The sequence below is a fragment of the Bidens hawaiensis genome, unplaced genomic scaffold (assembly GCF_021521415.1).
Source record: "Bidens hawaiensis isolate Kalapana, Puna unplaced genomic scaffold, B.hawaiensis_p1.1 tig00010545_1, whole genome shotgun sequence".
NCBI classification, from domain to species: domain Eukaryota; kingdom Viridiplantae; phylum Streptophyta; class Magnoliopsida; order Asterales; family Asteraceae; genus Bidens; species Bidens hawaiensis.
In genome coordinates, this window is record NW_027491804.1 from 491,153 (window position 1) to 563,241 (window position 72,089).

Consider the following 72,089-nt stretch of genomic DNA (forward strand, 5'->3'; position numbering starts at 1 on the left):
GCCAGACGATGTTTGTTTGGTGAATTTGGTGATTGTGGACAATAAAAACATGTAACTAAAGAGATCTAGACGATCACATTAGTTACAAACAAGTTAAAAAGAGTTTGAAAAGTGGGTATTTAAAGGTTTGCATGAACGAGATCTCAAATCGGACCGAAACGGCATCTAATTAACGTGATCGACACGAATTATACATTATCCCGATCCTACACACCTTTAATACGAATTGAAATTGGGAAAAATAACAAGTTTTGATTCGAGTAAACAAGTTCGCCGAGGGTTATGATAAGTTCGCTTGATTTTCAGAATATGAAAGGTTTGACTGTGTTATGGTTAACTTCGCTTATCCATAACTTCGCCTTATAGCAACTTCGCTTAGTATTAAAATTTACCCTACAGACCCTTATACATTTGAACATTATGCAATTGTCTTTTAAAACTTCCTGTAAAGGTTTAACTATTACGATCAGCGACCAAGTAACCAAGTTTTATACCATAAAACAACATACGCAATAAAAATTTTAGAAATAAAGTACACGGGATCAAATTTCAGTCTTGACAGGGACTAGCATGTTTAGAAAAGATCTGAACAGGAATCATACTAGTTAAGTGTCTGTCACATAGATCCATGTTCAGCGGTATTATGACTTAAAGAAACAGGTTGTAAGCAGGTAAACGACTTAGTATGGTTTTCATCGCATCTGTGATACGGATTAGGTTCAATTAAGCTCAAAATTTAAACGGACAACCCATCAGAGATTGTGATGCCTCCCATCTATTCTCAAAGCTTATTTGACTTTCCCCGAGTCACCCCGAGTTGACCTTGACCCGTAGTGTCTGATTAAACAGTAAGTACATCTGATCTTTAGGGTCTTCATCCTGTTCTCTTTCTTTTCTCTTGATTGGCAATGATAACATAATAGGCTTCAGAAGGCTTAACATAATTTTTAATTTTATTTTATTTTTTATTTTTTTTTAATAAAGATTTACATATCTTCAAACAGTAGACTACTACAAGCCCGAATCTGGATCACTGCAGGTACTTGACACACTCTCTTCTCGGAAATCACAACACTCACGGGCTCGTGTATGACTGGGTAACCGCTTTTCTGCCTATCATTCGGAAAGATGTATATGGAGACATACACAACTCTTAATGAGTCGTCCCTTTAAATCGAGAAGATTTAGTTAGTATCACTTTAACTTTTACGCACCATAAAAAGCTACCATAACATACAATGACTATTCTAGAGTCTTTTAGGCCTAATAACTTCACTAGTTAAGCACACAGAAATAGTTTCTGTATCACTTTCCAAGGTTGGATCAATTTTCTTAGAAACATTGTATTGAAACTTCTTACGAAGTTGTAGACTTGAAAAATTATATCATCTCCCCAATAAAATTTTTTGATTCTATCGCCCCGATCAAGTCAAAGTCTTCAGGTAAACAGCTATCCTGAAGATCCAATGGATCAGCTGGACCGACCACATACAAGTATGTGTCCTTTTAACTAATTATGAACGACTATTTTTCAGCGAAAGAACAAAAAACCCATCATAAACCGCCCCAGTCACTTTCAGTCATCTGGTCAATGGCTATCCTCATAATCTACTAGTAGAAGTAAGGACCAAACATATCCGAAGATGTGTCCTTCAAACTGAAGCAACCGACATAATTCTAAGCGATAGTGATGTTTTTTTTTTTTAATAAAAACGAGAAACACGTTTACTCGGGATTGATCATCCCGTTAAGCTCAACAAGATTTTGAAAACGAGTTCGGTCAAACGCTTTAGTAAAAAGATCAATGAAATTATCTAACGAATCAACCTTTTCGAGAATTAATTGTTTCTTCTCAGCACAATCCCGTATAAAATGATGACGAATGTCAATTTGTTTAGTTTTTCTATGTTTTACGGGATTGTTAGTTACTGAGATTGCAGCAGTGTTATCAATGCAAATAGGAGTTTGAGTAAAATTCAGATCGTAATCGCGCAATTGCTGTTGTATCCAAAGAACCTGGGAGCAGCAGTTTGATGCTGCCAGGTACTCTGCTTCATAGGTAGAAATGGCTACAGAGGTCTGCTTCTTGCACTGCAATGACACCAATCTTCCTCCCAGAAACTGACATCCACCAGTTGTCGACTTCCTGTTCTGATTGCAACCTCTATAGTCAGAATCTGTGTAAGCGACCAAATCCAAGTCTCCCCCTTTCGTGTACCACAATCCCAGCTTAGGCTTGCCTTTGAGATACCGCGATATTCTCTTTACTCCCTTCATGTGAGATTCCTTTGGGCTTGCCTGAAATCGAGCACAGAGACAAACTGCAAACATAATATCAGGTCTAGATGCAGTTAAATACATTAAAGAACCTATGATTGCTCGATACTGGGTGGGGTCCACGTTTTCATCACTGTCCGAATCAGCACCCAGTTTGTGGTTGACGCACACTGGAGTATCAAATGGAGTGCTGTCCTCCATCTTGAAGCGTTTGAGTACGTCTTGGACATATTTTGTTTGATGGATGAACATCCCGTCTTTCTTCTGATCAACCTGCAATCCTAAAAAGAAAGTTAATTCACCCATTGCACTCATTTCAAACCTCTTTTTCATGACTTCTTTAAACTCCTGACACATGACGACTTTTTATGCAGCAAATATGATGTCGTCTACGTAGACTTGAACTAGTAGAAAATCTCGCCCTTTTCTCTTGACAAACAGTGTGCTGTCAATCTTTCCTCTTTCGAACCCATTCTCAAGTAAGTAATCTGATAAGGTTGCGTACCAGGCACGAGGGGCCTGATGTAGTCCATATAGCGCTTTACTCAGCTTGTATACATGATCAGGAAAGTCAGGGTCAGGAAAACCTGGAGGCTGTTCAACGTATACTACCTCATCGACTTTACCATTAAGAAAGGCACTCTTCACGTCTAATTGGAACACCTTCATTTCATTGTGTGCAGCAAATGCCAAAAATAGTCGAATCGCTTCCAATCTTGCCACAGGAGCAAACACTTCATTGTAGTCGATTCCTTCTTGCTGATTGAACCCTTTCACTACCAGCCTCGCCTTGTTCCTTATGATTATCCCTTTCTCATCTCTCTTACATTTGAAAACCCATTTGGTGCCAATAGCATGCACATTCTTCGGTTTTGCAACTAATTTCCACACTTTCATCTTCTCAAACTGGGCTAACTCTTCTTGCATGGCTACGACCCACGATCTGTCCTTTAGAGCCATTTGATAGTTCTTTGGTTTAATCTGGCTGATGAAGCAGGTGTATAAGCATTCATTAATGATACTCGTTTCTTTAATGCTTGCGTAAACACAAGTGTGCTCATTCAAGCTTCGTCTAGTTTGTACACCGTCAGACAGATCACCTATCACGTTCTCCAAAGTGTGATTTTTGTGAACTCCAGTAGTCGGAACCGTACTGACTTCCAGATTCTTTTCCAAGTTCGAAGAGAGTTCATCAATGGGTGATTGTTGTTGAGAATGAAATGGGTTGTAAAACTCTTCTTCAGTAGAGGCGGCAGGAGTATTAACGGCACTTGACATGGATAGTTGACATTCATCGTATCGTGGACGTTGCACAATATTTTCCTCCTCGTCATACATGATCTGTGAAATAATTTTCTCATCAGCTTCTGCAAAATCCAAGTAAGGCACATTAAAAGATTTGAACAGTCTATCATAGTCAAAAGCCTCAGCGAGTCCCATGCTAGGCTTTGGTGGTTTGTAACTCGTGATGTCAGTGTTACATACCACTTCAACCTTGTTGTTCGATAAATTAAAGACTCTTCTGTTGGGTGTCCCAACTACATATCCAACTAAGATACCTTCGTCGGCTTTCTCACCAAATTTTGAGTTTGTCTTTAATATCGTACATGGGGACCCGAATGGTTCGAGACCATTCAAGTTTGGCTTTCGACCATGCATAAGTTCATAACAAGTTTTATTCAATCTTTTAACAGTTAAGACACGATTAAAGATATAACAGGCTGTGGCAACAGCCTCAGCCCAGAACACCACGGGAAGTTTAGCATCTGCCAGCATGGTTCTGGCTCCTTCAATTAGCGTCCTGTTCTTCTTCTCAGCCACTCCATTTTGTTGCGGAGTATACGGGGCGCTGTACTGGTGGTCTATCCCTTTCTGTAAGCAGGACATCTCCATCTGGTAGTTCTTGAACTCTGTCCCATTATCACTCCTTATGTACTTGACCTTTCTCCCCACAATATTTTCAACCTTGGTAATTAGGTTAATTACGAACTGAACCGTCTCATCTTTTGTCTTCAGAAAGTATACCCAAGAGTATCGAGAGTAATCATCAGTTATTACCAAGCAGTAAGATGTTCCCCCTAGACTCTTTACATTCATGGGACCGAAGAGATCCATGTGAAGTAGGTCTAGGGTACTGACTATTGAATTAACCTTCTTGGAGTGATGAGGTTTCTTATATTGCTTTCCCTTCTTGCACGATAAGCATTGGTCTTCAAAGTTAAAATTTTTCAAGGGAACACCAAGCACCAGTTAATTCTTGACAATGTAATTCATTTTTCGAAGATGTATATGTCCCATTCTTCGATGCCATAACTCGGACTCAGATTCAGTTGCCTTTGACAGAAGACATGACTCTTCTGTGGTCATCTCAGTTGACCTCATATCCATTACATATGTGCTCTTTTCTCTTGGAGCTTTCATCACCACCCATGCCTCTGGTATCTTGAAACCAGGATACAGAACAATTGCTTCATTTTTAGTAAAGTGCACTGTGTACTCTTTGTCACAAATCTGAGACACGCTCAACAAATTATGCTTCAACTCCTCAACAAAATTCACTTTTTCTAACTTGATTTTTCCATTTGTCACAGTTCCAATACCAGTAATTCTACCACCGCTCTCTCCAGCGAAACTTACTCTTCATCCTTGAACAGGTTTCCATTCATGTAACAAATTCTTGTTACCAGTCATGTGCCGGGAACAGCCACTGTCCACAACCCACAGATTGTTTGCAGTCCTGTTCAACTGTTCCTGCACGATTGAAGAAAAGGATTAAAATCTGGGGACCCAAGACCTACTGGTCTTGGTCGATTAAACGGCATCCCGTACTTTGATTGCCCAAAGGCAGTTTGAGAGTGATTTCTGTAAGTTCTGAAATGATACCTTCTTGAGAATTGACTATGAGGCCTACCAAACCTTAGTGAATTAACCGAATTATGATGGTAGGTTTGGTTGTTAACTGGGAAAAACAGAGATCGATTTCTTTGAAATCTTGGATTAGTCCAATATCTGAACTTTGGTGAGTTTGCATTTTTACCATTATAGTAATTCCTATTCGTTGTATTCTCAGTTTTCGGAGTCCTCATACCTCTGAATCTCTGATTCAGAGGACAATCAGCAATCAGGTGTCCTATTTGATTGCATCTGAAACAACTCCTATGTTCAATTTTCGTATCAACAGTTGTTTCAGATGATGAGGTTGCATTACTACCCGTTTTTCTAACATATGGTGGGACAAACGGGTTTAGGGGAGAGTTCTTTTCAGTTGGCTTATATTCCTCCCCACGTTTTAGTAACACTACCTCTTCTTTTATCTCACTAGATTCGGATGTCTTGTCCGAATTTGATGAGACAGAGCTAGGAACAGAAATCTTAACATTCGAAACAGGCTTACTCGTTTCGCTTTTACTAACTTCAGGTTCTTTAATCGAAACTTTGAAAGGAACTGTCTGACTAATCTCAACATCAATAGATTTTTGATTACTAGGATCATACGTATAGTTATGGTTATATGGTGGTGGAACTTCAGAAAATCCAATTCCCCCTTTGTTAACTGGGGAACGTTGAACACTTACGATGTGATCAAGCATTGCTGAGGAATTTCTAAACTGTTCAATTTTTCTGTTTAATTCCACCACTTTTACCTGGTAATCAGCTATCTGTTTATCCCTTTCAGCAATTAGTTTTGTTTTTCTTCTAACACTTCATAACTAAGATCAATTACTTGTATTTTATCAGCTAGACTGGCTTTAAGACTTCTGATATCTTTTTCACTAGCTTTTATTTTTACCGAGTAACTGTTTTCTCTAGTTTTAGTGTAATGATGATCTTCTTTTAACGTTTTAAATTGAGCGTCCAAACTAACAAACTGATCAGTTACTGTTTTCAATTGTTCAGACAGATTTTCACATTGCATACAATGAAGTTCAGAACTTACCTCAGAGAGCTAATCGTTCACTTCTGCCATGTAAGCTTGATTTTCTCCCGTCACTTTCTCACTTCCTGCAGTTACGATGTTCACCAAATTTGCCTGTTCGAAGACTTCCTCTACCTGTAGATTCCAGTTATACCCACAATTATGTCTAGATACCATAGCCCTATTCTCACTACCTCCCCCATTCTGTTGTGCAGGCCTGTTCTGACTACGTTCGACTCTCTCAGTTGTACATTCCTTGGCAAAGTGACAATTTTGTTGACAGTTGTAACATCTAGCCTTTGATTTGTCAAAACCTGGTCTTTCGCCAACGAACTTTCTACCCGTTTTCTTCATGAATATCTTAACCCGTCTTACTATCATAGCCATCTACCACTGCAGGTCCATCTCTTCTAGATCATCAGCATCAATTTGATCATAGTCTTCATCCAAAGTTGCGGGATCGACTATTTTACCTTTGATGTAATTCTCATAAGATGCAATGAAAAATGCATAGAGAGCAAACTGTTGTTCAGCTGATTTAACACTCATGGGCATCTGTGAGTAGTTGTTGGATGGAACATTTGATGAAAAGTTACCAGTTGTGGTTTGAGGTTTTGAAGAATTACTTCCTGCAGCTACGAAACATACATCACCATTCATGTTGAGAGTCACGTGACCTTCCTGAGTTGAATTTGAGTTTGAGTCTCCCTTTGAGTAATAAGCAGAGGATTCTGACTTTGAACTTGAACTTGAAGTAACTTTCGCACCATACATTCCCGGATCCTGAACCTGATTAGTTGGTGTCTCTTTCCGAACCATGTTAAGTTCAAAAGTTCGTAATTTATTGACTGCTGTCTCCAAATCAATATTTGCAAACTTTTTATCTTCTCTCATCAGAACCGTGTACATTTCCCATTTGGGTGGGAGAGCATCAAGAAGTTTTTCTACAATCTCTTCTTCTTTATAGTCAATTGAGTAATTTCTAAGTTCGGTCATCAGGTGATAATATCTTGTGATGATATCATCAAGTGATTCATTTTTCAAATATTTGAACACCGAGAATTGGGTTTTTAGTAGTTTAATTTTTGATGCACGTATCCCCACATTGCCTTCATATCGATTTTCTAGCGCTTCCCATAGCTCTCTAGCGGTTTTGTATTTCCTGAAGATGTGAAGAATCTCTTGTGGAATAGTCATGGTGATTGCCGCATGAGCTTTACTTTCTGCCTCACACATCTTCTTTTCTTCCTCTTCCATCTTATTGTACTTCTTAATCTGTTCACGACCATCAAACAAGGCCGTTGGTGGAATGTATCCATCTTGAATGCACCCCCACATCTTAGCATCTTGATATTTAACATACTGTTCAAACCGATCTTTCCAAGCAACGAAATCGGTACCCTTAAGCATTTTCGGAGCCTTAGTTGCTGAACCGGCTTCAACTTCCATTTTCACCAGTTCCGTAATGTTTATCGAAGTCATTGCTGAAAGAAACACGACTTGAAAACACACACGAAAATTTTTTAAAATTTGAACAGTGACCAGTAGGCGAAGTTATGCTTAACTTCGCTTAAGCTTAACTTCGCTTGATTCCTTATCTTCGCTGAAACTCTTAACTTCGCTTACTGATTAACTTCGCTTGATGACAACTTCGCTTGAAATCAACTTCGCTTGTTTGATAACTTCGCCTGAAATCAACTTCGCTTGGTTGATAACTTCGCTTAAACTTATAACTTCGCCTAAACCCTACAAACAGTGACGGCAAATTCGCCTGATGAACACAAGGTTTTTGAAGGTTTTAATTTGACGTATTGCGAGATATGCCAAGGTGTAATGGGTTATATTTGATAGTGGGAGATGGGTAGGACACAAAAACTCGGTATTTCAACGTAAACTCGTCCCGCGAATAGTCGAACGGAACGATTTCTACACTCGTGTGATAATCATGAACCACACAATCACGAGCAAAAGCTCTGATACCAATTGTAGGTTCCCAGCTGGATCTACACGGAAATATCTCGTACTACGTAGGTGCGGAATCCCTACGTAAGACGATACGAGCGTTAGATACGATTACGTTAAACCCAAGCATAAACACACGTTACAATACTCAAAAGACACGTTGTATTGCAACTCTTTTACACGTGATATTCAATCACAATTACACGTACTGGAAAAAATCAAACTGATGGAGCCGTAGACACAGCATATAAAGCCTCCGACAACTTCGCCTAACATGCTAGGCGAAGTTGTCAATAATTTCGCTTGTCCACAAGTTCGCTTATATTAGGCGAACTTGTGAGACAACCTATACAAACAAAAACCAAACAAACTAACACGATTACAGACACTAGATACTGAACTACTGACATAATGCACCAACATTTAGTTTTAGAATAGTGATATTCTTCGTTTAAGTTTTAAAATTGAGTGTCCAAACTAACAAACTGATCATTTAATGTTTTCAATTGATCAGACAGTTTTTCACATTGTTCACAATGAGAGTCAGAACTTACCTCTGAGAGTTGATCGTTCACTTCTGCCATGTATGCTTGATCTTCCCCCGTCTCTCTCTCACTTCCTCCGGTTTCAATGCTTACCAGATTTGCTTGTTCGAACACCTCCTCAACTTGTATATTCCAGTTGTATCCACCGTTCTGTTGAGATACCATAGCCTTATTTTCATTACCACCCCCATTCTGTTGAGCAGGCCAGTTCTGGCTTCGTTCGACTCTCTCATTTGTACATTCTTTAGCAAAGTGACCATTTTGTTGACAATTGTAACAACGAACTTTTAACTTATCAAACCCCGGTCTTTCTCCAACAAACTTTCTACCAGTTTTCTTCATAAATCTCTTAACCCTTCTTACTATCATTGCCATCTGCCACTGCAGATCCATTTCCTCCAGATCATCAGCGTCTATCTGATCATAGTCTTCATCCAACGTTGCAGGGTCAACTATTTTTCCTTTGATGTATTTCTCATAAGATGCAATGAAGGAGGCATAGAGTGCGAACTGCTGTTCAGCTAATTTCACACTCATAGGCATATGTGAGTAGTTCTTGCTTGTAGCACTGGATGAGAAGTTACCAGTTGTGGTTTGAGGTTTTGAGGAAGTACTACCTCCTGCTACGAAACATACGTCACCATCCATATTGAGAATCACATGGCCATCTGGAGTGGAGTTTGATTCTCCCTTTGAGTAGTAGGCAGTGGATTCTGATTTTGAACTTGAGTTTGGAGTGACTTTCGCACCATACATTCCCGGATCCTGAACCTGATCAGTTGTTGTCTCCTTTCGAGCCATGTTAAGTTCAAAATTTCGTAACTTATTTACCACTGTTTCCAAATCAGTCTTCTCAAAGTCTTTATCTTCTCTCATCAGAACTGTGTACATTTCCCATTTTGGTGGGAGAGCATCAAGAAGTTTCTCTACTATCTCTTCTTCCTTGTATTCAATTGAATAGTTATTTAGCTCGATCATCAGATGATAATATCGTGTGATCATATCATCAAGTGATTCATTTTTCATATACTTGAATATGGAGAATTGAGTTTTTAGCAGCTTTGTTTTGGAGGTACGAATCCCAACATTACCTTCATATCTATTTTCTAGTGCTTCCCATAGCTCTCTAGCAGTTTTGTATTTCTTGAAGGTATGAAGAATTTCTTGTGGAATTGCCATTGTTATAGCTGCATGCGCTTTACTCTCTGCCTCATACATTTTCTTTTCATCATCCTCCATCTTACTGTACTTCTTAATCTGTTCACGACCTTCAAACATGGACGTTGGTGGAATGTACCTGTCTTGATTGCAAACCCACATCTTTGCATCTTGATACTTCACATATTGTTCAAACCGATCTTTCCATGCAACGAAATCGGTACCTTTCAGTAGTTTTGGAGCTTTAGTTGCAAAACCAGCCTCAACCTCCATCTTTACCAATTATGTGATGTTTATCGAAGTCATACTTGTACGAAACGATACTTAGAATTTAAAATTAGAATTCCAGGTGCAGTAGGCAGCGAAGTTACTACAACTTCGCCTGTAGAACTTCGCTTAAGGACAACTTCGCCTGCCACACAAGTTCGCTAAGGATAACTTCACCTACAACTTCGCTGTTATGCAACTTCGCTGATCTCTTAACTTCGCTAATCCCTTAACTTCGGAGATAATCAACTTCGCCAAACACTTATATGTTCGCTTAAACCCTACTTTTTGTGAAGGCGAGTTCGCCAGAAGAACAGGGTTTCTGCAGGGTTTTTTTTTTAGGTTGATTGTGATGGACGCGAGGGTGTTTTGAAGGTATATATGATGAGGGAAGATGAGCAAAATACAAAAACTAGGTATTTCAACGTAAACTCGTTCCGCGAATAGTCAAACGGAACGATCTTAACACCCGTTTGATAATCCCGAACTACACAATCACGAGCAAAAAGCTCTGATACCAATTGTAGGTTCCCAGCCGGATCTACGCAGGAGTATCTCGTAACACGAGGGTGCGGAATCCCCACGTATACGATACGAGTGTCGAGACAATTAATACGTTGAATATGAACAAACACACGAGAACAAAAGATAATACTTGATATATTGCAAAGCGAAAACCAACACGTAACACAAGTGTTACAAAACGGCCGTCCAAAGTTGTGTCTATATATGCCGAAGTTAAAGTTTATATAATATGATAACTTCGCCTAACAGGCTAGGCGAAGTTATCATAACTTCGCTCAACAACTTCGCTAAACATAAAGGCGAACATATAAGACCAAGTTCAACATAAAACGAACAATTTAAAATGATTACAGACACAAATAAACACGAGATACTGAACTACTGACATCATGCACCAACAAAGAACTTGGTAGTGCACTCTTGATCGTGTCAATCTTGTCAACCTCAGAAGTTTCCAATCTCATTTTATCCATCTCAGCAATCAAGTGATTAAACCTAGTACTTTCTTACTTTCAGCTGTATTCCCCATACTCCTCATACGAATATGTTGAAATAAGGAAGCACAGATCTTTATGCTACCCACTTGGTGAAAGATGTTTTCGGATAAAGCCATAGTAAGAGTAGAATAAGCCTTTGTTTCAATCTCTAATGCTTTCTTCTCATCTTGTGAATATTGAGAAATAGCTTTAGGTGTAAAACCAATAGTGTTATCTCCAATCATTGAAACAACATATACCTCATCTAAACAATATGAGCAGTCAGGGTGAACAGAACCCAAATGAGCACGAAAATGGGGTTCAAATTTAGCAAAATCGCTAAATTTCATCAACCTTGGACATTTCGAATGTGAGCCTATCTCAGTATCAAGTTGCAACATTTCTTGCATTAACATATTCAGTGAAGCTAGTGCATACATACCAACCATGTTTGTTAATTGAAAATGTCTTCAAACTCTAAGGGTTAAAGTTGAAACTTTTAATTAACGAACTGTGAACAGTTGTAACGAACTGTGAACAGTGTTTGAGGAATCACACCTAAACAAAGTTAAGATTGATCAGGTAACGAATCAGAATTGAAGTTAACGAATTGATCAACGAATTAGATGGTCAACGAATCAAATGGTCAACGAATCAGATGGTCAACGAATCAGATAACAGTAACTTTGATGAATTAGAAATAGTTTATAACAAACTGGATCACGAATTAAGTCAAATAACGAATCAAGTTGTCGTGATTCTCTATAACGAATCACGAAGTGTAGCCTTAGCGAATTAAGTAAGGAATCGTCTATAGTTGATAACGAATCAAACTGATAACGAATTAGGTTGTTACAACGGTTGTAACAACCCTCTAACAACAAATTCCACGTGGCAAAAGTTGTTATAAAACAGTTATCGAGATGAAACACGTGTCACACGAATCAGTGTGCACGAATTAGAGAGTGTAACGACTTGAATAACTAATTAGTTTAAAATATTAACGAATTAAGCTAAATAATTAACGAATCAGACTTAAATGTTAACGAATCAAACTTAAAAGGTAACGAGTTGATTTGAATCTTCAAATCTTCAAACCTTCAAATGTATTTTTCCATATTTCTTGAAATCTCAAGAACACAAACCCAGAACACAAATTCGTAATACTTAATCAATACTCAGCCAAATCGCACACTTAAGCTACTAAAATACTCGGAAATCAATCACGAATCCAACTCGTATTATCCCGTAACACAATAAGTCTTAACACGTATCCAATTTAACCAAAAACCATCCTCTGTTCTCGGCTAAATCCAGATCTAAACCAAATCACTCTAAACATAATCCAAAATCCAATTCCAATTAACCAAAGCTCACCAATACCTTAACACATTCAAATCCAATCCAAATCATCCATAATTCAACCAATTAAACTTCAATTCGATCCAAAATCAAACTGAAACAAAACTTAATCAAAACCCTCAATTAAACAATCAAATCAAGCGTAAACGAGAGCATCGAAAGCTTTGACACCACTTGTTTGAACTCGGATCAATTAATCTTAAAACACACAGATCTCGGATCTGATATGTATGTATATATAATTAACCTAAGGATCTAGCTCATTGTTACTCTTGATTATATTGTTATATATAAGTATATATTAGGTGTATGTATGTGAATTGATAATATTAATATGAAGATGAAGATTGAGAGAGAATTGGACAGCAATTCGTTAATGTTAAACTCAATACTTTAATTAACAGTGACAGAGGCCACATTATATAGAAGATGGACCTAGTTCGTTAACATTCCATAACGAACTAGAGTCCACTTCGTTACATACATTAAAAGGAAATAACTTAACGAATCACCCATGATTCGTTAAACATCCTTAACAAATCAGGAGGGAAATTAACTTTGATCTAGTTCGCTAAACATCCTTAGTGAACTAGATAATACTTTAACGAACTAAAGGATAATATAATTGTTTATTACATAAATTAAACGACAAATACGTTAACGATAAATACAGAGACTCAAGACGTAAAACCGTGCACTAACAGTAATCGTTACTTTGCTTATTACGTTTTGGTGAACTTGTTAGTTAAAGTGTGTAATAGCGAAGTTAGTATATTAGCGAAGTTAGCGACAATTTCGCCTAGTCTTTTAGGCGAAGTTTTCGTGGTTATATAAACCTAACTTCGGCTTTCTTTAAGGAGGCTGATCATATTTGTCATGGACGGCTAGGGTTTATCGGTTGTTTGGTTCAACATCTAATAATAAGTAAACCTTTACTCTTACTTGCTACGTGTTCTTTACGTTTCTCTGGTATAAACACTCGTATCGTATACGTAGGGGATTCCGCACCCTCGTGTTACGAGATACTACTGTGTAGATCCGGCTAAGAACCTACACCCATTAACCAAATTTAATTTCTCACAAGTAAGACCAAACATTTAGTCAAATAAATTTCAAGTTGACCAATAATATCAAATTCCAATTTACCACAACAATCCTAATACAAACTACAACTATCTTTACCAAACAGCGTGGTGGTCAAATCTGGACAGATTTTAAGTCACCAAAACTTATTTTTCTAACCAACCAAAACATTCAAATAAATTACCAAATAATTCCCACAGATACTTTCAAGTATTAGGTACAACATAGAATTTTCTTGTAATTTTTCAAAACTAACAAACATTCTGAAAATTCATACACTAGAGCAACCTATTTTCAACTACTATATCAGCACAACAGAATGTAAATATTTTTGAAACATTCCATATATATCCAATTGATTCAAGACTAAGTTGATTGGATTCCTAATTCAATTTATGACATTACAGAAGTGGAATCACACAATTATCCATTTTCAATTACAAGTTACACAATTTACAAAACAGATCAGAAAAGGAATTTTTTAATCAGGATTGCAACCCGATTTTGTAAACTAATAGAAACTAGTCAAACAAAATCTAACAATTACGATTTTTGACTTTATGAAAACTAGACTCAAAGTACTTGAACGTAGAAATAAGAATCAATCAAAAAACCTAACATACCATTAAGTTATACAAATAACAACATAGATTACAGAATCTGTAGCAACATATTCAAATCAATGTTCACCAAAATCATGATTTTCATATCAATATGCTCCTAAATCACCAATGGAACACTTCACAAAATCAAAACTCATGTTTTTTCCATTATTATCCCAAATTCATAAAATAACAAATATCTTTAAGGTTTTTACACTCTTAGCCCCAAATTATACAATTTTTACCTCATATGTATCCAACCTCAAACTCCAAGGACCAAATTGTAACATTATATTATATCCCATATTACCAATTGGATATCTGTTTAGCAAACTTGTATAAATTTCTATTTCTTGGACCCGAATTCATGAATTATGTAACTTGGACCTTAGTTTCCGTTCAATTGTTGTAATTGATATTGTAAATCACTTAATATTGCTAACTTCGGCCTTAACCGACAATCTATACATTTTAATTATCATATTTTGATTCGTTCTTCCCCTTTTAACCAAACCGACAGCTTATTTACTTTATCGATCACGAAGTCGTTGTAATATTTCAATTAATTTACAAGACACGTTCCTTATCTCATGACCGACCTTAACCCCTTATTTAATTGGATTAGCTTAGCCATTTTGTTCATCTTTCATATTCCATCACCGTCGGACACTGACGAGGACAATTCACCACATCTGATCATTGTTGGAGGTAAATAAGAACATGGTTTTAATCACGCTAACATTTAGATCAAAAGCCCTATTATTAATTTGGTTAATCGTTACGGGAGTAATCAAATAGATTTCTAGGGTTACGTAATTTATCTATTTGCTTTCTGCTATTGTATATATATTTTATGGAAACTGTCTTTAATCGCACGTCGCTGGTAGCCCAGCTGGATAAACACTTGGTTCACGGGGTGGAGGTCGAGGGTTCGACCCCCTGCACCGCGGATTTTTTGGTTATTATTGTTATTTTTCCTTTAAAGCATTTTATAATAATATTAATAATAATTAATTAAACCTATTTTATAGAAAACCGACTTTATAATACTCATTTAACTCACGTTTTCGTTCGTGTATATACATATAAGCATGTGTGTGTGTGTATATGTAAACATACATATATATATAATAACTTTACAAACTAATATTTTGATTTGTGTATATAAACTAGGTAAACTAATTTTATATATATTTATAAAACAAAAAATAATAATTATGAAGATATGTTTTCATAAATCAAACTGATTATTTTATAAATCCTTATACATATAATGTTATATTATTATAACATTAACTTAATATTTTTTATCTAGTTGTCGTAATAAATCTTGTACTTTACTTTGTTTCCTCATTAGGCTTTAACATTCACGTGTGATTTCCCGTATTCTTGATATCTCAATCACCTTTGTTCGTCATTAAGGTGATTACCACATTCCCCGTAGTTTACTCGTTTTCCACGTTTTGGGGAGATTTGCGTAAGCATATTTCTCATATATACTTATACACATAACTGAAACTATTGTTTTATGTGCTAACAGAATTTTATACCATATTCGTTACGTACTTATTTGCTTTACGTGAACCGCATTCGGAGAGGTCCAACATAATCTCATAATAATATGATCATACGCAGTCGTTATAGCCATTGTGCTTCTCGACATCTCATTTATACTTTCTCATTGGTTAATTTGTTATTCTCATATGACTTGTTGCACTACTTATTTTGATATATTATATATAAGCTAAATTGGTGTGTTGTTCACTCAACCTTGTGTTGATAAATCTACGTTATTTTCAACGCATATGCAGGTTATCGTGTGATGTGACGTAGTTGAATTTGGAAGATCACTTAATGAATTATATTAGAGAAAATTTAATGAGACAATTATTTTTACGGCTATACTTGTTGGATGCTTTATTTGTTTTTGGGAGATTGTAATGAATATTTGTTTTAATTGAAATTTATTAAATAAATATTGAAATTTATAATGTTGCATGATAGTAACCTTGAGAGCTGTGGGCAATCAGTTTACGCCCGGCATTTTCGCTGTAGGTTGGGGTGTAACAGATTGGTATTAGAACCGAAGGTTTAAGATAGGTCGTTAGTGGTGCCATAATAACATGCTTAGGAGCCCCATACGTGCTTATCTGTTTACCTTTATGTGTTAAAATTAAATTGTTTACAACTTTCTTAGATAATTATTTTTTATTATTATTTATTGTATTGTTATGCACACACACACACAAACTCCGAGGCTATGCCTCAACATTCAAAGAAAACTTTTCAAAATTAGATTGCTTTTGTTTTCGGGAAATTCCTTAAGAATTCCCACCTGTTGTTTCACTCGTCCATCTTAGGGCTAGGTTATGTGGCATGTCACTGTAATAAATGAAAGGGGGGAGAAACTATGAGTTGGGCCTTGGCAAAAACGGTTCTGAGAACCAAAGGTAAGACTTTATTCCTTACCTGGGATAACCTGACCACAGTACTCGACCCTATGGACCCGAGCGAGACCCAAAAATGCCATATGATCGACACCCTAGGCTGTCAACCGTAACCACATTAGTGGTTGCATCCCTATAATATTTTTTTTAAAACGAATTCATGGAGATTCGTGGCTTAAGTTCGGTAACCTTCCGATTATGGTATTATGTTATTTTAAATGGTTAGTCGGGAATCCTGACTATCCGTTTGTTAAATCGTTTTTGTATTTTCGTTGGAGTAACCAATGTGGTGATTCACGAGATACCCCGTCTACCGAATTTTTATTTCGGTAGTTTGTTATTTTGTTTGGTCGGTTAAAACGTCATGTAACGCTCATTGGGCCGACAAACTTCATTGCATTGTTAATTCGTTAATTAGTTGGGCCAATTAAAATGCCATGTAACGCTCATGGGTTGTCCAAATCAGTTTTTTTTATTCGTTAGTTCGTTGGGCCATTCAAATTGCCATGGAAAGCTCATGGGAGGCCAACATCCACTATTTATATTTCGTTAGTTTATTGTAAACTTAATCAAATATAAATTTTAAACTGACTTATCTCCTCGTGTAGTCATCACACATTAATCATATTGACTACATCATTTAATAACTATTTACGCAATGTACCCCCTCATCTTATAATCCTTTACTTTTAATTCTTATGACGCAAATCCCATTACTTCTTAAGGCAACGTTCTTATAAGTTATCTACATACTTAGACATTTTATCATTCCAATGTATTCCTCAACTTATCTTTCATCTTATAAATGCTCATTTTTAATCCCTATAGAATGTCGTCTCTAAGGAACCACCGTTGTCACCATGTTCATCTGGTTCACGCAATCGCCGCTTGGCTGCTAGGATCACAAAAGAATTCGTGCTGCAAGGCCCACAATTGTCACTCAAATCCAGAGCCTTAACTCCAATGGATCCGCCTACTCGGCCGCACCAAATAACTATGACTTCCGTAACTTTTTGAGCACCAACCCTCCATTCTTCTGTGGTGAGGAAAATGCCACTGCTTTGCTCCACGGTTCGAGGAAATGGAAAACATACTCATCCACTGTGAATGTCCGGATGCCAAACGGACCAAGTTCGCCTCAAGCCAATTCGAGAGCCGAGTTGTCATCTGGTGGAATGCCTTGGGGAATGACCAAGGTCTGAATTGGTCGTGTCCATGACTTGGGAGGAACTTAAAGAGGCAATGAAGAAAGAATTTTGTCCGAAACACGAACTGCATAGATTGGAGGCTGAATTTTGGGAGCATGAACATATTGATGGGGATAACACCACATACTCTAACCAATTTCGCGAGCTTAGTCGTATTATGCCCCATTTGGTAAACCCATAGACTCGCGGTATCCAGAAGTATATTCGTGGTCTTTCGATCAACTTCAGTGATGCCGTGGTGAGTCGTGACCCGTTAACCATTGGTGAGGCGATGGACCTAGCTGCCTCTCTCATCGATAGCCATGTTCGGGATAGAACCTTGTCTCGCAAGGATTCCAAGCCTACTCCCAACAAGGCTAAGAATGACTCCTCTACTGAAGCCAAAGCTGAAACCAAGCCTGCCGACAACAACCACAAACGTAAGACCAACCACCAAAACTACTCCGTCAACCAACCCAGCAACCAAGCTCCTAATGACCCTAATGCCCCAAACAAGAAGACTTAGGGTATGTTTGGTACGATGTAATGAAATGAATGAAGAAATGAAATGAACATGGTAATGGAATGGGCAAAGGAATGAAATAGATTATTACCATTTCATTGTCATGTTTGGTTACTATGTAGGAATAAATTGATTCTTCACTTTTTTATTACTATTATTATAATTATTCACTAATGATAATAATTATTATCATTAATGAATATTATTATTAGTAAATAATACTAATAAACATACTCATAAAAACGTTGAATAATAATAATTAATAATATGAATATTCATAATAACTAGTTTTTTTAAGACCCACGCCTTACAACGAGATTATTTAACCAAATAAACATACTCGTAAAAACGTCGAGTCATACATGTACATTGTGAAATGTTAACTTTTAAAATTTAAATATAATAGTAATTCTAATATAATGATAGTTATATTATAATATGCAAAATAATAATAATAATAATAATATATTATAATAATATTAATAATATACAGTAATTATAATATAAATAAATAATTATAATATAACATTGATACAATAACAATAATAGAGATTATTATTATTATTATTATTATTATTATTATTATTATTATTATTATTATTATTATTATTGGTTCATTTCATTCTTTGAAGGAATAAAAAAAAAACACCCCCTCCTAAAGGAATGAAAATCCTATAAATGGAAGGAGTTTCATTCCTTAAGGAATAACTCATTTCATTAAAACATGACAACCAAACATGCTTTACTTCATTCCCTAGAAATGATTCATTTCATTCCGCCTTTTATTCCATCATACCAAACACTACCTTACCTTGGTCCTTCTCCTCTCAGTGCCACTTGTAACCGACACCATCCTGCTAAATCCCGTTGCCGATTGTGCACTCAGTGCAACCATTATGGTCACTTTGCTAACATTTGTCGTGTCCCTCCTAATTCACAAGTTACCCCTCATGCTCAAGCTAGTGTTCTGATGTATATAAAAATATACATATTTTTAGCATCAAATAATCCCTCTAAAACTACAACTTCTATCGTATAATATTTTTAAAATAACTACTTATCAGGTTAAAATATATTTTCAGGTGAATCCAAGCCTCAAACGAAGAAACGAATAAAAAACCGAAGAATAACCAAAGAAAACAGCAAAACATGGGGCTGTGCTTCAGGAAACATGGGCTGTGCTTTCAAGAAACATGGGGCTGTGCTTTTGGAAACATGGGGCTGTGCTTTTTGGAAACACGGGGCTGTGATTTTGGAAGCACGGGGCCGTGCTTGTGGTCACTTTTCAGAAAAGACAAAAAATCTACAAGAAAAGACAAAATAGTGAATAGTTGGACACGGGGCCGTGCTTAACTTTCAAAAATGGCAAAGAAGAATTGATCACATGTCACTAAAAACCACGGGCCGTGCCTACCAACCACGGGGCCGTGGCCGCGTCACAGAAAAGACAAAACAAATCTTGCACATGTCATAAAAATGCACGGGGGCGTGCTCATCAAGCACGGGGTCGTGCCTCACTATCCAGATTGCCTATAAATAGTGGCTCATTTTGCACTCATTTGGTGTGCCTTGAAAAGAGTTCTATCCGGTTTTCACTTATAAAATCACACACTAACACTCACATAGAAGGTTTAGTGAAGAGTTTGAAGGCTTGGAGATCACTACCATCAACCATCATCATCAACCATCATCACCATCATTAAGAAGGAAGATTCATCTACATTTGGTTAGATCATTCCAAGTTTAATCAAGTATTTGTAATCATCATTCATCTTAACGTTTATCATTATGCTCATTATGAGCTAAACTCCATTACCATCTAAAATCTATGAAGAAGCTCTGTTTTACTTGATGATTATATAAAACATGTGGTTTAGTTTGGTAAAGTACATGGTTATCTTACAATTATCTTTTGATGAGAAATGTTTCACCATCTTAAAATACTAACTCAAAGTTTGTGATTGTCAATTATATTGGCAATCGTTCATGATCGATTCTTGTTCTTGAAAGATAGAAATACTTTGATACATTATCGAAACATGGATCCTTATATTGTACTTAGAAATGATGAGATATAAGTTATGATGTATTTCTCAAAGTCTTGATAATCCGAAAATGGCTTTGCTTAGGATATCATGCTTGTTAAAGAAATCATATGTTAACGGAATGTGTAATTAAGACCTACATAAATCAACCAATGGGAGGTTGTGTGAGTTAACTACAACCACTCGAAGTTGTTAGGATTGGTATTTGAGAAATCGAAGTCAATTCTAATCTTTCTACTTTACCAACTGCCTGTCTACTTAAATTGACATTCTCGGGGTAGCATGCTATTAAGCATAGGATGGACTTGAAAATATGCATGCTATTATTCATTGTGTCATAGAATGTGTTCATTCAAAAATGAGGATCATAATTCTATCATATATTATTAGGACAAGTCTATCACATGTTTAACTATTAATCATCAAGGAACAATGGAGTGGATTCTAGATATTAGATGGTAACCTTCACATAATTGAACAACTCGTTTAGAATCTCTCTTCTTGGTCACCTATAATTATATATATAGGTATTTATATTTATAAGAAGTTTGAAGAAAATTAACCCCAAAATAATTAAAACCTCCGATTAAAGTTAAACAACGATTTATTAATAGAAACATTTGTGTCCACGGATCGATACTTGGTTCTTACCAATACTATTCTACATATACGATATGTACACTTGCCTATTTTGTGTGTGTTTAGTCTTTGTAGAAATCACTTTTATAAATCTAAAACACGATCCTGTGCAAAAGCTGGTCATCCAACCTCTTATCTTTTAACCGCACGCACACATCAAGTTTTTGGCGCCATTGCCGGGGACTCGGTACGTTTCTAAGAATAATCCAAGTTTTAATTTAATCATTGTCTATAATTGTACAAATTTTTAACTTTTATTTTATTTTATCCTTACTTTTACTAAATATTAAAATATATAATTTTACGGCTAGCCTACTTTTTACTTTTATTTACCTTACCCTTACTTTAGCAGTTAACTAATTTAAACCCTAGTTTAGTTTAAAATAGCTTAGCCTAACTCTTAGTTTAACTTAGACTAACCTTTAGTACTAACTTTTACTTTAGTGTTTAATTTTGATTTAGTCCCATGTATGACCTCTACTTTTGAATCTGAGCTTGTTTCTCCAATTTCTGAACCGGAACGACTATTTTGGCGAAAAACTCGTAAACGGACTCCAGAAACCGCTGAAGCAATCAAAGACGAATCAGTATATGCCACCACATCAGGAGAAAATCAAACCGAAGAAATGATGGCGGCCCAGAATAATGAGCCGAACATGAGCCAGTATGCCAAGCCAACTCTCGAAGGCTACGGCAATAGAGTGGCTCCACCTGAAATCACCGAAAATTTCGAAATCAAATCAAGCACCATTCATATGGTGGAAAATTCAGTTCAATTTCATGGTCTTTTCGACGAAGACCCTCTTTCTCACATATCTCGATTCTTACGAATCTGCGGAACTTTTAAAATCCAAAACTATTCAGACGATCAAATCAAACTCAAACTCTTTCCTTTCTCTCTAAAGGGCCAAGCACTAGAATGGATAGAATCTATTTCCTCTGATTCCATCACCACTTGGGACCAGATGGTTGAACAGTTTCTCCTCAAATATTTTTCGCCTGATAAAACTGCCAAATACCGAGCCAGCATTACCGGATTCCGGACCGATGATGATGAGTCGTTACACACAGCATAGGAGAGATGCAAAAGTCTTCTAAGAAGATGTCCACATCATGGACTGAGTGTATGGTTACAAGTTCAAACTTTGTTTGACGCACAATCTAGTCAAAACAAACAGGCTATCGACCAAATCGTTGGTGGAGACCTGGGATCCAAATCACCTAACGAAGCATTTGAAGTCCTGGAAAAGGCCGCAAAGAAGAGTTTCGCTTACAACCCACCAAGATCTACACCTACCCACAAAGGAATACACCATGTCAATTCCAATACACTTGTCACAGCACAACTTGAAACCCTCTCAAAAAAATTCGAACAACTTCAAGCCGAGCTATCAAAAACCAGACTCACCTGTGATACTTTTGGAGGGAGTCATAAGACAAGTGACTGTAAACAAGTAATTATGGCCATGGAAGAAGTCGATTTCATCACTCGACAGAACAACGCTTTCAGCAACAACTACAATCCAGGATGGAGAAACCACCCGAATTTCAGCTGGAAAGATGGAGGTAACACTCAACCCTTACCCGGATTCGAGAAAAGACTGATAAATCAATCCTTCCAACCAAAACCTCAATTCCAATATCAAAGTTCTAGTAGCCATCAAAACCCAAGCTACTCTAAGATCGAAGAGATGTTAATCCAATTCATAACCAAAACAAATGAAGTAGAGAAGAAGGCCGACTCAAGAGTTGTTGATATCAGCGGAGTATTGTTAAAACATGAAGCCGACCTCAAAAGTCAACAAGCATCATTGCGGTATCTTGAAACTCAGATCGGACAGATTACCCGACAATTGTCAGAAAGACCACCCGACGCTCTTCCAGGCAACACTATAACAAACCCAAATGCAGCAGCCAAAGCTGTTACATTAAGAAGTGGTACAACCGCTGTTACCTCACCAACTTCAGAACCAGTTATGGAAAAGGAATCCCCTAATAAAACATAGGAAAGACTGATAACGGGCACCGTACAACACAAGGAGTCAGTCCAAACTTATATTCCACCTATTCCATACCCTGGACGGCTGAAGCAGGAGAGATTGGAAGCTCAGTACGGGAAGTTTTTAGAACACTTCAAACAACTCCACATCAACATCCCTTTCATCGAAGCCATCGCTCAAATGCCAAAATATGCCAAGTTTCTCAAAGAAGTGTTGACAAACAAAAGGAAGTTGGAGGAACTCTCGCACGTCACCTTGAGTAAAGAATGCTCAGCTGTCCTACAAAGCAAGTTGCCACTGAAAATGACCGATCCAGGGAGTTTTACTATCCCATAGTCTCATAGGAAATTTGTCTGTTAGCAATGCCCTGGCTGACCTAGGAGCTAGTATCAATTTAATGCCTTATGCGGTTTTTGCTAAACTAAGGATAGGAGAACCAAAGCCCACATGCATGAGCATTCAGTTAGCTGACCGATCCATTAAATATCCTCAGGGCATTGTTGAAAACATGCTTGTCAAAATTGACAAGTTTGTTTTCCCAATAGATTTTGTGATTCTAGACATGGAGGAAGACAAAAGTGTACCTCTAATTTTAGGAAGACCCTTTTTAGCCACCGCAAAGGCTATTATTGATGTTTGCACCGGCAAACTCACTCTCAGGGTCAATGATGAGGCAATCACTTTTGACATACGAAAATCTATGCAATATCCACAACATCACGATGACACATTATACTGTGTTGACATCATCGATTCTATCGTGAGTTGCTATGTGTGGAAATCTTCCATTAATACCTCATTAGAAACACAAATCCTAACTGTCACTATTACCAAACCCATTTTAGAAAACGATAATCTCAATACTGTGAATAACTATCAGGAAGCATCAGAAGTAGTATTTGAGATCACTGAATCCAATGAAAAATCAAAACCATCAATCGAAGAACCACCAGCCTTAGTGTTAAAAGAACTACCAAACCATCTCGAATACGCCTTTCTAGAAAAAGACTCTCAACTCCCGGTGATTATTTCATCTCACCTTTCTAAAGAAGAGAAAGGCGAACTTCTTAAGGTCCTCAAAAACCACAAGAAGGCTATCGCATGGAAGATCATGGATATCAAGGGCATCAGTCCCTCCTTTTGTACTCACAAGATTCTCATGGAAGAAGAATATAAACCCGTGGTCCAACATCAAAGACGTCTCAATCCCAACATGCAAGATGTGGTGAAGAAGGAAGTAATCAAACTGCTTGATGCCGGATTAATCTACCCGATCTCGGATTCACCTTGGGTTAGCCCGTTCAAGTAGTACCCAAAAAGGGAGGAATGACTGTTGTAATGAACGAGAAGGACGAACTAATACCAATGAGGACCATCACAGGCTAGCGAGTTTGCGTTGACTACCAGAAGCTTAATGACGCCACAAGAAAAGATCATTTTCCACTTCCTTTCATCGATCAAATGCTTGATCGGCTATCTGGAAAAATGTTCTACTGTTTTCTTGACGTATTCCGGATATTTCCAAATTCCCATTGCTCCTGAGGAACAGGAGAAAACAACCTTTACATGTCCTTATGGAACCTTCGCCTATCGAAGAATGCCATTTGGACTATGTAATGCTCCGGCCACCTTCCAACGTTGCATGGTGGCCATCTTTCATGAAATGATCGAGCACTCTATGGATGTTTTCATGGACGACTTCTCAGTCATTGGAGACTCCTTTGATCATTGTCTGAAAAACCTAGACAAAATTTTGACTAGGTGTGAAAAAGTGAATTTAGTACTCAACTGGAAAAAATGCCACTTTATGGTCAAAGAAGGCATCGTTCAAAGTCACAAGATATCCCAAGAAGGACTAGAAGTTGATAGGGCCAAAATAGAAACCATATCCAAACTTCCAACACCAACTTCAGTCAGAGCCATTAGAAGTTTTCTAGGTCACGCAAGATTCTACCGCTGTTTCATAAAAGACTTTTCTAAAATTTCTAGACATATGACCAAACTTCTGGAGAAAGACGCACCCTTCGTCTTCTCCAAAGAATGTGTTGAATCATTCAACATCTTAAAAGACAAACTCGTCAATGCACCAATCATGACTACACCCGATTGGACCCTTCCATTCGAAATCATGTGCGATACGAGTGACTTTGCAGTTGGAGCCGTACTCGGACAACGCAAAGAAAAACATTTTCACCCAATTTACTATGCAAGTAAAACTCTTAATGATGCACAAGAAAACTACACCACAATAGAAAAAGAGTTATTAGCAGTAGTTTTTGCCTTTGAAAAGTTTAGATCCTACCTAGTTCTTTCCAAAACCATAGTTTACACCGACCATGCCGCCATACGTTACCTCTTCAACAAGAAAGATGCCAAACCCAGACTTTTCAGATGGATTCTACTACTCCAAGAATTCGACATAGAAGTCAAAGACAAAAAGGGAGCAGAGAATGTAGTCGCAGACCATCTTTCACGCTTAGAATGCCCAGCTTCAGAAGAACTTCACAAAGAAATTATCGATGATAATTTTCCACATGAAATTCTCATGCAAATCCAAGAAGTCATGCAGGAAAAGGATGAAAGTCCTTGGTTTGCCAACGTCGCAAACTATCTGGCTTGTAGAATCCTAAGAAAAGGGCTAACTCATCAACAACGGAAGAAATTCTTCTCCTACCTTAAGTTCTATTTCTGGGAAGATCCATACTTGATTAGGATAGGGGCCGATCAGGTTGTTCGTAGGTGTGTAGCGGGAAAAGAGGCCTTAGATATTCTCAAACACTGTCATGAAGGACCTACTGGTGGGCACCACGGTACCGCCACTACTGTCAGAAAAGTGTTTGATGCAGGATTTTTCTGGCCCACCGTATATAAAGACACACATGCTTTGATCCAAGCATGCGATGCTTGTCAAAGAGCCGGAAACATCTCAGCCAAAAATGAAATGGCTCAAAAAGGCATTCAATTTTGTGAGGTCTTTGATGTATGGGGAATAGATTTCATGGGCCCATTTCCTAACTCATTCAGAAATAAGTACATCCTTGTAGCACTCGACTACGCGTCTAAATGGGTAGAAGCACAAGTTCTTCCCACTAACGATGCTCGAGTAGTTGTACGATTTCTAAAAAAGTTATTTTCACGATTCGGTACTCCGAAAGCCCTAATCAGAGACAGAGGTACCCACTTCTGTAACGCTCTGATGAACAAAGTCTTAGCACGATATGGGGTTTACAACTGACTGGCAACACCATATCACCCTCAGACTAGTGGGCAGGTGGAGGTCTGAAATCGAGGAATTAAAAGGATTTTAGAAAGAACTATAGGAATGAAACGCAAAAATTGGGCAGAAAAGTTAGATGACGCTTTGTGGGCCCTCAGGACGGCATACAAACCCCCATATGAACAACACCATTCAAAATTGTTTATGGGAAGGCATGTCATATACCCGTAGAACTAGAACACAAAGCGTATTGGGCTCTGAGAGCAGTGAATTTTGATCTAATGTTCGCCGGTAAAAACCGAGAAGATCATATTCACGAGCTCGAAGAACTAAGGGCACTGGCATATGAAAATTCCTGGTGTTACAAAGAAAGTACTAAACGTTTACACGACGCCCATTTAAAAGGAAACAAGAAATTTCAAGTTGGCGACCGTGTACTGTTATATAACACACGTTTACGTCTTTTCCCAGGAAAGTTGAAATCTCGTTGGACAGGTCCACACATAGTTGAAATAGTTTTTGACTATGGGACAGTCGAGATTTCAAATTCTGAAGGCCAGAAGTTCAAAGTTAATGGACATCGATTGAAACCATACATCGATGGACCATTCGAGACCGTCTCGGATGTGCTAAGCCTCCACCAAGATCAATGAACATTTTGGAAGTAGGGTCAGGCCAAGACCCTGATTAAACTAGGCATTGAAATAAGGTTAAAAATATATAATAAATAAAATAATAATAATAATAATAATAATAATGATAATTTTAAGTATTATTATTCTTGTTGGTCATATGCCGTTTTTATATAGGTACACTACAGGAAAACGGACGAACAACAGGGGACACTCTGTCAAAATTTCGTTGGCCCGTAGGGAAGTTCCTTTCCATTTTACCCTCCATACTTCATATGAATCTTATTATTAATCTTTTATGAATCTTTTCACATTGAGGACAATGAGAGATTCAAGTGTGGGGAGGGGAATTACTTGACCAATTGCTTGCTCAACTAATAATAAGATTCTCTAATAACAAAATTTTTGTAGCAAATAAAGACTATTTTTATAACAAAACCAAAATAAAATCCAAGAGAATTTTTTTTTTTTTTTTTTTGCAAAGAACCAACTAAAAATCTACTATAACCAAAAAAGTGAAAAAGTAAAAAGAAGTTTTGTAATACTGAGAACAAATTTATGCAAAGTATGGCGTTTATACCCAATCCCTCCTTTACTGTGAGATAATCCTCATGCCATATAAATATTTTTTCGGAAGCATTGAGTGAGTCATATGTTTCGTTTGATTTAAAACTTGTCGCAATTATTCATTTCAATACCACACAAAGCGTTGTATAAGAAAAAAGGTAATATTGTCACAATCCTCTCAAACCATTCCCTAAATTACAAAACCCAAAAACCTAAACCAAAACCTTACCACATTATCCATCTCACCGGTAAAATACGACACTGGTCTTTTACCGGCAGACCCTAAAGAACTGGAAATGCATTCGTTCGATTTCAATTTCTTTTGCTGCATACATTTAGCAAAACTTAGGTTGCCTCCAGAGCTTAGGGAGAGAATTTTTCTCTTTAGCAATAAGGTGAGGAAAAAGTGGCGCCAAGATGAACAAAGGCCACCATTTTGTGAAGTTTTCAACAGCGCAATGAAAAGAAGTGCAAAAAGATATGAACGATACTTAGGCTGCGGAAACTGGTCCCACGAAGGAAGATGTAGAAAAAGTCAAACTCATTCTCACATGAATATACCGAACTAATGAGGGTGGGGGCTATTAGGCTCAAAGCCGAACGATCAATTAGAATTGGGAGTTATGTTCAGAGCAGGATTGAGGAAGAACTGATCCACATCCTCGACAAAATTGGTCTTGACGATCTGACCTTAAAAGAGTCACTAGGGTTGTTTAAAAAAAAAAGTTTAGCAATCGGGATAAAGGAGCTAACCATTGAAGACATCTTAAGACTCCCGACAAACAGTAGAAGTGGTATTTACCGTCCTCATCATCATTAACCTAAACCCTTGAACCACCACAAAATACCAAATCCCTACTCACACAAAACCAACCCATATTACCTTCTGATCTATGCAACACTTCACAAAGGTGGAGATTTGAAGTTGTTACAAGCTTATTTATCACAGGTCACATTTTGGCTATGAGTGTTCACATACATGCATCACAAGTATTATCAGATATAAAACCGAGTGTGATTGAACATTGTGAGAACGTGACGTTTTGCATAAACAGAAGCTCATAAAAACAAATCACCTTTTTATATATCACTACATATATTCCTATGATTTAAGGTTGGCTATTTTGTTTCCATTTTCTTGGAACTCTTTTGGGATGTTTAAGCTATAGTCCTAACTTGCTATTTTTAGAGAATATTTATAAGCATCTTGCTTGAGGACAAGCAAGGTTCAAGTGTGGGGATGTTTGATGTATATTATTAAAATAACTACTTATCATGTTAAAATATATTTTCAGGTGAATCCAAGCCTCAAACGAAGAAACGAATAAAAAACCGAAGAAAAACAAAAGAAAACAGCAAAACATGGGGCTGTGCTTCAGGAAACATGGGCTGTGCTTTCAGGAAACATGGGGCGGTGCTTTTGGAAACACGGGGCTGTGCTTTTTGGAAAAACGGGGCTGTGCCTTTGGAAGCACGAGGTCGTGCTTCTGGTCACTTTTTAGAAAAGACAAAAAAATCTACAAGAAAAGACAAAATAGTGAACAGCTGGACACGGGGCCGTGCTTTTGGAAGCATGGGGTCGTGCTTACCTTTCAGAAACGACAAAGAAGAATTGAGCACATGTCACTAAAAACCACGGGGCCGTGCCTACCAACCACGGGGCCGTGGCCACGTCACAGAAAAGACAAAACAAATCTGGCACATGTCGGGGCGTGCTCATCAAGCACGGGCCCGTGCCTCACTATCCAGATTGCCTATAAATAGTGGCTCATGTTGCACTCATTTGGTGTGCCTTGAAAAGAGTTCTATCCGGTTTTAACTAATAAAAACACACACTAACACTCACATAGTAGGTTTAGTGAAGAGTTTGAAGGCTTGGAGATCACCACCATCAACCATCATCATCAACCATCATCACCATCATTAAGAAGGAAGATTCATCTACATTTGGTTTGATCATTCCAAGTTTAATCATGTATTTGCAATCATCATTCATCTTAATGTTTATCATTATGCTCATTATGAGCTAAACTCCATTTACCATCTAAAATCTATGAAGAAGCTTTGTTTTACTTGATGATTATATAAAACATGTGGTTTAGTTTGGTAAAGTACATGGTTATCTTACAATTTTCTTTTGATGAGAAATGTTTCACCATCTTAAAATACTAATTCAAAGTTGGTGATTGTCAATTATATTGGCAATCGCTCATGATCGATTCATGTTCTTGAAAGATAGAAATACTTTGATACATTATCAAAACATGGATCCTTATATTGTACTTAGAAATGATGAGATATAAGTTATGATGTATTTCTCTAAGTCTTGGTAATCGGAAAATGGCTTTGCTTAGGATATCATGCTGGTTAAAGAAATCATATGTTAACGGAATATGTAATTATAACCTACATAAATCAACCAAGGGGAGGTTGTGTGAGTTAACTACAACCACTCGAAGTTGTTAGGATTGGTATTTGAGAAATCGAAGTCAATTCTAATCATTCTACTTTACCAACTGCTTGTCTACTTAAATTGACATTCTCGGGGTAGCATGCTATTAAGCATAGGATGGACTTGAAAATATACATGCTATTATTCATTATGTCATAGAATGTGTTCATTCAAAAATGAGGATCATAATTCTATCATATATTATTAGGACAAGTCTATCACATGTTTAACTATTAATCATCAAGGAACAATGGAGTGGATTCTAGATATTAGATGGTAATCTTCACATAATTGAACAACTCGTTTAGAATCTCTCTTCTTGGTCACCTATAATTATATATATAAGTATTTATATTTTATAAGAAGTTTGAAGAAAATTAACCCCAAAATGATTAAAACCTCCGATTAAAGTAAAACAACGATTCATTAATAGAAACATTTGTGTCCACGAATCGATACTTGGTTCTTACCAATACTATTCTACATATATGATAGGTACACTTGCCTATTTTGTGTGTGTTTAGTCTTTGTAGAAATCACTTTTATAAATTTAAAACACGCTCTTGTGCAAAAGAAAATCATCCAACCTCTTATATTTTAACCGCACGCGCATGCACATATCATGTTCCTAATACTCGGGCTTGCTAACATTGTGGAGACCCAAACCATCTTCCTAATATGTGCCCTCAACTTATCCATACCCATCAAGCCCAAGCTATGACCACACCCTACTACTTGACCCATGCTCACCATGTTCAAACCCAACCACCTCATGTCCTTCAAGCTCCTCCTATCAATTCGGGTCAACCTTACTTAACCCAACTTTATCAGACCCCGCATCCGCAAGCTCAAGTGTACCAAGCCTACTCTGCTAAACCCCTACTTTGCAAGCTCAATCTATTCAAGCTATTCCAAGCCAATCTATCTCAACTGCTCCTACTCCTATGAATGCAACTTCTCCTAGTGACTCAAGTCATGCCAATTAAGCTACTCAATGGACGTGAAGACTTTTGCCGTTTTCTTTATCTATCTTCCCTTATTTTGTCTTTTTCTTAATTACGTACTATAACGCCTCTTTATGGCCTTGAATTATTTCCGTATTTGGACTATTTATCTTCTATTTTATAAATGAAGTTCCTTTTGTTTAAATAGATTGTTTATTAAAGTCTAATTTTATCTTATTTTCTTACCTTCATTACCCTTAATTGTTAATAAGTTATATTTTCTCTAAATACTTATAATTTTGCAATATCTTGGAAATTTCCTTGCTTTAGTAAAATCCATTAAAACTTTTGGAATCGTTTTATACATTTTTTTCTGACTAAAACTACTTAAAATTTTTGTTTTCCTCAAAATCATATTTTACTCAAATGTTTTGTAACCCACACAATGGGCCGAGTTATGTGGACCATCCGACGATCTAAGTAATTATGGATGCAAAGTTAATTACCAAAGTTCTCGCATGGAAATCATGATCCGAACGGTTGTGTGTCATATTGAAGAACCGAAAGTAGTTGAGATAACGGTACAAATGTAAAGATGATAAGGGCGTGGTGGATATGCCGCTAGTACATCCTATATATAAGTGCCCTTATCGGATTTACATTTGGAGCGTTACTTCAACGATTTAAAGTTTTGTATTATGTCTTTGTTTTTTATTATTTAACGGTGTTGTTATAGTATTCCTTAATTTTGGGACGAAATTCCCTAAAGTATGGGAGACTATAACAATTCGGGTTTACAACATTTCTTTTGTAACCGTTACCCGACCCATTTATGGATCCAGGCTCGTTTATTAATAATATTCTGCATTTACTGAGTTAGTTTATTGATCACGAAATTATTGTAATATTTCAAATAATTTACAAGATACGTTCCTTAACTCATGTCCGACCTTAACCACTCATTTAATTGGATTAGCTAAGCCATTTTGTTCATCATTCGTATTCTATCACCGCCGGCCACTGACGAGGACAATTCATAACTTCCAATCATCGTTGGAGGTAAATAAGAATATGGTTTTGATCGTGCTAACATGCAAATCAAAAGCCATATGATTAAATTGGTTAATCGTTACGGGATTAATCAAATCGATTTCTAGGGTTATGTAATTAATCTGTTAGCTTTCTGCTATTGTATATATTTTATGGAAACTGTCTTTAATGGCACATTGCTGGTAGCCCAACGGGATAAACACTTAGTTCACAGGGGTGGAGGTTGCGGGTTCGACCCCCAGCACCCCGTATTTTTTGGTTATTTTGTTATTTTCCTTTTAAATCATTTAATAATTATATTAATAATGATAATAATTAATTGAAACTATTTTAATGAAAACCAAATTTATAATACTCGTTTATCTCACGTTTTCGTTCGTGTATATACATATAAGCATATGTTTGTGTGTGTGTGTGTCTATATATATATATATATATATATATATATATATATATGTTTATATAATAACTTTACAAACTAATATTTTGATTTGTGAATATAAACTAAGTAAACTACTTTTATATATATTTATAAAACTAAAAATAATAATTATCAAGATATGTGTTCATAAATCAAACTAAGTATTTTATAAATTCTTATATATATAATGTTATATTATTATAATATTAACTTAATATTGTTTATCTAGTTGTCGTAATAAATCTTGTACTTTACTTAGCGTATCCGTTTTCTCTTTGTTTCCTCATTAGGCTTTAACATTCGCGTGTGATTTCCCGTATTCTTGATATCTCAATCCCTTTGTTCGTCATTAAGGTGAATACCACATTCCCCGTATTTTACTCGTTTTCCACGTTTTGGGGACATATGCGTAAACATATTTCTCATATATACTTATACACAAAACTTCAACTATTGTCTTATGTGTTAACGAAATTTATACCATACTTATTATGTGCTTATTTGCTTTACGTGAACCGCATTCGGAGAGGTCCAACATAATCTAATAATAGTATGATCATACGCCAGTCGTTATAGCCATTGTGCTTCTCGACATCTCATTTATACTTGCTCATTGTGCACTACTTATTTTGATATATTGTATGCACAATAAACAATAAACTGGTGTGTTTCTCACTCAATCTTGTATTGACAAATCTACATTATTTTCAACGCATATGCAGGTCATCTTGTGATGTGAAGTAGTTGAAGTTGGAAGATCACTTAAGGAATTATATTAGAGAAAATTTAATGAGACACTTATTTTTATGGTTATACTTGTTGGACGCTTTATTTTTAATCGGGAGATTGTAATGAATATTTGTTTTGATTGATTAAAAAGATATTGAAATTTATAATGCTTCATGATAGTAACCTTGAGAGCTGTGGGCAATCAATTCATGCCCCGTCATTTCCGCCGTAGTTTGGGGTGTGACACAAGCGTACTTGTTAAGATAACATAGACGAAAACATTACATATACGTTATACTTACTTGCATATTGATGATTTAACGATACGTGTTGGAGTTAAGAACTTAAAATTTGAAGATTGGAATGCGATAGTAGTGCGGATAATTTTTGTTTTGGACGACCAAGTTTAAGCCATTAGTATTGAAGGTTCGAGAATGACAAGTGTTTAAACAAACAAGACGAAGCAAAATCCGAGGGGGGAGTCTATTGATACACGAAACGTCTTTAGCTATTCGTCTTGTTAGTGGTCTTTTAATAGTAGTGTTTACAAACGGGTTTTGCGAAGAATATGAGTGCATAAGTCAATGGATAGCATGCTACATGTGAACGTATAAGTTGTTTTATACAATGGAGGTATATGTGCTGATGCCCATGTTGGACTTATACATTTTCTATATTCCACATATTGATTGACAACATTACTGTTCACATATAAGTGACTTATGCGGCTAATGATTTCCACATAGTGATTGACATACGTGGCTACTGATTGGTTGTGGACTTATATGTCACATGGAGCTACACGGTGAATACATTCTGGACTTATACGATGGATGATGATGTCTATAAATAGGTTTAGTTTGTTATTTTCACTTAAAAAAAGCTTTTGGATCCTTTTCTTTTATTGTTGTATTTTCTGATCTAGTCAAGCTAGTGTGCTTAATTGTAATATCTTGTATCGAGTCACTACTATCAATAAAATTTGGGCTTTCTGTTGAAGCATGAACGTCTACTACTTAGACACCAAGACCAAGCACTATCCAAGGGGGGGTTTGTTGATGCACGAAACGTCTTTTGCTTTCGTCTTATTAGTGGTCGGCTGATAGTAGGGTTAATAAACGTAGAAACGGGATCAATAGATATATTACGTCATACGTGATCTTATGCACTGCATGTTACTGTTCATGATGATGATGTATGAACATATATGTTAATGGATAGCATGTTTCATGTGGACGTATATATAACATATACGGTGATTGACTTATGCGTTTTCTGGTTTCTGCATATTGATTGACATATATGTTGAGTTATAAGCTACTACTGTTGTTGACTTATACAGATACATGTTTCTGCATATAGATTGGCACATGGACTTGGACATATACGTGCATGGAACTTATACGTTGATGCTTTGTTGCGGACTTATACGTTTTAGCAGCTGATGTATTTCTATAAATAGGTTGTTTAGTTAATTTCATTTCTTAAGCTTTTGGATCCTTTTCTTTTATTGTTGTATATTCTGATTCAGTAATCTCGTGTACGTTAACTTTCATATCTTGTATCATGTTACTAAGATCAATAAACTTTGGGCTTAAACGAGATATCTATCGTGTTTTTCATCTTGTATCGATTTTTGCTCGATACATTAAAGAGTTGAATTAATTATTCGTAAACGTTGTAACATGATTTCGATCCGTATCATGACCTTTTAAACCTTTTGTAAACTTAAAAGGGTATTTTTATAATCCAGTGTTTTGAATACACATACACACACACACACACATATATGTTAATATTTTGTCCACGCTAAACTTCCGCTAATAAACCATAACTCTAATATATTTACTAAACATGTACCAACTATGGGTCACATGCCTAAACCATAAGCCTAGGTGTGACATAACTTGCAAGCATAAATCATTTATACACGTTGATCGTAACAAAGGTGAATTCGCTCAAACTTTTATAACTCTTTAATCGAGTCATTAACGGTTTACATGAAATGATGTATTCCTGAAACTTTATAATCAAAGGTAATCGATGGCAGTCTCTGGATCCTTACATATTTGGTCATTCGGTGGGCACACTACACCACGTCTGGTTATTCCTCCACCACGTTGGGGCAGATATAAGTAATATTCGTGAGGGGATTTGTCTTGTGTATATTAACAGTTTCTAAATACTCGAACGCTGCGGTGTTTACTGAGCAGTTTTGAGTTGAGCTTGAGTTTATAAAAGTTATTCAAAATTTCAGAACGTGGTAATAATCTTTGCCATGATGGGTTGGGTCATAAGATAACCGTATGAAATAATCAAGTATATAAAATATTTCAGTGTCAACGTGTTCACCAGTATGTGTTGTTGACGTATTTTATAAACTTTTTTATAAGATCAAGAATAGATGATGGGAGATAAAGTTAGGTCATTAGACGCTCTGATGACTCAAATGAAATTGTTATTTTCAATAGAGTAAAATGCCAAAATCATCCCTTAGGTTTGTTTAGTTATGCTATTTTTGTCCAAAATGTTTCTTTTTTGCAAATAGACCACTGAGGTTTTCCGTTTCTTGCCAATTACATCCAAATCGTTAACTCCATCTATTTTTATCATTAAGTCAAGGGTATTTTGGTCATTTAACCTATTCGTTTATTTTATTGTTACATTACAATTATTATAATTAGAACCTGTTTTTACCAAATCATTTTCCTCGAAGTTCTAGTTCAAATCAATCTACCACAATGCCACCGTGAATCGCCTCATCTTCTCCGGCCACCATCTTCTTCAATACCTTCAGCTCTCTACTGAATCCTTACCCAAATACGATATTCAGGGCTGCTAAAGGAGGGTATAATGGTTGCGGTGTTGGTTGGTTGCAAGTTGCAACGGTGTCCGGTTGTCTCTACCCCACTTGATCAAGAAGAAACCTCTGCTTTTCCGACGATTAGCATAATCCAATAGTCTTCTTCATCGTCGTCTCAAGCTCTCAATCATGAGGCGTCGCTAAATCAAATTAAGCCAGGTCTAGTTTGTTTTTCCTATGATAATCAACAGATGGAGCTGGTGGCTGAAATAGGTTTACGGTGTCATCAAAAGAGTGTTGTTTGTTTGTTTCCTGGGAATTTAGAACTCCGATTGGCGATTGGGTTGAATTTGGGAGAGAGATCTAGGGTGTTCAGAATACGGCGGTGATTATTGGGGTTTTGATTCTGGTTCTATAAATGTTGTTCATTGTTTTGTTTGGGTTGAGAATCGGAAGGACTACCGGTAGTAGCCATGGTGATTTGGATTCTGATTTGGAGATAAGTCAATGTCATCAATGTGAGATTCGTTCTAGTTCCAGATTAAAAAAGGGTGTTGTTAGAGACACCACCCAAAAAATAAAACACCCACCCACTACGCGGCGGATCGACCGATCAGCCGCGGATTAATGTTTTTGTCCTGTTATGTCCATAGCGTTTGTCGTATTATGTTTATACGTTATCAGCGGCGGACTGGGCGATCCGCCGCATATTGATTACACGACATCCATAGACTATCAAATCAGTCATGCATCCTACGTGATACGCGGCTGATCGCTCGATCCGCGATGGATCAAATCAATAATTTGATTTTGTCACACCCGTCTCCCTTTCTCTACATATATCCATCTTAGATGGTTAAATTTCTATAATATTGGCCGATCCAACTTATAATATCTGTGTTTTGTGTTTGTTAAAATATAATGGATTTATATGATATTTTGTTTTGGTGACGGGAACGACGAGCAGTCGGGCTACGCATACAACGATCAGCGTGAGCAGTCGGGCTACGCATACAACGATAAGCCGGAGCAGTCGGGCTTGCCAGATTTGAATGAACTTCCCGAATTGAACCATGAGCCGGGGTATGGAAATATCGAGCAGTACGACTTACCAAATCCTGACCAGGTTATTTAGTGTGTTTATATAGTACAAGAGCGCGTTAGTTATTTTTTAAATATTATACGTTGTCTTGCCAAATATTTTTTATCAGGGGTATATCATATACGTAGGTAGTCACCCTTCGTGGCCAGAGGATAATAGGACATCGTCGAATACTTATGAGGCCAGAGTCGAGGAGTCTTATGGTCAGTCTTCGCAGCAGTTACATGTAGGTGGTCCGTATTACGGAACCCAAAATTCGTACCAGTTACCTTTGGGAAAGCAACCATACATGGCAAGACCAGTCACGAGCAACGTCGTTGATGGCATTCAAGAGACTCGCGGTGAAGGAGGCGATGACGATGTTGATGTTGATGTTGATGATGATGATGATGATGATGATGATGATGATGATGGTGATCGTTACATACGGGAGACGACATTTTCTTATGTAACTAATAATGTATGACCTTTTTTTTAAAAAAAAATATTATTATTATTTTTCAACACGTTACTAAATATTACTTTATTTACATTATTTGATATCAGTATTTTGAATCTGTTGCTGAGTTGGTGGATTGGGTTAAGAAGACAGGACGTGAGCATGGTTGTGTTATCTCAGTGCAACGTTCAAGGGAGAGAAGTGTTGAACTTGTATGCAATCGAGGTGGGGAACCAAAACTCAAGGGAACGGTGAGGCATACTGGGAGTATTAAAAGGGGCTGTCCATTTAAACTTGTCGGGAGGTATCATGTGTCAGGTGGTTGTTGGAAGCTAAAGGTTGTCAACGAGACGCACAACCAAGTACCTGTTTTGTTTGAGGAGGGGCACCCGGCACTAAGGAAACTTACCGACGAGGAAATTGATATAGTTGCGACGTTGCATAGGCAGGGTCTGAGGGCTGCTCAAATTAAGTCAGCAATAAAGAAAAGGTTTCCCGGCAACAAATGTATTACTAGGGATATATACAACGTCGTGAAACTTATTGATGACCAAGATAAAATTGGTGAAACCCCCATGCAGGTACTTGTTTTCAGAATATTATTATTTTGTAAGTGTCTTTTTAATATATATTATTTACAATATATATTGTTTTGTTTTATCATATATAAAATATATATATATATATATATTCTGTAAATTTAATAAGAAAATTATTTATAATATCATTTAATTATAATAATGATGTTTAATAAGAATATTTGTAATATTTATTAATTTTTTGTTAAACCCAACGTAGGTACTTGAAAACTTTCTTCAAACCCATGGGTTTACCTTTTACACATGGGAGAATCCTTCCACCAATAGGACGGAGAATGTTTTCTTTTGTCACGAGAAGTCGCATACCATATGGCGTGCGTTCCCATATTTGTTGTTGATTGACACGAGGTACAACACCAACATGTACAAGTGGCCGTTCGTTCAGTTTGTTGGTGTGACGTCGACATCAAAGTCTTTTTATATTGCGCACGCAGTTATCTTTAGGGAGCAAGAGTGTAATGATGTGCGAAAATATATATATAAATAAAACACAAGTCGCAACTAAGCTTTAAAAACCAAACAATCTATCCTAATTAACACAGACGGCAAGTGTACCGGTCGCGTATAGCAAAGATGAGGAAAGTCCGGATATCGAACTCGAAGACACGTGAAAACGTTTATAATCACTAAACTCTAACCAAGACTCACCAAAATATTTAATTGATTTTTTTTTTATTTAATTTAACTACTTAACTTAACTAAATGAAAACTTTTGACAAAATTTTGAAAACTTTGATTTAAATTCAATATATAAAGACGTATGAATGAATCATGTTGACAGAAATAACAAGACAACGGATTGAAAATATTCATGATGCCGGTTATAAAAGATGACACAACTAAAACTTGTTTAAGAAAGTCAAATTACCTCTCAGTCTCTCTAACAATCTCTAACTTATCTTAGTTGATTTTAAAGAATAAACCGGAAAAAAAAATTATTAACGTGTTCAAATGTCGACTTTCCTCTCGGTCTCATCGACACACTATCCTAATGGAGACAAATACTATGTCACCAAGGATAGAGGAACAATTTAACTTAACCCAAATTAAACCCACTAATTGCACATAAACACTCAAACTCGACAAGACAAAAACCCGCTCTCGCGCGGTCTTAATTCTAACAAGTAAAAGCAACGAGACAATATTACTTCTTATCACCTCTCGGTCTCAAAGAAGGTGTATTTTAACTGATTTTAGATTATTTATATTACCCACTTATCCCTACGGTTGTACACCCCGCAAATAAATTCTAAACACCAAGTCAAGAGTCTAACAAGTAATCAATTAATCAAAACTACTTCAGTTAACTAATGCAAGAGGATTATAAGTAATAACACATAAAACACAGCCATCACACACAATCTAATTTATGGTTTAGTTAAACTTTACATCAATAATTCAAGTCTTGAACATTAACAATCCATTATACAAGTCTAAACTACTCAACAATCATCTATCCTAGGCAGAACAAGCAAGTTTAGCTACTCATAGATTTTGGACAGCCATGCATACTTAAGAAAAGCATCACAAACATCAACTTAAACATGATCAAATTCATTCAAGATTCAAACATAATCAATCAAAAGTCAAACTATCAATCACTTGCAAAACAATCCAAAGCAAAAGATTAATTCAACAAAGTTAGGGTTCTTGAACAATAACCAAAGTTTAAGGACAATTACTTAGGGTTTATGGCTGAGATTTATGATGTATAAGATGCCTAGCAGCTGCACAAGATGCCCCTTGATGTTCCTCTTCCTCTCCAGCCACCACAACCACCTCAGCCGCCCTTTTTTTTCTCTTTTTTCTTGCTGCTACAGTTGTTCCAATCGGAACAGTAGAATAAACTAGGGTTTAGGGTTCTTTTATCTTTATTTTGGGTTTGTTGGTTGAATAATGGCTGATTTCTCAATTAATTATCTTCATATAATATTATACAAGGCTTCTAACTTGTGGGCTTGGGTTGGGCCTTGAGTTGTAGCTTTAAAACTTGACCAACAAGTCCTCTAGAATCTTCCAAATTGACTCTTTTTTCACCATCTTTCATAAACCTACAATTAACATTTAAACTTTGTAAATTATTGCACTTAGCCCCCAATACTTTCATAAAATAAACAAATAAGCATAAAAACCATGATAAAATCATAAGGAAAGTAAGTGTGTTTTACTACACATCAAACATCCCCACACTTAAGACTTTTTCGTCCCTGAAAAAGATTTGACTGCAGTTGGATCAGAATCGGAAAATCAAAGTTAAATCAAACATCTAGGTTATATTTTAAAGCTCAGAAAAACGCAAAAACCGTGATCATCGATATTGTTGTCCACCTAAACCCATGCCTTAATCTTTACCGGGACAAATAAGATCCGACAATAATATTACTTAGTGGTTTACACAATTAAGACCCGCTTATTTTCTGCTTTTACCGGACTAGACCACCCCAACTTGACTTAAACCTCAAAATTAGCAGAATTAAAACTTTGTTGCTCAATATTTATGAATAGTTAAGACGATCAAGGGTATTGTTTATCCACCTAAGCTTAAGCATCAAAGTCTACCACGCAGCCATTAGATACGATAAAGGTTCAATTAATTTATTGCTAGTGCTCCCCGCAACATAACATACCCCCGTTATCAAGCAATACCCCAAATCCATCACCATAGGTGAGTATGCAAAATTTCATCTGTAGGGCTTACATTTAGCGTGTCCCTTGTGGTCCGTTTCTTATTGGTAATGAGACGCGAGCAAGGGGACCCCACATGGCTAACAGCGTGGATGATCAAGTCTGTAGCGTATTTGTACTTTTGTACTTTTTGTGATCATGTTTATAGACTTATAGGGGTTTGCTCTTTGGGTTTATTTTTAAATATCCACAACCCCACTTAGAAATTGTGAATACCCAGAAAAATAGATTGCATACAGACCCATGGTCTCCGGACCCAAAGCATCCCATCAATACAGGATTTAAGGTTATAAAACCATACGCCAATGAGGTGTAAAACACTAAACTAGCAGTTTAAGATTTATATCATAGGCTACACGGCATACTCTAACGTTAAACCTACCCAAGCATCATATGATAACGTATTCAAATTTTTTTAAAACTCATGTTATTTCCACTTTTTCATACCAAAATTTGAGGCTTGAGTATGGCCCGACCTTTCATTGCTTATTTTCCACGGACAAAACGCTTTACCCACAAAAGATTTCTGTTCAACCGTTTTATCAAATTTGCCCTTTCATTTTCAAGGCTGAGCCTACCGACACATCCCAATTTAAGTGCGTTTTATATTATTTATCTCATATTATTAGTAGTTTGAAAAACCGATTTCCGATAATATAATCATCTCCCACTTTAATGCAACAGAAGCTAAAAAACAAGGGACATTTTTTTTTTATCAACGTACGAAAACGAAAAGCATGTGAAAACTTTTTATTTTTTTAAATTTTTTAATTTTTTTATTATTATTATTATATTTGTTTCTACAACTAAGTAAAATAAATTCTCATCCCCACACTTAGAACGAAATCGTCCTCGATGAGAACAAGGAAAAGAAATAAAATAAAAATAAAACGTAAAGCATAAAATTAAAACTTGAACGAACAGAAATTAAAATAGAGAACGGATTACTCCCCTGGTTTAGATGCAGATTCTTCATCAGCTGTGTATGACTCAAACGAACGACCGTATAGCATTTCATTCGCGGCCGCAACCTCGGGTGAACCAGTTCCAAAACGCCATCAGAGCTACCATGCGCATAATAATACCTGTAAAAACTCAAACTCGCTCGCATGTAGCGGCATACGAAATAGAAAACAAAAACATAAGAAGTAAACATATTTTTATGTTTTTGAATTTTTTAATTTTTTTGATTTTTATTAAATATTTATTTTTTTTGTATTTTTATGTTTTTATAAATATAAATAAAAATAAAACAAATAAAAATAGATAATAAGGAAAATCATAATACAAACTCTACAACTCGTGCTGTCTCTTGAGTGATGCATCCATCACGCCTATTTCTCGGTGAATGAGTCAAGGTAGAACACCTCGACTGTCTGATCAGTTATCGGCTCTCCTATGTAGTGCTTCAATCTATGGCCGTTCACCTTAAACTTCCCGCTTCGATCTTGTATCTCAATCGTGCCATACGGGAAAACCTCAGTGACCGTGAACGGTCCCGACCATCGGGATTTCAACTTTCCCGGGAATAACCTCAACCGTGAGTTATACAGTAAAACCTTATCCCCACACTTGAACTGCTTATTACCCTTCAATTTCCTGTCATGCAGTTCCTTCGTATGCTCCTTATACCGAAATGATTGTGCATATGCGTGATCCAGAGCTCCTCTAGTTCGTGTAATTGATGGAAACGATTTCCCTCTGCGACGGGTAAGTCCAGATTAACCCTTTGAAGGGCCCATGAAGCGCGGTGTTCCAATTCCACAGGAAGATGACAGGCCTTCCCATAAATCATCTGAAATGGTGTGGAACCAGTCGGAGTCTTGTAGGCTGTACGGAAGGCCCACAGAGCGTCATCTAATTTGTCGGACCAATCCCGACAATTGGAACCAACCGTTTTCCCAAGAATACGTTTGATTCCCCGATTACTCACTTCCACTTGCCCACTAGTCTGTGGGTGGTAGGCGGTCACAAGCCGATGGGTGACCCCATAACGCTTCAACGCCTTATCCATCTGCGAGTTGCAAAAGTGAGTACCTCGATCACTGATCAAGGCTTTCGGGACTCCAAAACGAGCAAATAGACTTTTCAGAAAACGGACTACCACTCGGGCATCATTGGTGGGTAGAGCTTTGGCCTCAACCCACTTAGACACGTAATCGACGGTCACAAGTATGTATTTGTTTCCACGCGAAGATGGAAACGGTCCCATAAATCAATACCCCAAATATCAAAAACCTCACAAACTTGAATGGCATTCTGGGGTATTTCGTTTCGCGAAGAAATGTTGCCGACACGCTGGCAACGATCGCAACTCTTAACGAACAGGTGAGCATCCTTAAAGATAGACGGCCAGTAAAAACCAGAATCAAAGACTTTCTTTACCGTAGAATTCACACCGTGGTGACCTCCAGTCGGTCCCACATGACAATGGCTCAAAATTTTCCATCCTTCCTTGACATCCACACACCTTCTAATAAGCTTATCAGCACCAATGCGGAAAAGATATGGATCGTCCCAAAGGTAAAATTTGATGTCAGCAAAGAATTTCTTCTTTTGCTGGTAAGGCAACTTTGGGAGGTATCCGTCAGCGAGATAGTTCACGAAATCAGCAAACCATGGAAAACCTTCCTCTTGTGCAGTAACGAACATCAGACTCTCCGTCGGAAAACGATCGTCGATCCTAACTCCCGAATCTCCTAAATCAACTCCCTCTAGACGTGAAAGATGATCAGCCACCACATTCTCAGCCCCCTTTTTATCACGGATCTCTATATCGAACTCTTGAAGCAACAGGATCCATCGGATAAGACGAGGCTTAGCATCCTGCTTGCTGAAAAGATATCTAATAGCGGCATGATCCGTATAAACAATCGTTTTGGACAAAACCAGATAGGACCTAAATTTGTCGAAAGCGAACAACACAGCTAAAAGCTCTTTTTCGGTGGTGGTATAGCTTTCCTGTGCGCCATTTAAGGTCCGGCTCGCATAATAGATCGGATGGAAATGTTTATCCTTCCGTTGTCCAAGAACCGCTCCGACATCGAAGTCGCTCGCGTCACACATCAACTCGAATGGTAACGACCAGTCGGGAGCAACCATGATCGGGGCGTTAACTAGTTTGTCTTTTAGAAGATCAAACGCCTCGATACACTGCTCAGAAAAAATAAATGGAGCATCCTTCTCCAAAATTTTGGTCATGGGTCTCGCGATTTTAGAAAAATCTTTGATGAACCGACGGTAGAACCCAGCATGACCTAGAAAGCTACGAATTGATCTCACAGAAGTCGGCGGGGGGAAGATTAGAAATGGTCTCGACCTTTGCCCGGTCAACCTCTATCCCCGCACTTGAGATTCGATGACCTAGAACAATGCCCTCGCGAACCATGAAATGACATTTTTCCCAGTTAAGGACTAGGTTGGTGTCAACGCAGCGGGACATCATCCTCTCGAGATTTGATAAACAATGATCGAAGGAACTCCCAAATACGGAAAAATCGTCCATGAACACCTCCATGGAGTCCTCGATCATATCATGGAAAATGGCCACCATACACCTCTGGAATGTGGCCGGAGCGTTACAAAGTCCGAACGGCATACGTTTGTAAGCAAACTTTCCGTAAGGGCAGGTGAAAGTGGTTTTCTCCTGGTCGTCGGGAGCTATCGGAACCCGGAGAAACCATCTAGGAAGCAGTAATACTGCTGACCTGCTACACGCTCTAACATTTGATCAATGAATGGGAGAGGAAAGTGGTCTTTCCTGGTGGCATCATTCAGTCGGCGATAGTCGATGCAGACTCGCCATCCGGTCACAGTCCTCGTGGGAATAAGCTCGTTCCTCTCGTTGGTGACGACAGTCATGCCACCCTTTTTAGGAACCACTTGGACTGGACTCACCCAAGCACTATCAGAAATGGGGAAAATGATCCCCGCATCAAGGAGTTTAATGATCTCCTTCTTTATGACCTCTTGCATTTTCGGATTGAGCCGCCGTTGCGGCTGGACGACAGTTTTGAAATTTTCCTCCATGAGGATTTTATGAGTGCAGAACGAAGGGTTGATACCCTTGATGTCGATAATCTTCCAAGCAATAGCCTCCTTGTGCTCTCGTAGCACCCTCAACAACTTCTCCTTCTCGACCTCGGTCAATGCAGATGCAATGATAACCGGAAGCTTCCTCTCTTCATCTAAAAAAGCATACTCAAGGTGGGAAGGTAAATCCTTAAGCTCAAAGGAAAGAGGAGGACTCTCGACTGAAGGTCGGTCCATCGGATCGTCTCGTACGATCTCAGCAGACACGCCAGATTCAGGGGTATGCGACTTAGTGTCGTCATTTAAGGACTGATTGGTTACGGCAACCATTTCAATCTCCGGAATCTCCCTATCGAGAATCTGGGTGTCGGAGGCAGATCCTCCACAGATTTCGCTGAGAAACTCCCCAACATGCTCCATGATGGTATCAATGAAGTATAAGGAGTCATCAGCAGACTTGGGGTGTTTTAGTGACTGTCGAACGTCAAAGGTGACGTTCTCATCCCCAACTCTTAAGATTAATTTACCCTGGCAGACATCGATCAATGCCTGTGCAGTGGCAAGGAATGGTCGGCCCAAGATGAGTGGGACACTATCGTCATCGTTCATGTCCAGGATGACAAAGTCCACTGGGAAGATGAACTTGTCGACACGAACAAGCATGTTCTCGACCACCCCTCGGGGGTATTTCACAGAACGATCAGCAAGCTGGATACTCATACGGGTAGGCCTTGGTTCGCCTAGACCCAACTTGCGTTACACGGAATACGGCATGAGATTAATACTGGCACCAAGATCCACCAGCACATGGACGACCGTATTATCACTCAAGATGCAAGGAATTGTGAAACTCCCAGGATCGGACATCTTTTCTGGTAACTTTCTCTGCAAGACTGCAGAGCAACTAGCACTCAGAGGAATGGAAGAGACTTCAGCTAACTTCTCTTTGTTCGAAAGAATATCCTTAAGAAACTTTGCGTATTTGGGCATTTGCGTAAGTGCCTCAAGGAAAGGAATATTAAGATGAAGTTGCTTCAAAAGATCAAGAAATTTGGAGTTTTGCTCCTCGTCTCTATCCCTACGGACTCTCCCGGGAAATGGGAGTCTAGATTTGTAGACACTCGGTGGTGTGCTGGGTAATGGTTGGTTCTCGGCCTGTGCTGAACTTCCGGGAATGTGCCTCTGATGCACCTTGGCCGGTGAAGATTCCAACTGAATCTCCTCGTCTACCTGCTCCTCTACATCTACCGCAGGCTCGTTAACGACTCCTCTCGTCGCCTCTTGAATCACGGGCTGGCTACGTGCCCCCGCACCGCTCCTTGTCGTCACAGCCTTCGCAAACGCCTTCGGATTTTGTTCAGTGTTACTTGGAAGTGTACCTGGCGACCTCTCATTTAGACGACTTGCTATCTCTCTCATCTGACGCTCAAGATTTTGAATTGACGCTCCTTGAATTCTCATGAATGACTCGTGCTCCCGGAATTTCTCTTGAGTTTCTTTGTGACGGGAGTCCTCTCGAGTCATGAGTTGCGACAACATCTGTGTCTGCTGTGCCATCATCTCCTCAAACGTGGGCTTCTTCTCCCCACTACTCGGTCCCTCACCGGAATCCTGGAATAGGCTCTGACGTTGCTGGAAGCCGGACTGATTTCCGTTCCTCCAGTTGGAATTTTGGTTACCTCTCCACCCCGAATTATAAGAATTGAAAGAATGTTGATTTCGGTTTGGATTATTAACGAAGTCGACTGCCTCCTCCTGGAAACCTACCGGGCACTGACAGTATCATGTACCCCTCTACAGATCTCGCATAACTTACTTTTCACCTACAGGTCCTTCACGATCTTTGCTGAAGCTTCAACTTGTGCCGCAAGTGCGGTTCTCGTATCGACCGAATGCATTCCGCGTGATAGGGAATCGACGGTTTTGGTACTCTTAACGGGTGGTCGCTGGTATCCACTCATGGCTAAACCGTTAAACAAGGCAATGCACTCATCCGTATCCTTCGTTGTCAGTAGGTTACCTCCTGCAGCTGTGTCGAGCATACTCGGAGTTGCGTACGTCACTCCGTTGTAGAACTTCTCAACAACCGCCCAGTCTTGTAGGCCGTGGTCTGGACATAACGCAAGTAGATTTTTGAACCATTCCCACGCCTCGTAGAAGCTCTCGGTGTCCTCCATCTGGAAAGAATGAATTTGGTTACGCAAACAAGCGGCCTTAGTCGGAGGATCGTATTTTTCAAGAAATTGGGTCTGCATGGCAGCCCAAGTAGCAATGGATCCCTGTGGGAGGGACTCAAGCCACAGACTCGCATGATCAACGAGTGAGAACGGAAAGATTCAGAGTTTTATTGCGTCTTCGGATACGCCGGCAAGATGAAACGTGTCGCAGATACGTGTAATACGAGTGAGATGAGAATGCGGGTTCTCATGGAGCAACCCGTGAAATTGAGCAGAATGAGCAATCGTGTTCAGAACATTAGATAGAATTTGCCAAGTCGTTTGAACTCCTATTGCTGGTGGAGCAATGCTGGATCTCGCGCCAGCATCGACCGGACGGGCCCGGTCTGCAACTGTCCTCCTCGGTGGTGCATTCGAGTCGCCCATAATCCTATCCCTAATGACGGGTTCAGAAAAAGTAGGAGAAGAGAACGTATTACCGACGGATGTAGATGAACTGGAAGACGGTTTTGTACGACGTCTCTCAAGAAGTTCTCTCTCTGGTTCGGGAAATCCTTCAACTTCTGGTGGTCCTAGAGATCGAGTACGTCACATACAACTATTAAAATAAATAAAAGAAATTATAATTAGCTAAACTATTTTAAACTAACAAACAAAACAAATAAGAAAGACAAGTAGTAAACAAGGCAAGTCCTAACTCGAGTCGTTCTTAATACGCCTCAAACCGTGTCCCCGGCAACGGCGCCAAAAACTTGATGTGCGAAAATATATATATAAATAAAACACAAGTCGCAACTAAGCTTTAAAAACCAAACAATCTATCCTAGTTCACACAAACGGCAAGTGTACCGGTCGCGTATAGCAAAGATGAGGAAAGTCCGGATATCGAACTCGAAGACACGGGAAAACGTTCATAATCACTAAACTCTAACCATGACTCACCAAAATATTTAATTGATTTTTTTTATTTAATTTAACTATTTAACTTAACTAAATGAAAACTTTTGACAAAATTTTGAAAACTTTGATTTAAATTCAATATATAAAGACGTCTGCCTAGGAATGAATCATGTTGACAGAAATAACAAGACAACGGATTGAAAATATTCATGATGCCGGTTATACAAGATGACACAACTAAAACTTGTTTAAGAAAGTCAAATTACCTCTCAGTCTCTCTAACAATCTCTAACTTATCTTAGTTGATTTTAAAGAATAAACCGGAAAAACAATTATTAACGTGTTCAAATGTCGACTCTCCTCTCGGTCTCATCGACACACTATCCTAATGGAGACAAATACTATGTCACCAAGGATAGAGGAACAATTTAACTTAACCCAAATTAAACCAACTAATTGCACATAAACACTCAAACTCGACAAGACAAAAACCCGCTCTCGCGCGGTCTTAATTCTAACAAGTAAAACCAACGAGACAATATTACTTCTTATCACCTCTTGGTCTCAAAGAAGGTGTATTTTAACTGATTTTAGATGATTTATATTACCCACTTATCCCTACGGTTGTACACCCCGCAAATAAACTCTAAACACCAAGTCAAGAGTCTAACAAGCAATCAATTAATCAAAACTAATTCAGTTAACTAATGCAAGAGGATTATAAGTAATAACACATAAAACACAGACATCACACACAATCTAATTTATGGTTTAGTTAAACTTTACATCAATAATTCAAGTCTTGAACATTAACAATCCATTATACAAGTCTAAACTACTCAACAATCATCTATCCTAGGCAGAACAAGCAAGTTTAGCTACTCATTGATTTTGGACAGCCATGCATACTTAAGAAAAGCATCACAAACATCAACTTAAACATGATCAAATTCATTCAAGATTCAAACACAATCAATCACAAGTCAAACTATCAATCACTTGCAAAACAATCCAAAGCAAAAGATTAATTCAACAAAGTTAGGGTTCTTGAACAATAACCAAAGTTTAAGGACAATTACTTAGGGTTTATGGTTGAGATTTATGATGTATAAGATGCCTAGCAGCTGCACAAGATGCCCCTTGATGTTCCTCTTCCTCTCCAGCCACCACAACCACCTCAGCCGCCCTTTTTTTTCTCTTTTTTCTTGTTGTTCCTATCGGAACAGTAGAATAAACTAGGGTTTATGGTTCTTTTATCTTTATTTTGGGTTTGTTGGTTGAATAATGGCTGATTTCTCAATTAATTATCTTCATATAATATTATACAAGGCTTCTAACTTGTGGGCTTGGGTTGGGCCTTGAGTTGTAGCTTTAAAACTTGACCAAAAAGTCCTCTAGAATCTTCCAAATTGACTCTTTTTTCACCATCTTTCATAAACCTACAATTAACATTTAAACTTTGTAAATTATTGCACTTAGCCCCCAATACTTTCATAAAATAAACAAATAAGCATAAAAACCATGATAAAATCATAAGGAAAGTAAGTGTGTTTTACTACACATCATGTAACTTCACATGGGCCCTGGAACGCCTTAAAGACATGCTAGTTGATTGTAGGGAGCCGCGTGTCATCCTGACTGACAAGGACCAAGCCTTGATGAATGCCTATGAAACAGTCTTTCCCAATGCTACCAAAAACCTTTGTAGGTGGCACATCATGCGGAACATACAGAGAAAACATAAGAGTCTTTTTCAGACAGATATCTTTAAATCATTCAATTACTGGTGGAAAGTATTGTATGAGTCGCCAACAAAATCTATGTACGACTACAACTGCGGTCTAATGGAAGCAGCGTTAGCTGGACACGACAGACGTGGTAAGTCTTTGTCCTTTATGTACACATGATTTTAGATTTTGTTGTACATTTCCTAAATTGTTTATTTTTTTATTATTTGTTTGTAGAGGCTTGGTATTATATTCGCGACAACTGGTTGGTACCCTACAAAGAGAGGTTAGTGTCGTGCTGGATTGACAACTGACTAAACTTCGGCGAGCATACAACAAACAGAGTAGAGGGCCAGCACGCAAATTTGAAGAGATACCTTCCGGGTCCGAACAATTCGCTAGACTCTATTGCGGCGTTTGCCCTTGAAGTCGTGAATTCCAAAATGGAAGAAATCAGTGCGACCCTTGAAGACTCTCGTGTTAGGATCAAGAAGTACCATAAGTTGACTTTGTTTGACAAGCTACATAACAGGGTGTCACTTTTTGCTATCGCTAAACTTGACACATTGCAAGATACGGGGGCGGAGTGCGACCACCGGTTACAAACATCATTGGGCTTGCCGTGTGCTTGTAAGCTTAATTGGTACACTATTAACAATATACGCATTCCATTAAAAGACATAGACCCCTTTTGGAGGAAGCTAGATTTCAGTCCGGCGTTTGTTAGACACGAAGAAACACACTATGAAGCGGAAATGGAAGATGTGAAAAAACAAGTTCTAGGACTAAACAACCGAATGCAAAAAAAAAGTCTATTCTCAAAGATAATGTATGTTCTTCTTGGGAAATCAAACAAGGAGGTGCCTGAGAAACGAGAGGACCCTAGGGGGCGTCCAAATCTAAACCAACAAGCCAAGAAAAGAGATACACCTAGACAGAGCTCGTACTCCCCGTCCCCGTCAACTGATACCCACAGACACAGGTCGTACTCCTCGTCCCCGTCAACTGATCCCCACAGACACAGCTCCTACGCCCCATCCCCGTCATTTGATCCCTACATACACAGCTCCTACGCCCCCTCCATGTCTTTTGATCCCCACAGACACAGCTCCTATGCTCCCTCTCTGTCACGGGAACCAACACCCAAAGCCTCCTCCCATTCGTTTTCGCGTTCACAGTCTCAGTCTCAGGCCCGGTTTAAGATACCTAAACCACCGAAACGCTCATCTAAAAAGCAAGAGACTCCATCCGACCTTGGTTTTCCATTACTGCGTGACCCAAAGGGGATCCCAATCATAGAAAGTTATAGGAACCTCATTCCCACCTGGGCAAACCCGTTCATTTCAGGTATAAAAGATGTAAAGCAAGATGGTAATTGCGGTTTTAGAGCAATCGCAGTCGGCTTATGCATGCGTCAAATGAACTGGAAGGAGGTTAGAGCAAGTATGAGGAATGAGATGGACACTAAAAAATTATGGTGGACGCACAGGTTGAACTACGAGATAAACGGTAATTATGACACAGTTCGTGATTCGCTGGACTACTCAACGTCTGCTTTATTCCAGCAAAAGAGTAGGTGGTTTAAGTTACCAGGGCACGAACACGTAGTGGCTCAGACGTATGACTGTGTTTTAATCAATCTCCATTTGACCTCCAGTGAGAGTTAATTCCCAATGAGAATGGGTCCGGAACCACTATCTCAGATCCCGGTAATAGGAGTCTTAAATGTGGCGGATAATCAATGGCTCAACATACAATTAGAAGAGAATTTCCCCGTGCCGCTACCGGCACGTCAATGGGAAGGATACGCCAATGAAGTGGCGCACGAATGGATGTCTTTGTACGAAGATCGTATAAAAGAGTATATGCGAATAAGGGAAACTTGGCGAGTGCAAACTGAAGAGGCAGTTTATTTAGGATGAATCAATAAAATGTTTTGTATTTTTATGAATAATGACGAATAAAATGTTTGTGTTATCATCAAATTTTAAATACAAATTATTTAAAAATGATATTTAAAATTAAAATAATATATTTTTAAAAAAAATTAAAATGATAAAATATATAATTTAAAAATAAAATAAAATAGTACCAGAAATTTAAAAATAATCAAAAATATCTTCAAAATATATAATCCATTTTTAGTGGGAGTAATATTAAAATAATATTAAAATAATATCAAAATATATTGTTATTAGTTTAAAATAGTACCATATATTTTAAAAAAAAATTAAAATGATAAAATATATAATTTAAAAATAATATAAAATAGTACTAGTAATATTAAAATAATAAAACAATATAAAAACTTAAAAATAATATGTTTATTTATAAAAATAAAACATGATAAAAACTAAAAAATAATATATTTTATAAACAAATATATCTGATAATACCAGTAATATTAAAATAATAAAACAATATAAAAACTTAAAAATAATATGTTTATTTATAAAAATAAAACATGATAAAAACATAAAAATAATATATTTTAAAAAATATAAGAAATGATATTTAAAAAAATTCTTTCGATAATATATATTTTTTGAATAATTAAATATATCATGTTAAAATATATTTTTTTAAAAAAATATATAAAAGTACCAGAAATATTAAAATATTAATAAATATCTTCAAAAGGTATATCGAATCCGCCGCTTAGGGGTTGATCCGCGGCGGATTCTGCTGTAAATCGGATCCGCGGCTTAGTGGTCGATCCGTGGCTTATCGACTTTATTTTTTGAAGATGTTAAATACCCACGGGTTCTAACCGTTCAAATCGCCAAAATCAAAATAAACGCTCAACCTTTCACTCAAAACATCCCCCAGATTATACCACCAAAACCATCACCACCACCAGAAAATAATGACGACGGGGTCCGAAAATTGCATCAACACAGCCATAATAATTTCGTTCAGAAATAGTGGTGGCTGTGTGAATGTTATTTTAGAGTCCGTTATTATTAAAAATATATATTTATTAATAATATATATAAAATAGATTTTAAAAATATATATTTATTAGTAATATATATAAAATAGATTTTAAATATATATATATATAAATATATATTTATTTATAATATATATATAATAGATTTTAATAATATATATATATAAATATATATACATTAATAATATATATAAAATAGATTTTTAAAATATATATTTTTCAACCTTGTTTTTTTGCATTCGGTTGTTTACTTATATTTTAAAAATAATAGTGGTGACTGTGTAGATGCTATTTTGAACTTATGTGCTACCAGTGCAGCTGTCGAGAGATGGCGGAACACTTTAGTAGTCCCCCCTCATAAATCCCAACAGTGTCCTTTACTTAGGATTTTGGTGATTGTGTCGGGAAGCATTGGTAGCTCTGTAATAATAAAGTCATGTATAAACCTCCATGGGGTGGTTTCCAATGTAATAAGGAAGATGGCACCGATCTTTGATGAATTAGGTGTCCCCACAAACAGTCGCCTTGCATGATAAATCGCAAGGGCCAGCTGATATCGGAGATATGCGGGCATAACGGTACCTGTATACGGTACTATTTCCGGTGTATCTAGGAGTGCTCCGGAATTGACATTCCGGGTGGCTGGGGAGCTGCTGTCGGCCAAGATACCCGGGCGTAATGATTGATTATTCCCCATTTCTAGTGGGGCAAACCTGTAGCCTTGGGCCGACACGGATTCCGGTGACTTGCTTGCCAGTGAGTGGAGGGCCACTGAAAAAATTGTTGTGTTGATGCTATTTTGGGAGTGCTTATCAGAAGATGATCTTAGAAATTAGTCTCTGTATAGAATTCGATGTAATATCCAGTTCCTTTTGTTGTATTTATTCAAATTTGTAATTTATTGTTGGTTTAATATCAAATTTATGTTGTTAATTGTTATTAGTTTCAATTCTTTTATATATTCAAATTTGTAATTTAGTATTGCTTCCATATCAAATTTGTGTTTTTATTAGTATAATTCCGTTTATATATTATGAATATATATAAAATTATTTTATATAAAATTTATTTATACCTTAAATACTTAAATTAAAAAAAAATACTACTAAGCGGCGTATTGGGCGATAAGCCGCGGATCAAAGTTAAACACAACCCTAACCCGCCGCCCACCATCACTTTTCACATTCAATCTCAAACAAACACCATATTTCCCACAAAAACCCTCAATCGTCGTCCCCCAGTAGTTCCGAACTTCTTCTGTCTTTAACAACACCAACTCCGACCCGGCAACAATAAGGTAACTATGATACTTCTGTTTTACTCTATTTTGATATAGGTGTTCAATTAGATTAAGGGTTTACGGGTTTGTTAATCAAACTGGTTGATTTAAGGGTTTGGTTTAAGGGATGGATAAAAATCGGGTTTGGGTTACGGGTATGATGATAAAAGGGTTTGGGTTACGTGTTTCACCCGGAAACGGGTTTGGGTTACGGGTTAGATGATAAACGGGTTTGACCCGGACACGAGTTTCGGTTACGGGTTGGTTAGAAACGATTTTGGGTTACGGGTTGGTTAGAAAACGGGTTTGGGTTACGGGTATGATGATAAACGGGTTTGGGTTACGGGTTTCACCCGGAAACGGGTTTGGGTTATGGGTTTGATGATAAACGGGTTTGGGTTACGGGTTTGACCCGGAAACGGGTTTGGGTTACGGGTTGGTTAGAAAACGGGTTTGGGTTACGGGTTTGTTAGTGAAACAGGTTTGGGTTACGGGTATGATGATAAACGGGTTTGGGTTACGGGTTTTACCCGGAAACGGGTTTGGGTTACAGTTTTGATGATAAACGGGTTTGGGTTCCAGGTTTGACCCGGAAACGGGTTTGGGTTACGGGTTGGTTAGAAAACGGGTTGGGTTACGGGTTTGTTAGTGAAACAGGTTTGGCTTACGGGATGGTTAGAAAATGGGTTAGGCTTACAGGTTTGTTAGTGAAACAGGTTTGGGTTACGGGATGGTTAGAAAACGTGTTTGGCTTACGGGAGGGTTTGATGATGAAACGGGTTTTGGGTTACAGGTTTGACAAGGAAACGGGTTTGGCTTACGGGTTTGACAATAACCGGTTATATTTATGTGTTAAACATAGATGGCGGATACATACATTTTTGGGGACGAAGTACTTGATATTTACGAGCATTTGAGGTTTAACCCGCAGTCCGATTATCAAATCCGGTTTACGCAGCTTCGGAAAATGGAGCCACAACCTTCCTCGACCTTGTCTAGGGAGTTTATAAATATGGTTCGGGCAGAAGACAGGATAGAAAGAATTGTTGGGACGGATGCACCGTGGGAGAGATTGTTTACCGCAGGGGAGCCAGCGTACCGGGCTCTCACGTTAGAGTTTTACTCTACGTTCGTTTTCAGGTATTTTTTTCCTTTTCAATTAACTTATAAATAAAGTAGATTTAACCAACATGTAAATATTGTTTCAGGCCACGCCCGGAGGGAGATTTGCAAGTCCCGATGCTGGTTGAGGGTGCGGATACCAGTAAGGCGGAGGTTCGGTTCCGTATTTTCGGGATTTGGCGTTATATGTCGATGGAGGAGTTTGCCAGGGCGCTAGGCTTGTACACAATTGAGGATATAACCGCCCCTGTTTACACGCAGAGCATACACGAATCACCAAATGACGTGTTGAGACGTTTTTGGACGGCAATTAGCAATACACCTTGGCCTACTACCCCTCTAGGAGAATACAAGCCAGAGCCAAAGCCTCAGTCATCAGGGACCCGTTGCACAGGTTTGTACACGTATATGTATTATATTATATTATATTGTATTGTATTGTATTGTATTGTATTGTATTGTATTGTATTGTATTATTCTATTATAATATAATATAATATATGATAATATAATATAATAATATTAAATTTTATTGTTTTTTTTGTACAGGTACCTACACAGGCTTATTGCTCATACCGTACAGGGTCGTCACGGGGGGGCAGATCACTGCAACCTCCGTGACCTTTTTTTTGCGATGCCTGCTTACGGGGAGACACTGCAACCTAGCTCGTTGTCTCGGCGACTACTTCGCCATTTACTCGCATAGGCAGGGCCGCAAGAAATTGGTCGGTGGCACGTTCGTTACGCGGATTGCGTTGTCTTTGGGCTACGGGCACCTACTGGATGACCAACCCATTAAGCCGCCGATTCTGCCGCGAGAGCTGGACCATGGACGGGCATAGGGCATGTAAATCGTCAAGAAGAATTGGGCGCCAGTATCACCTGGTCACTAATTTCAATTCTGGCCCATACATAGAGGTCCCACTTGTTGAGCCTCCGCCAATCGAGGAGCCGGAGGTGGATATTCAGGGCGCCGAGGTTGACAGTGATGAGGACATGGAGGAAGGTGATCAGGTACGTTATATTTTATCGTTTGATTTTTTTTTGTATCTTGTTAACGTTAATTTATCGTGTTCATAACAGCCACCGCATCAGCACCCGCAGCGCGTTCCGCGTACACATCGTGCCGTGCGTTTGGATGCAGCCACTAACTCCTGCCTACAGAGACTAGAGCGTCAAGTGAGCTGGATGGTTGGTTATTTGTCTGCCCACTAGCATGGAGCCTAGTACGCAGTACCAGCGCCACGTTTCGATGAGATGGGGGGCGATGACGACGCGGGTGGTGCCGCATTTTAGATTTCTTTATTGTATGCTGTTACTTTTTCCCCGAACTCGTTTGGTTTTTTTTTCGAACTCGTAATGTATTAATTATTATTATTTTATAAACTTGGTTATGCGTTATGCTTATTTTGTTCGTTTTCAATTTTAAAATTGTTGTTTCGTTATTAGTTTAAAACAAACAAAAATTCTATTACACCCGACATACAAGAAAAGAAAGCAAATATAAGTCGTTATGTACTAATTATTATTATATAAAAGTCGTTCGTTTTATTTTGTTCGTTACTAATTTTAAAATTGTTTTTCCGGTTGTGACCTTCGAAAACCGATCAAAATGACCTTCCAAAACCGATCAAAAAAAGGTTACCCGAGCCAAAAAAAATACAAAAGAAACAAAATAAAATTAAAAGACAACAAAAAGACAAAAACATAATAAAACAAAAAAATAAACAGCAAAATGACAAAAAAAAACACAATTTTCCAAAACACCCAACCATTAAGCGGCTTATCGCCTGATCCGCGGCTTAATGGGAAACACCGTGGGGTGTATCTAAAAAATCCCTTAAAAAACACTCGGAAAGGATTTGGCTTCCATTGGTGTGGTGGGACCAAAGGGATTGGTTATAAACAAACAAAAAATAAGGAAAATAAAAAGACTAGATTACCCTTTACGTAACGTTAAAAAACTATATGGGTTAATGATTTGGACGAAATTGGCAAGACTCATGAAACTTGAATGGTCCAATTGCAAAAAACAGATTTTTTGTACGAAAATCGCATAATTAAACAAACCTCAGGGACGATTTTGGCACTTTACTCTTTTCAAAATAATGTAAATTATTGTTTTATAAGTACACTTTTGTAACGAATATCAAGTGTTTAATTCCTGACTTTTGGAATATACTAATATTTTAATCAAAGACTTCTGCTTTATAATATTAATCTCTTATATATTTACAAAACATATACCAATTATTGGTTACACTCCTAGACCCTAAGTTGGGGTGTGACAACGGGTGTGTAAACGATTAAACGAACAAAAAAAAAGTCTGATATGGTATTGAGTCATTCATCGCGACATCCCCTTGAGGGTGCCCATCGTGTAGCGCAACCAAGGGTCAAGTAGGGAAACTTTGGTTTTTGGCATATTTAGGTTAAAGGGTCAAATACAAGTTCGTGCCGCAACAATGTATTTCCGAAACTTGAATTTTTGTGGTAAAACGTATTTTACAAAAAAATTGTTACAATTTTAATAGTGTAAGGACTTAAACTGAAATGTTGTATAAAGGTAAATAACATACTAACTACTAACTATCAGTTGGCTCGTTCATTAATCCACTTATAATAAGTTCATGAGTAACAATCGGGTATACGTGATTTTGAGCTGATAGTTTCTTGTATCTGTATTTTTACTTCTTTAATTTACATGATTTAGCCCATCTACCATTTCAAATGCATTCGATAATCAAACACGAACAAATTAAATAACTCTCATTTATTAATCCGAAAATATCTAAAAACTTATTACAATTATCTTGATAAATTCATGACTTGTACTTGAATCATCTCTATATACTAACCAAACTTGCTAACAAGGAAACCTATTTGAACACAAATCAAACTAAATAGGTAACTAATAGGAGATAAACCTGCTTGTTTAACCCTAATCCTTATTCTAATCGACTTGTTAATAAGTCACTTTAAACCAACTCTATTAACTGATGGGTTGGACATGGAAAAATTTTTAGAAATGGGAAAAATGAAAGGGATGAAATGGTTTATACGAGAGATAATTTTTTTTTTGTTTCTAGGTATTCCGTTATTTGAAATGTCGGAACCCACACTGGTTGCAGAGTGTGTCAGGATTTGTCTGGTGAGCTAGAGGTTTCTCTGGTGTTCCGCCAATTCAAATGGTGGAAGTTACTTATTTTCCACGTGTTCCGCCATTTGAAATGGCAGAACACCACTTTTACCCCTTTATAGCATGCCCCTATACATTTGTTGTACTTCCGCCATTTCAAATGGCGGAAGTGAATAGTAATATTCTGACACGCGTCTGACAAGGCGTTTGACCACACTATTCAATTGTGTTATTTCAAATGGCGGAAGTGAACAGTACTGACAATTATGACAATTGACATCCTTTTTGACAAATACTATTCACTCATGCTATTTTAAATGGCGGAAATAAACAGTACTTTATATTATTAGTTTCTTTTACAATATTTTTTTCTCAAATTTTTTTATTTAAAAAATATATTTTTTGATTTTTAATACTGTTTTAAAATATATTAAAATTTAAAGATATATTTTTCAAATAATTTTTTTAAATAACTATAAAAGAAAATAATAATATATATTAAAATCTTAAAATATATTTTTCAAATTAAAATTTTAAAGAAAAGTAATACTTTATTAGAAAATAATAATATAAAGTACTGTTCACTTTCGTCATTTGAAATGGCACAAGTGAAAAGTGTGGTCAAACGCCTTGTCAGACACGTGTCAGAATATTACTATTCACTTACGCTATTTGAAATGGCGGAAGTGCAATAAATGTATAGGGCCATGCTCTAAGACTACTCCCATTGGCAATCTCATAATGAGATTGGTGTGTCCAAAACTAAAAAAGAAATTGAAAAAAAAATGATGCAATCTAAATTGGCAATCTAGGTTGGTGGAGCAAACCTAGATTGCAATCCAATCTAACCCCCGATAACTTAAATATTTAATTAACTTTTAATATTCTAACTAAAAAAAATAATTAAATACACGATATTTCTTAAAAAAAAATTATGAACATTCCGATATAAATTTTATTAAAAACGGACTTCGTTAAAAAAACATTTTTTTAAGTTGGGATGGGTTGTGAATGTGTATAAAAGATTGGGATGAGTTAAATTATGTAGTTTGGAGAGAGAGAAATTAATTTTATAATGTAAGATTGAGATTGTGAGATTGCCAATGGGAGTAGTCTAAAGGGGTAAAAGTGGTGTTCCGCCATTTCAAACGGCGGAACAGGTGGAAAATAAGTGACTTCCGCCATTTGAAATGGCGGAACACCAGAAAAACCTCCAGCTCACCAGACAATTCCTGACACGCTCTGCAACCAGTGTGGGTTCCGCAATTTCAAATGGCTGAACACCTAAAAACACAAAAAAATCTTTCTCCTATAAACCATTTCATCCTTTTCATTTTTTCTATTTCTAAAAATTTTTCGTTGGACACGTTTCTTTTGGGTAGATTAGTTATGATTAATTAGTTACTCTAATTAATTAAGTTGGTGTCTTGGTGAGTTACTAGCAAGTGTCACTAGACAAACAAGAGAAAAAGCAGAAAATAGAAAACTTGATTTATCGAATAAAAAAATGACAATAAGGATGGAAATTAATAGGTAAACGTAAGAAAAATATGATACTACAAACTTGAAGAGATAAATATGGATGCACAATAACTAATGAGAACATGGACTAATAAGAAACTACCCCACTACACTAAATTAAAAGAAAACATGCTAAATATCAATAAAACTAAACGTGTTACTATCAAAATACGTCGGTGATAATTAGCAAATCAAATAAAACTAAATACGTGGCAAATGTGAGTTGTTGTAGATAATTTAATTAGACCGTTAATTAATATTTTCACTTGACTAAACTTTTATTTTTTGAACGACCAACTAAGTAACGTCGAGTACTCCGTACGCGGCCCCTATTGGTTAAAGGTGGCCCGAGCCGGCCACTAGTCCGGACGGACGGAGCCCCTAGTGGTCCATCTATTGAGGGATTCATCTGATAAAACCCGACCCCCACACCCGCTAAATGGCACGACAGCGAGGAGCCGGTAAAACCGGGTGAGATCAGGACTCGAACCCTGGCAAGCCAAGGTCATCCATCATATCTCCCATATAAATTGGTGATAGTGAAGTTTGAACCCCTTACCTCTCACTAATAAAGTGAGTCCTCTACCATTAAACCACAACCAATTTAAAGGGACTCGAACCCGCGACCTGTCACTCCTTAACTAACGAAATAACTAGCTGGGCTAACCAGCTATAAGCTCACTTGACTAAACTAATAAATAATTCTTTTTCAAGATTGAGATATCTTCAAAGAACAGTTTTTAGATATTTTAATGATAGAAAACGTCACCTGCTAGGCTGCCACATATCCTAACAAAATGCTTTTCCCATAACCGTTCACACGATCACTTGGCTCGAGCTACCCAAACGTAGCTTAGCTTGGCTTGGCTTCTATAATTATATTAAGAGAGGATATTTGTAAGGTAAATATGATAAAAAAAATAAATAAATAAAATAATAGTAATGACGACATTATTATTTTTATTATTATTTCTAGTTGTTCTATTATCATTATTAAAAATGGTTTTAGATAACAATTCAATCATAAACTTAAATAAAAAACACCCTCGAGCTCTCGACACATAAGAAGACCATGAACTGAAATTTTTTGAAGCCCTAATATCAAAGTCGGATTTTAATAATTAATTTTTACTATTAACCAATTTTGATATTAGTTCTTCTAAAAGTTTTAGTATAATAGATCATTAATGTCATTAGTTATGCTCCCTTAGGTTAAAAAAAAATACAAAATAAGTTAGTTGGATCCACATGGAATAATATTCAGATAATTGATAAAATTATATATATATATATATATATATATATATTTATATTTATCAATAATAAAAATGAATCTCCTCCCCCCTCAAATGATTTTTTTTAGTTGGCGGTCCTAATGATGTCCAACTTGATTAGTAATATTGTAGCCTAAACAATCAATTAGTTGTTGAGGTTGATTGTAGAGGACAATGATAACCAATCTATTATATATGAACGGCTAATGGTGATAAAGGTGAGAAAGTCTGTTAGTATTTAAGGACTATTATTGATAGAGCGTTTAAAAAAACTTGTAAATGAGTTATGATAACAAGTAACTCGAGCGGCCTTATCTAAACATTTTAGTCTTTCAGACAAACCGTTGACACTTGACTATGTATTTAACAAAGTGCTTTTCTAGAACAAAAACATGCATGTTTTATTAGTAGTAGCTAGGAAGACTCCCGGCACGTTGCGCCGGGTTGATGTACTCATGTAACTTACAAATCGTGCAGTGCGTCTGCGAGTCGAGGTGAATTCGATCGGTGCCAGATTACGAAACTAGATAACAAAACACGAGTTGCGGTTACGAACCGATGACACTTCAATTGGTATCTGCTTACGACCGAAAAAATAAAGCAACCCAGATATTCGTCCACTCTTAATTGTACAACAATTGAACATATTTAAAAATTTTAAAAATTGTGGCGAAAAAAAAAACAAGTGCGATGCAATTGCGAACTGATACGAATTCATTAATTATGAAATCAAGGGATAAAAAAAATTATAAAAAACCCCACACATTGTGTTTGCGAACTAACGCGAATTCAGTCGAAATCGACGTTGTCGAGAGCAAATCATAAGTAGAAAACCATGTGTTGTGTTGGTGAATCGACGCATGTTTGGTTGGTGTCAGGTTACGATTTCGAAATTAGAACAATAAGTTAATTCCTCTATGCTCAAAATACAACAAATTAACATATATACATAAAAAAGACCATGACAATAAAAAAAATATAGGCGTGTCCCCTATACGAACTTGACCAGGATCATTTTGGTGGTATAAACAATAAAAAAAACCTCGCATTTTTCGGTAATGCACCGACATAAATTTAAATATGTAAAACAAACTAAAAGCAAATAAGAAGTTTGGCGACCAATCACGTGATTGCGTCGCCAAACTACTTAATTATTAGTAATTTGTAACAAAAAGGACACCGTTTCAAAGTTTTTGAAGTTCTTCATCAAGATGCTATCGTATAATAAGTTTCCAATAGCAACCTATATATATGTAGAGCATATTTAATTAGCTCTCATTAAATATTCAAACAACTATTTATTTGAGATTTTGAGATTACATTTATCAAAAATAAACAAAAGAAATTTAGTCGGCTTAAGGAGCTTGAATGAAGCCATGCAAAGTCAGCCGTGAATATTAATATGGATCCGGTCAAACGTAGTGTCTTCGAGGAACAACGTTGTCCTGTGTTTGGTCAACCAACCAACACGCCACCTCATCACATACCAGGTCCTCCCCTACCCCACATCACCCCCCCCCCCCCACCCCACCTCCATATCTTGTATGTATATATGTATATACACTACCATCCAATACCACCAATCTCTCTATTTTTCATCAAAACCCTTCCTCAATATTAACACAATTTCAAACCCTCCATCGTTACTGAGTTGGACTGGACTCTACGGGTCTAAATCCGATTTGATTCTCGCAATGGGTAACTCGTGTTTGAAAGGATCGCGATTGTCAAGCATGGTGTGGGCTGAAACCGAGGACGAAAATGATCATTGGGTGTACTATTCTGACCCCTATCTTCAACAAAAGCAGACCCTTTTGCTTGATGAAAGAATCGATAACCGATCAAATCCCTCGGTGAACAAAAACAGCAATAGTAGCAAGAATAAAGAAGTTAAGATCATGTTGAGCAAGAAGAAGCTGGAGGAATTGTTGGGTAATGTGGATGATCTTCATAACACACCGGTGAACCAAATCCTGGATCGTTTAATTGATTCTAGCCATCGGTCCGAGCTCAATTATGATGATCATCATCTTCAAAGTGGTTTCCAGCAACCATGGAAGCCTAAGTTACAAAGTATCCCTGAGGAGAATTAGTCGATTAGAAACATTATATAGGAGGGGATTGTAAGTGGCAAGTTTGATTCATCTTCCTTGACTTTGTTTTGGTATTTTTTGTGTATACTTTTTACATAATTTTTCAGATCCCCTCCCTCCCATATATATTTGTTATAAATAAGATTTGTATATGTTCTTACAATATTAATTTTCAATGGTAGGTTATTGACGCGATTTTACTATTTTCATTTAAGATGTTTTGATTTGAAAGTTACTTGAATAGTTTCATTATTGTTGTTTCACTACAATATAAACTACTTTCGTTACGCAAAAACTGTTGTAAAGGCCCTTTTTAACCGATCTTACAACATTTTTAGACTTTAAAAAACACGTTAGACGCTAAGCAAACGTGACGGAAAATAAATAATGTAATGTCGTGGAGTTTTTAGAAACATAATATTTAGACGCAAATTAGCCATTAATTTTGCTAGGAACAGACGACGAACATGTTTTGAACCAACTTGTGACAAGATTTACTACCATCAGGGCATTATAACAGTTATCTCAACTAATTTTAAAGAGGAGTTGATGATGAACAAAAATCTTAATCATATCAAGGATCATGGAGTGAACTCATGGTTAATTTGTCACATTCATCACAACCACAAATTTACCGTTTACATTTATGTGATGGTATCTTTTTTTTCGATTTCTACTAGTTTTATTTACAACTAAGCTAAATACCCGTGAGTAGGATCAACAATAATACTTAAATCTTTGATTCGTGAAATGTTTAATTAGTATTATTGATCTGTGAGGTTTATACCCTAAATCAGAATTAGCATACCTCTGATAATTTGAAAAATGTCTGAAATCTGCTAAACACAATCATTGGAATACGGAAAAGAAGTTGAACGTGAACTGCAGTGGCATCAGTAAGGTACCTGTGTACGACACAGGTTGAACCATTTGAACTATGTGAGTTATAACTTTACAAAGAATAATAGTGTATTAAATTATATATGGACCAAATTAAGTTACCTTTGTAATTAACAATTGTAAGGCCCTATTTTTTATGGAAGTCTTTTGTATTATTAAGTTTTTGTATTATTATGTTTTTCTCACGATGTAATTTATTAGCTTTCGGTTCTCGTCTAGGTATGTTTGGCCCTATGCCATGTATTTGGAGCTCAATAAGTCGTGAATAATCAAAGAACGGTTCATGGAACTTGTACTATAGATAGTGCAAGCTTCCATGCATACAACAACCTTTTTGCAAACTATCTTATCCACATCTCATCTACTCACATCTTTCTTTCCATATACGAAAACAACCAGACACCAACAAGATCCGAGATCTCGGTTAGCTACTAGTGATTTCCGATAGCTAGTAGTTGAGGTTGATTCAAGAAATTAGTTGTTTGATTCGTTTATAGAACCTACAATTGGTATCAGAGCTTTCGGCTCTACTAGTTGAGGTTCTTGTGTTTGAGACTTGTGTTGTTGTGTTACAAGTGGGTTTCGGGCTAGAAAGTGTGTTTGAAGGCTTGAAATCGGTTAAAAGTTGTGTTTGGAGCTGTTAAAGTTGTTCTTCAGGTTTCTTAAGGTGTTGGAATTTGAATAACTAGGTAAAAGTGTGATTGGATAAGGTTCCGTACGAAAAAGGAAAATTGTATTTTCTAAAAATTCCAATCGAATCGAGTATCAATTTCAATCGAATCGAATATCATAATTTCAATCGAATCGAATTCTTAATTTGAATCGAATCAAATTCTCAATATTCGATTCGATTCGTTCCAAATTTGATTTGTTCCGTTTCACAATTCGATTCGACTTGTTTCAGTATTCGATTCGGTTTGATTCTATTTGTTTGATTCGACTTGATATGTTTGTACTTAGAGTTTTTGACAGAAGCTGTTGTTCTACAAGAATGTTTGATTTTCAACCTTACAAACAAGATGTAACAAGATCATGAGTTGTTGAGGGCTCCCTAATGCTTGAGAATGAGGCTAGAACCACAACTAAACTTTCTAAGCTTATGACCTTTGAAAGTAATTTTGATTATTTCAAATGGAGATTTAAGAACTTTATAAGAATGGCTGATTTTGTACTACTTCGATCCATTGAAAATGGACCTCAGAAGCTGACGGTTCAAACTGTTGATGGACCGGTTGATGCCCCTATTGAAAGCTGCTATGACAATGACAAGAAATTAATTCTTAATGACGAAAAGACATATGGTGTGTTGAGTGTGTGTTTCTCAACAGATATTAGGGATGACAACGGGTCAGGTTTGGGTCTGGTCTAGGTAATCCCAAACCCATACCCGATTATTAAAGCTCATCCCAAACCCGTCGGTTATTTATTAGGTAACCCATCGGGTTTCGGGTTTTCTATCGGGTTTGACAAAATATAACTAATCTAGTTAATGTTGGGGTTTTTTTTGCCCATGAGAAAACCCAACATAATATTACCTACATGGGTTTTTAGTACTATTATTATAGTTATTTAGTAATAAAGAAAAAAAAAAGAAAAATATATATTTGGTTTTTATTGTTCACGGCACTACACAAGAAAAACAAAAGGTGGTGTTTTGGGTTTGGGCCTGCATGGGCTTTTCCTTCACGTGAGAAGTAAGAAAAAAAGATGAAAGTTATATAAGGTTTTTCTTGTGAAGCTCAATTTGATTATGCCGCATACACACATACGAAACTACTTTTGAGGGTTTCTTGTTCTTCTTCTACTGTTAACATAAACAAGTTAAGAAGAGGTTTTTTTTGGGTGCTCCACTTATTTTGGTGTTTTGTGAAGATAAGAGACGTGCCAAAGATTGATTCATTCTCTTGTTGGTGATACCTCTTACTCATTACGTTTTTGTAGTTTGATTTCATATACTTGAAGATTGTTTGTACCAAGTATAAGATGATCTGTGTATCCCTCTAGTTTTACCTAGAGAGACTTTGTATTGCTATTATTGGTGATAGTGGAGTTGAAGCGGCTCTAGTAGTCCCGTGGTTTTTACTCTCTTCTTGAGAGGTTTTCCACGCTAAAATTATTGTGTCCTATTTACTTTTAATTACACTATTTGTTTGCATCCTCATTGGTTCATTTGGGTTGGGAAAAAGTTTAGCAAACGAAGATTAATTCCGCAATTTTTGTTTACCGTTCGTGGCTAGGTGGTCATTTTTCCAACAGAGTGGTATCAGAGCTTCGGCTCTTGTTCTTGGGTTAAGACTTGTTTGAACGATGGAAGCTAATACAGGTAGGATGGTGAGTTTGAATGGTTCTAATTATCATGTTTGGAAAGGCAAGATGGAAGACCTTCTTTACGTGAAGGATTATTATTTGCCTGTTTTTAGTACCAATAAACATGAAGATAAAACTGTTGAAGAATGGAATATTTTGCATCAGAAGGTTTGTGGGTATATTCGGCAATGGGTTGATGATAATGTTTTGAACCACATTAGCGGGGAGAGTCATGCTCGTACTTTGTGGACCAAGCTTGAAGAGTTGTATGCTCGGAAGACCGGGAACAATAATTTGTTCTTGATGATAAACTTAAAATACCGTGATGGAACTCCTGTTACCGATCATTTGAATGTTTTTCATGGTGTTATTAATCAGCTTGCGGGTATAGGTATTAAGTTTGAAGACGAGATACAAGGTTTATGGCTTCTTGATACTTTAGCGGATTCTTGGGATACTTTTAGGACATCGTTGTCCAACTCCGCAGCTAACGGTGTTATTACTATGGAATTGGCTAAAGGTAGTATTATAAATGAAGAGATGAGAAGAAAGTCACAAGGTTCCTCTTCACATTCAGATGCCTTGGTTACCGAAAGTAGGGGAGAAGCCATAGCAGAGGTTCGAGTAATAAAGAAAAGCACCGTAGTAAGTCTAGAGGGAAGTTTGAAAATTATTAGTGTCATCATTGTGGTAGAAAAGGGCACACAATAAAATATTGCAGACAATTGAAAAAGGAGAAAAAGAAGGCTAATTACAACAATAAAAAGAACAATCATAAGAAAGACGACGGTGATGAAGGTACTTCTGAAACTAACACTGCCACCGAAGAGTTTCATAGTTGTTGTGATTATGATAGGGTGAACATTGCACGTGATGATTCGAGTTGGGTTGTTGACAGTGGTGCTACTTGTTATGTGACATCACAAAGGGAATTTTATTCGTCTTATACTCCTGGTGATTTTGGGAATGTCAAGATGGGTAATAATGGGCTATCAAAGATCGTTAGTGTTGGGGATGTTTGCTTGAAGTTTGATACTGGGATGGATTTGGTTTTACACAATATGAAACATGTTCCGGATATTAGACTTAACTTGATCTCCGTAGGCACATTAGATGATGATGGTTTCCACGGTACCTTTGGTGGTGGAATTTGGAAACTCACTCGTGATTCGTTGATCGTGGCAAGAGGTGAAAGAACTTCAAAGTTATACATGGCACATCCAAAGATTTCCAGAGACTCGGTCAATTCATTAACGAATTCTGATGTGACTGATATGTGGCATAAGAGACTTGCTCACATGAGTGAAAAATGGATGTCTATTTTATTGAAGAAAGATGCTTTGTCCGGTGTGAAAGATGTTCATTTGAAGAAGTGTTCTCATTGTATGAATGGTAAGCAAAAGAGAGTTTCTTTTCATAGTCATCCTCCTCATAGAAAAGAAAGTATACTTGATTTCGTGCATTCAGACGTATGTGGTCCTATGAAGACTAGAACACTTGGGGGCTGCTAATATTTTGTCACATTTATAGACGATCATTCGAGGAAGGTATGGGTTTATACTTTAAAGTCTAAAGATCAAGTGTTTGATGTGTTTAAGCGGTTTCATACCCTAGTTGAGAGACAGAATGGGAAGAAGCTCAAGTGTATTCGTACAGATAATGGAGGTGAATACATTGGTCCTTTTAATGCTTATTGTAGAGAGAAGGGTATCCAACACCAAAGGCCGCCTCCTAAGACACCACAGTTGAATGGTTTAGCAGAGCGGATGAACAAAACTTTGGTTGAAAGGTTTAAGTGTTTTCTCTCATATGCAGGGTTGCCTAATTCTTTTTGGGGTGAAGCTTTAAATACAGCGGTACATGTTATTAATCTTACACCTTGTATTCCTTTGCATAATGATGTTCCAGACATGGTTTGAAGTGGCAAAGATGTTTCGTATCGTCATTTGCGGGTCTTTGGATGCAAAGCATTTGTGCATATTCCCAAAGATGAAAGATCAAAGCTTGATGTGAGGTCCAGACAGTGTATATTCCTTGGTTATGGGCAAGATGAGTTTGGATACAGGCTATATGATCCGGTTTCAAAGAAGCTTGTTAGAAGTCGTGATGTTGTGTTTGTGGAATATCAAAGTTAGAAAGATATTGAGAAGACACAGGTAGTTCCTCAGTACACTGATGATCTCATTGATTTGGATCCTATTCCTACTTAGCAATCTGAGCCACATCACAAAGATGGTATTCAAAATGACGAACAACATGGTAACGTTAATATTGATAATCAATAGCAGGATGAGTTGGATGAGGATATTCATCCTGAGTTACCTGTAGATATGCCTGCATTTGTCCCACTCAGGCGGTCTACCAGAGACCATCAACCTTCTACTCGTTATTCGACTGGTGAATACGTCTTACTCACTGATGGGGGAGAACCCGAGTATTATAAAGAGGCCATGGAACATAAGCATAAAAGAGAGTGGTTTGAAGTCATGCAAAATGAGATGAATTCCTTGTATGAGAACAATACCTTTGAGTCGGTGAAGCTGCCTAAGGGTAAAAGAGCTTTATAGAACAAGTGGGTCTACAAATTGAAGACTGAAGAACATACCTCACGGCCTAGGTACAAGGCAAGATTAATGGTCAAAGGGTTCAGTCAAAGAGAAGGTATTGATTTTGATGAGATTTTTTTTCCAGTTGTGAAGATGAGTTCCATCAGGGTAATCCTTGGTTTAGCTGCTAGTCTTGATCTTGAGGTTGAGCAAATGGATGTCAAGACAGCATTCCTTCTTGGTGATCTGGATAAAGAAATCTATATGGAGCAACTTGAAGGTTTTCAAGTTAAAGGTAAAAAAGATTATGTTTGTAAACTTCATAAAAGTCTTTATGGGTTAAAGCAAGCACCGAGACAGTGGTACAAGAAATTTGAGTCAGTTATGGGAAGCAAGGCTACCGAAAAGCTGCGTCTGATCACTGTGTTTTCTATAAGAGGTTTGGTGATGATGATGATTTCATCATTTTATTGCTTTATGTTGATGATATGTTGATTGTTGGCAAGAATGCAGAAAGAATTGTCTAGCTGAAGAAAGAGTTAAGCAAGTCGTTTTCTATGAAAGACTTGGGGCCAGCTAAGAATACTCTTGGCATTCGGATTACTAGAGATAGAGCTTCAAAGAAGTTGCACATGTGACAAGAGCAATACATTGAAAAGGTTCTTAGTAGATTCAAGATGTCTAAAGTTAATGTGGTTAGTACACCTCTTACTCCCAACTTTAAGTTAACAGAAAAAGATTGCCCTACTTCTGAGAAAGAGATTGAAGAGATGGATAGTGTTCCATATGCATCAGCGATTGGAAGCTTGATGTATGCAATGGTATGTACACGGCCTGATATTGCCCATGCAGTAGGTGTTGTTAGTTGGTTCTTGTCAAATCCGGGTAAGAAGCATTGGGAAGCAGTTAAGTGGATCCTTAGATATCTACGGGACTTCCAAATTGGGTATAACATTTGGAAATGGGGAGCCGATGCTTGTTGGTTACACGGATTCTAATATGGCAGGAAATAAGGACAACATGAAATCCACTTCTGGAATTTGATGTTATTTGCAGAGGGAGCCGTGTCATGGAAGTCAAGACTACAAAAGTGTGTTGCTCTGTCTACTACCGAGGCAGAGTATATGGCAACAACAGAAGCATGCAAAGAATTATTTTGGTTGAAAAGATTTACGCAAAAGCTTGGCTTTATGCAACAGCGCTACGTGGTTCTTGTGATAATCAAAGTACTATTCACCTTGCTAAGAATTCTATGTTTCATAAGAGAACAAAACATATTGATGTGAGGTATCATTGGATTAGAGATGCAATTGAAGACAAGTTGTTTGAACTTGATAAAGTTCACACTGATGATAATTGTTCCGATATGTTGACCAAAGCTTTGGCAAGAGAGAAAATGAAGATATGTTGCTTGCTCGCCGGGGTGGTGAGTTTTTTCTCATAGACAAAAAAGGAGGAGATTTGTTGGGGTTTTTTTGCCCATGAGAAAACCCAACATAATATTACCTACATGGGTTTTTAGTACTATTATTATAGTTACTTAGTAATAAAGAAAAAAAAAGAAAAATATATATTTGGTTTTTATTGTTCACGGAACTATACAAGAAAAACAAAAGGTAGTGTTTTGGGTTTGGGCCTGCGTGGGCTTTGCCTTCACGTGAGAAGCAAGAAAAAAAAGATGAAAGTTATATAAGGTTTTTCTTGTGAAGCTCAATTTGATTTTGCCGCATACACACATACGAAAATACCTTTGAGGGTTTCTTGTTCCTCTTCTAATATTAACAGAAACAAGTTAAGAAGAGTTTTTTTGGGTGCTCCACTTATTTTGGTGTTTGTGAAGATAAGAGACGTGTCAAAGATTGATTCATTCTCTTGTTGGTGATACCTCTTACTCGTTACTTTTTTGTAGTTTGATTCCATATACTTGAAGATTGTTTGTACCAAGTATATAATAATTTGTGTATGCCTCTAGTTTTACCTAGAGAAGACTTTGTATTGCTATTATTGGTGATATTGGATTTGAAGCGGCTCTAGTAGTCCGGCGGTTTTTACTCTCGTCTTGAGAGGTTTTTTACGCTAAAATTATTATGTCCTGTTTACTTTTAATTACCCTATTTGTTTGCGTCCATATTGGTTCATTCGGGTCGGGAAAAAGTTTAGCCAAACGAAGATTAATTCCGCAATTTTTGTTTATCGTTCGTGACTAGGTGGTCGTTTTTCCCAACAGTTAATGTATTAAAATTGATTACCATTTACATCTGCACGTTCAAAGCAACTAGAAGCATCAAAACAACTACATAACTTTATCAAATTGCAAGACCAAGTACCCACCCTATCTTTTAGACTATATACATTATAAATACCTAGTACATATATATACAGCTTCAAGGTTATAAAATTTCACCAATTTGTCACTAAAAACAGAAAAGTAGCTAATAAATTAGAAACCAAAACTGTTTCAAATTTCATATTATCATCCAGGATAGTTGGTTATAATTTATAATATATTTAGAAACTAGAATATACTACATATATGCACACACATATATATAATTGATGTGTGAAAAACGTATATAATATTAAAAACCAAGTTTTATCGAATTCACCTAAAAAACCACACACAAACGGCAAGTGTACCGGTCGCAATGTAGCTAGCAAGTAAGAACGGATATCAAACCTAGGACACTATGGGTAAACTCTAATTATTAAACCTAAAAGATTACTAACCTAGACTTTTTTTTTATTTTTGGAATTTTTTTTATATTAATTAAACTAATAAAACTTAACTAATTAATAATTAAAATGAAACTTTATTAAAAATCGGGTTTTAAACAAATTTGAGAAACGACTACCTAGGTAATGGAATCCTACTAGTTAAACTAATAGCTAACGAACTTGACTTGGTTGAAAAACAATATCTTAAAAATATGACACTATAGACCACTAAAGTACGCTAGATCGCCTCTCGTCCTCACCGACGACACCCTAGAACTCTAATGACATGTGAAGCTCAATTGTTAAAGGTTTGGATCACCTCCCGGTCTCACCTTACCTAATAATACTATGGTACCCCAAAACCCATATCACATTCCGGTCTCTTTAGATACAATATATATTAATATAAAGAGGGTCTTTTTAATTAACTTGAACAAAACTTGTATCACAATAATCTAAGGGATCTATGATAACTCACTCCCGTGCAATTATTACTCAAACCCACAAAAGACAAAGATGACACAACAGTAATTGCCTCCCGGGCTCTCTAGTGAAAGAACAATAAAATCTAATAAAGTTTTATAAATTATTCCTACGGTTATTTCGACCATAAACCGCAAACAAGTTGAAAACACAAAGTAGACAACCTATTCATGCGTCTAACAATCACCAAAAACTATTAAACACAAGTGGAATAAATATTAAGTAATAAACTAGATTCAATTACTCAACAATATTATGACCAAACCA

General features: G+C 37.1%; 1 protein-coding gene across 1 annotated transcript; it reads left to right on the forward strand.

Moving 5' to 3' along the window:
* The first annotated feature begins 36,760 nt into the window (after positions 1 to 36,760).
* Positions 36,761 to 51,157, forward strand: LOC143535507 (uncharacterized). The gene is made up of 7 exons (XM_077029734.1): positions 36,761 to 36,955; positions 37,041 to 37,304; positions 37,478 to 37,951; positions 38,169 to 38,317; positions 49,472 to 49,641; positions 49,728 to 49,776; positions 49,834 to 51,157. Exons 1-7 carry the CDS (start codon positions 36,761 to 36,763, stop codon positions 51,155 to 51,157), a joined length of 2,625 nt encoding a protein of 874 aa, XP_076885849.1.
* Positions 51,158 to 72,089: the final 20,932 nt, after the last annotated feature.

Coding starts and splice junctions, on each gene's coding strand:
- LOC143535507 (XM_077029734.1), top strand. CDS start 36,761: ATGATATTTTGTTTTGGTGACGGGAACGACGAGCAGTCGGGCTACGCA. Junction 37,305..37,477: donor ATGACGATGTTGATGTTGAT/GTTGATGATGAT, acceptor ATTTGATATCAG/TATTTTGAATCTGTTGCTGA. Junction 49,642..49,727: donor AGCTGGACACGACAGACGTG/GTAAGTCTTTGT, acceptor ATTTGTTTGTAG/AGGCTTGGTATTATATTCGC.